The sequence below is a fragment of the Dasypus novemcinctus genome, chromosome 24, assembly GCF_030445035.2.
Source record: "Dasypus novemcinctus isolate mDasNov1 chromosome 24, mDasNov1.1.hap2, whole genome shotgun sequence".
NCBI lineage: Eukaryota > Metazoa > Chordata > Mammalia > Cingulata > Dasypodidae > Dasypus > Dasypus novemcinctus.
In genome coordinates, this window is record NC_080696.1 from 60,251,414 (window position 1) to 60,322,152 (window position 70,739).

The following is a 70,739-nucleotide window of genomic DNA, read 5'->3' on the forward strand; positions in this document are numbered from 1 at the left end:
CCCGGCACTGAGCACCCCCCACACTGAGTCCCCTTGGAAGATCAAAGCTGCCATTGCCTGCGGGCCCAGGGGGCTTTGGAGACTCTGCCTTGCAGATCTTCCTCCCCCAAATCCCAACAGGCTGAGAACAGCCTTTCCCTTTCAGATGTGGAAGCTTGCAAGGGGCGAAGTCAGCATTTGAACCCAGGGCCCTGGCCTCTGGGGCGCGAGCACACTCGAACAGCCCCGCGGGGCCGGCGGCACGGGGGGGCCAGCAGGCGGTCCAGGTCCTGGCTCCCTTCCCGCTGCGCTGACGGGGGCTGGGTCCCCTGTGCACCCTCCTGGCATCCCCGAGCTATACGAGGAGCCGAGCCCCGGCCGGGAGTCAGGCCCAGCCACGCAGGCGCCACCTGTCCCACCGCGCCGGGCTGTTCCAGCAAGGGGCACCCAGTATTCCACGCCAGCGTCGCCCCCCCCGTGGTGGGCAGGACACCTCTGTGGTTAAGTGCCCAAACCCTGCAGCTTGGCTTCCGGTCCCCATCCTGGCCGCGGGGCCCCCCGGGTGGCCTCTTGTCAGACCCCAGTTCCTTTATAGGGAAGCGGTGATAAATGTTCCATCTCACAGGGTTGCTGGGGGTCATGGGCGCCGGGCACTTAGCAGGGGCCCAGGGGTGTTTTAGCTCCAGCCCGTCGCTGTCCCCAGTCCTGCCGCTCCCTCCCAGGCCCTCCCTCCTCTGTAGTCTGGTTTAAGACCTTCCTGGTGGAATTTGGCACTAAAGCTCCCTGCTTCCACCTGTTCCATTGATGATTGCCCGCACTCGGAAACTACTAGAAAACCGCCGGCTCTAGAAAATCTGGAGCAGCTTTCGGGGCGTGGAGTAAGATGCAGGGCAGGGTGTCGGCAATGCAGGGTAAGCAGGGGGACCGCTGCTGGGGAACAGACTCTCCCACCACTGGAAGCCAGCCCCACGTCCCTCGCCTGCCCCCCTCCCCCTTTACCCAGCCGTCCTGGGGGCTCCTTTGTCTCCCTTAATTGCCAGGTTTCCTGAAATTTTCACTTTGCTTCCCTTCTAGAAGGTGAGAACCAAATCTAGAGGTAGGGCATTGGGGGAGGGTGGGGAGCTCAGTAATTTAGCTTCACCAGGTAGAAGCCATAGCAGATGTGCCAGAACAATCCAGAGAATTCTATTGTATTCAAAACGGAGTGCTTCTTTCCTGGGCTGGGCCCTTTGCTAAATGCTGAAAATTAATGGAATCTGAACAGAACCTTGTTGGGGGGAGATCTACTGCAGTTCCATTTTACGGGGTTGGGGGGAGGGGGAAAGGACGGGGGACAAGAGGGGGACACTGTAGCTGGAAAGACCCAATGTCCTGGAGAGGGCTTGATACCGCTCCCCTGCCATCTCCTCCCCTCCCTCTTTCTCCCTCAATCTAACCTTTCTTCTCTTTTCTTCCCACTCTTCCTTCCTTGGCTCTTTCAAGTTCTTCTTCCCTTCCACCCCCATCTCCTTCTTCTTCCCTGGTTACTCCCTCCCTCTCTCCCTCCTTCCCAGACTTCTCTTCCGTCCTCCCCTGCCCCTCATTCCATCCTCCTGAGGCTATTTAGAACAGGACATCTTTGCTTAGAGCAGAAATTATGAGTGTTAGGAAAAGGGGGCTCTTCTAAAAGATAATATTCTATTCTAAAATGTATCCAAACTGTAATTTATGATTCACTCGCTCCTTCATTTGTCCATGTAATCCTGTACTAAATAATGATTGAGCACCTGCGCAGTGCCCAGATGCCAAGGACACCAAAGGGCAGATTCTCAAAGGACCTCTTAACATTTTAAAAAATTATTGAGATGCTCAATACAAAAAAAGCTTTTGTTTATGTAGGTTTTCATTATCTACTTTATTAGAGATTACTGAGACATTAAAATATGTGTTTATTGGAAAATAATAAATCCATTACATATTAACATAATCTCATTAATTTAATTTCCTTATATAATGGAAGGCAATACCATGTATTTTTATCTTAAATACTCTAATATCAATTACAAACAGTATCATTTAAGTGTATCAAATAACTTAAAATAGACCTACAAAAGACACATTACAAAACTTATCACTATACTTATGCTTGAACCTATTCTAAAACATCAAACCCATAGGGCCAATTCCTTTCTTCAAGATTCCACACTTGGTTTAATACTTTTCTTTCTAGGAGTCAGTGACACTATTTTCTCACATTCTCTTTTTTCTTTTTTAATAAATTTTCTTATTTTAAAAGAAGCTTCAGAGTACATAAATTTTACATAAAAAATGTAGGGGATTCCTGTATACCCCACCTCTTCTTCCCCACTCACTTTCTTTTTGAGGTATAATGTTGTAGAGTGAAGTACCACCTCTTGAGCCCACAGTTCCATCAACATTCACAAAGTGAATGCACTCACATAACCAGCTCCCCCAGGTCCCCTCCTGCTCTTTCTCAGTCCCTCTGCCCCCAGCCAACAGACAGAGTTAACCAGAACTCTGCCACCTGCTGCCACTCGTAAGTTCCACCTGTTGTTGCTCCTTGCATCTGGCTTCTTTTGCCCAACATTATGTCTGTGAGAATCACGTGTGCTCTTGCATGTAGCAGTTCAACCTTCTTCCTTGTTGCGTAGGACTCTGTTGTGTACGTACACCACGATTTATTCATTCTATTGTTTACAGACATTTGGATTGTGTCCTGTCTGGGGTTTGAGGTGGTTTGGAGCTGTATGTGTCCTAAAAAAAGGTGTTCTTTTTTTTCCAATTTTTTTTTTTTTTTGAGGTACTGGGGCTGGGGATTGAACCCAGGACTTCGTACATGGGAAGCTGGTGCTCAATCACTGAGCCACATCAGCTCCCAGAAAAACGTGTTCTTAAGCTTCATCCATTCCTATAGGCAGGGACCCATACATGCTAAGTAGGACTTTCTGATGAGGTTATTTCAGTTCAGGGGTGGCCCACTCAATCAGGATAGGTCTTCGTCCTATTACTGGAGTCCTTTATAAGAGATTGAAATAGAGAGAGAGAGGGAACAGCCAGAAACTGAATATCAGTGGAGCCCAGAAGAGAAGGGGGAGACCAGGTGAGACCCCCGTATGCCAAACTAAGAACCAATGATGCCAGCAGCCAGCCCCAGAAGGCCACGGTCTCCAGGAAGAAAGCATCACCTCAATGATCCCCCCCTTTTTTTTTTTAATTTATTGAAGCATATCATTCATACATGAACATACATAAACAATCAGTATATAGTAGTATTTGTGAACTTATAAAACAAGCCTATACAACATCATACAGGGCTCTAACAACTCACCCTACCACCAATACCTTGCATTGTTGTTAAACATTTTTAATGACTAAAGAGCATCCTCAAAATATTACTACTAACAGAAGTATTTTCCCCCAATCCACCCTCTTCAATGATGCCTTGATTTGGACTTTTTTCCTAATCTCAAAACCCTTAGCCATTAAATTTCCATTGGTTACGCCAACATGTCATGGTATTTGCTAGAGGAGCCGAGGAAACTAAAACATGGCGGCCATTAGAGAAACGCTGCCAGGGGCGTCCTTCCCACATCGTCTCAAGGCGCAGGCCTCCACTGCTCCTAGGCCAATGCTGGGGCGTGGGTCACAGCGTCGGCCTCAGTACTCGGTGCTGTTTATGAGATCGCAGACATGCACGTAAATGCTCGAAAAGGGCCCAGGTCCAGGATGCACTTCAAGCCAATGTCATTACTCACGTCTCCAGGCGGACAGCGGGCGGGAGGCAAGGGGGCCGGCGTGGGGAACGGGGCCTGAGGTGGACTTCTCAGGAAGAAGCTGGAATGTTTTTGCAGACGAACACACTCATGTCTTCCCTGAGAAATACAATTTTTAAAATAATTGATCTAACCCAGCACCTGGCCAAGAATACAGGGAAACGTAACGCCCGCGTCTAGACACCATGACGTGACAAGTGCTGGGCTTGGCTTCCAGCTCTAGAAAGAGAAAACCGTACAAACACAGGAAACGCGTGCTTTCAGGAAAGGGACATCAGCCACCTGAGCCCCAGCTTTCCCCCGGCGCTGCCGTCCTGCGTTCCTGGAGCTGAGGGGCCCGCCGGCCTGGCATCCGGGCGGGCGACCTGCGCGATTGCACGAGGTCCGTGGCTTCCATTACGCTTGTGGCTGCTGTCTTGAAATTCTTGATGATTCTTTAACCAAGGGCTCTGTGTTTCCATTTTTCACTGGACCCACTAACTATGTAGCCGGGCTCTGCAGGCAGAGAGGCCAAGGCGGCCAAGAGTTCTGCTGGAATATGAGGGAAAGAGTACTGGAGATACCCAGAGAAAAAGCTGCGAAAGTCTGCGTAGGGATTCCCTTTAGGCTTTGCCTGCGTGTTAACTTCACCTGCCCAGGTGAGTCCTCATAAGGCCAGAAGGAGAAAAACTGAACAATGCCTGGAGCGCCACGCAAGGCGGGGCCTAGGCAGGGCAGTAAGGGAGGAGGAAAATGCCCTGCAGAGGACAGAGGAAGAACCCAAGCTGCCTCTGTAGAAAACCCTAAGGAATCTCCAAAACAGGTGCCAGAGCTATGCTTAACTTTAAGAACTGCTGAACTGTTTTCTAAAGAGGCTATACCACTTTACATGGTAGCAAGGCCTCAGGAATCATGGTCAATATAAAAAAAATTAACTGTTTTAGGTACTAGCAATAAAGGGTAAGAGATTTAAGTTTACAAAACCCACACCATTTGCAATAGGATCTGAAAATTTGAAATAGTTAAGACTTAACAAAATCTGTACATGATCTGTATGCAGGAAACTACAAAATAATGCTGAGAAAAATTAAAGAAGATACAAATAAATAGAAAGGTAGATCACAGTCATGAATTATTAGGTTTGGGATTCTCCACAAATTAAACAGCTGCAAAACAGTCCCACCAAAATCACAGAAGGATTTTTTCATAGAAATTGATAATCTGATTCTAAAATTTCTATGGATATGCAAAGGACCTAGAACAGCCAAAAAAATTTTAAAGAAGTTTAAAGAACACTACCTGGGAAGCGGACTCGGCCCAGCGGTTAGGGCGTCCACCTGCCACATGGGAGGTCCGCAGTTCAAACCCCGGGCCTCCTTGACCCGTGTGGAGCTGGCCCATGCGCAGTGCTGATGCGCGCAAGGAGTGCTGTGCCACGCAGGGGTGTCCCCCGTGTAGGGGAGCCCCATGTGCAAGGAGTGCACCCTGTAAGGAGAGCCGCCCAGCACAAAGGAAAGTGCAGCCTGCCCAAGAATGGCGCCGCACACACAGAGAGCTGACTCAACAAGGTGATGCAACAAAAAGAAACAGATTCCCGCGGGGCAGGGAAGGGGAGAGAAATAAATTTTTAAAAAAATCTTTTAAAAAAAGTTATCTATTAAAAAAAAAGAACACTACCTGATTGCAAGATTTATCATAACCAAGATAGTGTGTTATTAGCGTAGGAAGAGACATATAAATCAATGGAATAGAATAAAAAGTCCAGAAATAAATCCACAGATATTTGTTCAGTTGGTTTTCAATAAAGATACCAAGGTAATTTAATGGGGAAAGACAGTCTCTTCAGTAAATTGTGCTATACCACAGAGAAAAATAAATTCACAACAATCACAGAACTGAATATAAGTGCTAAAACTATTAAACTTCTAGAAGAAAATATAGAGAAAAATAAATCTTCATGATCCTGGGATAAGCAAAGATTTCTTAAATAGGACACAAAAAAAGGCACAAACTATAAAAGAAAAATAAGTTGGGCATTCTGAAGATTAAAAAGCTTGCTTTTCTACCACACTAATGAAAGAAGTTGATGTGGGAGGAGTGGGGGGTGTGGGGAGTGGGGTATATGGGAAGCTCTTACATTCCTTAATGTAACATTCTGTGTGATCTATGTATCTTTAAAAAAAAAAAAAAAGATAGTTTTTTTTTTTTTTTTAAACTTGCTTTTCAAAAGGTGCAGCTAAAAAAACCAAAAAAGTGTCTCTGGACTCTCATAACTCAATAAGAAGATTAAAAAACCAATTAGAAAGGATTTGGAGAGATGCTTCACCAAGGATGTTCTATGAATGGCCTGTAATACATAAAAAGGTGCCCAGCATCATTTGCCATTTGGGAAATACGAACCAAAACCACAGGAGAGGCTACCACACACCCACTAACGTGGCTACAAGGAGCAGGCTGATAACATCAAGGGTCAGGAGGTGGCGGAGCAACAGGAACTCTCAGAGGTTGCTGAGTATAATGGGAGAGGCACTGGGGAAAACAGTTCGGCAGTATTTTTTAAATAAAGTTGTTAAACATACACTTATTAGGTAACCCAGCAATTCTCCTAGGTATTTAGAGAAATGAAAACCTATGTCCACACAGACCTGTACGTGAATGACATAGCAGTTCTACTTGTAAGACCCCCAAGCTGGAGCCCACCTAAAACTCCTTCAACAGGTGAATAGTTAATCAATGATGGTACATCTGTGCAATGGAATATCCCTCGACAAAAAAAGGAAGCACTGATATATCATAGACACCGGAAAATGCATCGAGCTGACAAGAGAAGCCAGGCATACAAGAGTACATACATAGACAAATCTTATTTCTATGACGTGTGAGAACAGTTTAAAATAATCGATAGTGACAGGAAGCAGATCCAGGGCTACCTTGAGGGAGCTGGGGGATTGGCTGCAGAGCGACGGGAGGGGACGATCAAAACTCCCCAAACCGTACACTTAATCTCTGCATTTTATTATATGTAAATTAGACTTCAAAGAATTACTTTTAAAAGGTTAAAAAAAGAGAGAAAAATATCTGGTTTAAGGGCTAATTTTAGGAAGGGCTCCTCAAGAAAGGCCGGCTGCTCTGATCAGAACAGCCGCCCTCCTGCAAAGAGCTTGCACCAGCCCCTGCTGCTTGGGGCTGGGATCCTTGCAGCCGCCACACCCACCCTGAGCTGCGTCCTGGGGACGAGCCAGCAGGAGCCCAGGGCCAGAGCCTCCCTGCCTGGGCGCGACTCCGTGGCCCTCAGCCACCGTCTGGGTTTGGATGGCTAATTCGGGGCTTCTCAGCCTGGACATTCTCCAGGGTGGGCAGTCGTCCTGGGCGTCGTGAGATGCTCAGCAGCCACCCTGGACTCTCCTTCTGAGAAGCCAGGAGAAGTCCCACCCCCTCCAGGCAGCTGTGACAATCGGAGGTGGCACTTCCTGGAGGGTGCTGCTCCAGGTCCCCCACTTCCTGAAATCTGGGAGATGAGGCAGATACGGAAGCAGATTCGAAAAGCCTGGCCAATTCTAACAGCTTGGCCTAGGACAGACTATTTAACCAAAGAGACAAAAAGTCCAGCAAAGGACCCTTGTGCAGAGGTCCATTTACTACAATTAAAGATGGCATTTCAATCTACCCCATCCAGGCCAAGTGCAACTTGAGAAGAAATAGTTAGGGCTTTCCACCTTAGACCAAAAATAAACCCCACCATTCACTCACCTTCCCCCCCAACAGAGGCAGTAAAGAGCCAAATATTAACAAAAATTGATGAAAATAGTTGAAAAAAAAATAGGGGAGTAAAGATAACTTGTTGAAAATGGGCAAATAGCGCAAATCGTTTGCAGGAGTAATGCGCAGGACGGGTAAATATTTGAAAAGATGCAAATGAAATGCACTGTTTTCTTTTAGGGTGGACTATCTGATTGGAAAAAATAAAGATTGGTTAAGGCCCCTGCCCCATCATCGTAACTGGGAGGAAATCGCCCTGGGCTCCCCCTGCCTTGGGGACCTTTTTAGTGAGTGTATGTTGTGCCACAGCCCTTCGACTCCAAGGAGGTCCCCCTAGAAAAGGCCGTGGAGAGGAGCATCTAGAGGTGGGTCTCTGCTTCTGCAGACCCCATAAGACCGCCCGTAGCCTCATCCTGGCAGTCACCAGGCTCCCAACAGCCTGCCGGTGTGGTTTGTTTGGGCCACAGGCTATGTTTAAAAACAACAACTCAGGAGCAGATGTAGCTCAGTGGTTAAGCGCATGCTTCCCATGTACAAGGTCCTGGGTTCAATTCCCGGTACTTAAAAAAAAAAAAGACAATTTGGCTCAACCGTGAGTCTGTTGGCTGAGCCTGCAGCACCCAGGTTTGCACCTTGCTCACCCACTTCTGCTGCCTGCCTGGCCCCGAAGGACATTATTGAACGGCTGTGCTCCTGGGTTCCCTCAAATGTAAAATGGAAATCATAGTATTTCCCACCTCATAAAGTTCATGGGAGGATTAAATGAGGTAATACATGCCAAGGGGTTAGCACAGTATGGGACACATAGTAAGCATGATACATGTTAGCTGCTAGGATGTGTATGGTTTTTAAAAATAAATAAGAGCAGAAATGTCCTAATGGACAGCTTTTATAAATATTAAACTTAAAACAAGAAAAAAAAAAAAAGAAGTTGATGAGGGTAGTGGAGAAGGGCAGAAAGCAAGCAAGCAAGCAAAGAGGCAATCTCCAAACATTAGTAAGGAAAGATGCTCCAGTTCTTTTTTTCTTTTAAGGAGGTACTGGGGATTGAACCCAGTACCTCATACATGGGAAGCGGGTGCTCCACCACTGAGCTACACCCACTCCTCTGTCCTCATTTTTTCACTTAGTGGAAAAACATCAAGTTGCAGAAGATGAAGTAACGATGACAACATTATTTCGATTGTTCATTGCTAGTGTGTAGAAATACAAGTGACTTTTTCATATAGGGAAAAAAGGAATTCTGCTTAATACACAGATGTGATGTAATGGTAGTCGTCCCCTCTATACTACAGAGACTATATAGATTGTGAAGAGGGGAAAAGTGTAGAAATACACACTTGGGTTTTGAGGGCATTCATCTCCGGGAATGGGAGGGAGCAAAAACTGGGGACTTTCTATTTTATCTACTTCCTTTGGTGCTTTAAATGGATACACCCTCCTCCTTCAAGTGTCTGCTAAAAGATCACCTGCCTTACCTGACGCCCTCCTTGTGATGCATCATTGAGCTCCAGGACCTTTGTCCTTTCCTCTGGCCACCTGACAGGAGAGCTGCATGTGGGTGTTTATTGTGTTTCCCCCAGAAGACTGAGATTCTCCAAGGCAGGCAAGTCCCTGTGAGAGGCGCTGGCCAGCTGCCTGCTGAGTGACTGAATAAAGATCCCATCGACTACCTGGTGAGATTATCAAGGAGTGGAACAGCATTTTCTTTCCTAAACATCAACTCTGTGCCAGATACTTTGTAGCTAATAGGAACAATGTGTGTTGAATGAATGAATGAGTCTGGGCTCCTGTTCAGCAGACCACAGACAGGAAGAAGCAAATTCTTAAAAGTCTTCTAGTTTCAAAAAATCCTGCTTGAGTTAACAAGATAAACTTCCTTGCCTCCTCTTCCCCTTTCCCCCAAATCCATGTGAATTATGGAATTTTTATAACATACCGGATACATGAATAAGAATCTTTTTTTTTTAAACATAACAAGCCCAAAGGTCAAAATGAGTGGTTTTGAGTAGGGTAAACTGGTTTTTGGGGTAAAAGAATCCCTTAATTTATGCAGTTGTGGTTTTGAAACATGCAAATTGGATGCACTAAACACAATTTCAGAGTTTTTCATATGAACAAGGGAAGAAATAATTTCACACTTGTTTTCACAGGCGGCATCGAAAACTTCAGCGTGCACCAGAATCATCGGGACGGCTTGTTAAAATGACGGTCGCTGGACTCAACCTACAGAAATTTTGATTCACTGGGTCTGGGGTGGGGCCTGGGGAATCTGGAGGTGATACCGAGGCTGCCTGTCCCAGAACCTCACTTTGAGAACCGCTGTTTTATGCTGTGTCTGAGAGTCTAACAGAAAAAAATGTCCCAGCTGGCAAATAAAGGAAAGTGGAAGCACAGTTCTGTGTAAGCAGCAGTGGGATATCCTTCAACAAACTGAAAACTCATTTCCTAATAGCATAAATTAAGGTAGAGTTCTGCCTCTTCTTTGAGCACATCTAAGTTTCTTATGAAAAAGAAATATTGGTACAAGACATCTCCAGTTTTTGGTTTTGGAGGTTAAAGAGTTTGTACAGGGGAAGAAAACAAAACAAAATATAGATCTTCTCTAAATTTTATTCGTTGGTGTGCGCGGTGTTCAAAAGGGTTCGAAAAATTATATTTCTATTATCGAACGGCTTTGAAGGATGGTATTTTTTCTTTCTTTTAGGTTCTGCTTTTTAAAAGTTTGCTGTTGAGTTTTGCTGGTTAGGATTTGCCTCTGGATCCCTGGGTTGCCATGGTGATATTTTGGCCTTTTTTGTGTGTTGTTGTTCGGGGCCTGGGAGCCCCACTGAAATGAGTTCTTACATGCTGTTCTCAGGAGTTTGGCCCCAGGGCCAGGGAAGGCACTGCTTACCGGCCACGTGAGGAGGAAGTCAGGTAGAGAAGACGCAGCAGTCTGGCTGGGAGGCTGCAAACAGTGGGCCAGAGGGAAAGAAGCTTGCAGTTCTGCGGCGGAAATGAGAGCTCTGCAGAGGGGTCTTTCCTGTGGCTCTCGCTGGAGGAAATTGTCCAGAGTGAATGGGACACTGGCAAAGGTTGAAATCTGGCCCAAGTGCCCATACTTAGGCATTGTGGCAGTACAGGTGCTTCGGTGGTTTCTAAAGGATAATGATGCATTTGGGATTTAACAGTGCTTATTGCATTTTAAAAAAAAATAAATAAGATGCAATCACCGCAGGAGCAGCAACAACAAACGGCCAAGAAGCATGCAACAACAAAAACCTTCCTTTCCAGATTAAATTTTAAATTAAAATCTGGGTGTTACAACATTGTGAATATGATTAATGCTACTGAATTGTATGCTTGGGAGTGGTTAAGATAAGAAATTTTATGTTGTCTCTATGTCATATATATGTTACCACAATTTAAAAAAGAGAAGCAGAGACTAAAGAGAATAACAAATACAATACCGGCTCCTGGTCTGAATCTAAAAATGGGGAAGAAAATGCCCAAAAGGACATGACTGAAACAGGTGAAAAAAATTTGGAGTATACACAGTGTGCTTTATATAATGTTAAATTTCTTGAACATATTAACTGTACATTAGGCGGTCACGTAATATGGCCTTGTTCTCAGGAAATGTACACGGAAGTGTTAGTGTTAAAGGAGTATGATGTGTGCAATCCACTCTCAAATGTTTAGAAAACAGATAGATAAAAATGATATAACAAAATGCCAATAGCCGGTAAAGCTGAGCATCTGGGCACATATGTTGGAGTTCTATGTATTGCCTCTTGCAACTTTCCTTTAAGTTTGAAGTTATTTCCAAATAAAAAGTTTTATTTTATTTTATTTTTAAATGTGGGTGTTAACAAAATACTTAAAACGAGATATTTTAATTGCAACTTCCACAAAAACAAAAATAAAACTCCCAACCATACGGAAGTACCAGGTCAGCTTTCTCTCCACACTGACTCCCAGCTTCATTTGTTGCCTGGACTTAGCTACCCTGAAAATACGGCGATTTATACAGTGGGACCATACAGCACTGCATGGATTGCTTTTAGAATAGAAAAATATTAGTGATCGAAATCCTGGTTACACCTTCAACCAAGACTCATTTTCCCTGTATTTTTATATCCTCCCTATTCTTTGCCCAAAGAAGTGGCTCAGAGTAAACTTGTTTACACAAAATTGTGGCTGTGCTTAAATCGCTTTTTGTTTTGAGCAGTGTAGAAATCTACGTTTCTCTCTGTGGATGATTCTGTCATAAACACTTGGTGTGTTGGAAAAACCATGCCTTTGAAGAGACTACTGGGGAACAGAGAAACTCAGAAATTCTGTGTTCCCCAGTAGGTGGGGGTGGAAACCTAGTTTTCCTCCCACTTCTTTTTCTTTCTTCTAAAGTACAGCAGAGGAGTCCTGGGCTGTTTTCAACTCCCCTCTCTCAGAAAGAAGCTGCTTGGGGTTTTGTGTGGAAACCATCGAGGCATCAAGGACCCACGGCATGAGCAGCACCTCCTTCTGCTGGAGGATCTCTGCCATTCCACGGTGCTTCAGTTAAAGCACAGTCAACAGCCAGCTTCATTTCTTTTTAGTCTACCCACGTCCTCCTAAGGACTCTACTTTACTGGGCACTCGGCAGTACATGTTTTTTTAACCTGTGTGCTTGCCTCTTCCCTTAAGGTAAATATTCAGGCGATTGGCAAGGTGCAAACACATCTCCCAGGCACTTAACCAAGACCCACCCTCAAACCCTCCTACCCTCTGCCCTCAGGGAATTCACTGCTCGGGGGTCAATTTTAGCAGGGTCCAGAAATGTGCCAGGGGCCTGAAGTCAGATTCAAGCCAAAGGACTTTCAGAATTCACAGAAATGCTAATTAATAGGTCTGGTTTGGGAGACTAAATAAATAAAATTGTCCTCCCCCAAGATGCCATAAAATACACTTCAACTAATTCCCTCCTGCCAGGAGCCGAGGAGTGCTGCTTCTGCCATATACATACCTGAAGACCATTCACAGACATGCCTGGAGAGACCCCTTTCAAGTGAGGCGTTTACACTTTCCGAGGGGAGGAGGGCGCGCAGAGGTGACCGCGGCCTTTCGGGTACGCCTATCCAATCGTGATGGCTGCTTTTGGCTGTAAATTCCCCCCCCCTTCCCCCTCCAGTTTATAATTAAATAAACGCTCGAGGCGTTTTCTAGCACCGGGCTCGGCCCTTTGGGAGCTCTTTGCAAGTAGAAGCGATCCCCGCGTCGCCCCTATGCTTAAAAGCCCCGACTCACCCAGCTGCAGCGCTGCCAACATGAACTTCCAGTTGTTAAGCGTGAGCTGGGGTGGCGGGCAGAGGCGATCCGGCCACCGGCGGGGAGAGGAGCCGGGCGGGAAGGGCTGCGGCCGCCAACGGCGAGGAAGGCCCGGGACGCAGCCCGGGCTACCGCCCTCGCCCGGTTCTGGGGCGGGAAGCCGAGGCGGCGGCGCCGCGCGCTCCTCTCAGCGGGCCTCCCGCTCGCCCGGCCGCCCGTCGGAGAGGGAGTGACAGCCGCGGGCCGCCGCCGGCCTGCAGGGGCTGGGAGTCCCCGGACTCGGAGCCCAGAAGGCCTCGGGGGACGCTGGGCCCCCGCCTGCGTCCCCCCGCCTGCGCTCCGAGCGCTTAGGCTGCGGGCCGCCGGGCCCCGGGACGTTAGTGGAGAGGTGACACGCTCTCTGCAGGCGTCTACCTTCCGCGCCGCCAGACGTGGCCTCTGGCAGGCCGGGGTCCCCCGGGGCAGGGAGGGGAGAGCCAGGCCTGTCTAACGGGTGCCCGGGAGCCGCTGGGAAGGCGGCTGGGAGCGCGCTGCGGCTGTGCGCTGGGCCCTGGCCTCCCGGCAAGTGGGGCGGATGGTTGCAAAGTTAGGGACTTGAAACCCGCGGCGTCTGCGCTTGGCGAGGGCTCTGCAAATGGGCAGCAGGACTGGACCCGCGCAGAGGCTGACGTGGGGCCCCGCGCAGGAACTGGGGGACCTGCAGACCCACCCAGCTCCGCGTCTCACGTGGCCGACGTTTAACGAAGTAGGTTTGCGAGGACGAGGTGGAGGCCGCGAAGCCCCTGCCGGCACAGCCGGGCGCGCGCTCCGATCGGGCAGTAGCTGCGGGTGGTGTTTGGCCTTGTGCTGAGAAGAGTGGTGTGTGCGCGCCGCGGCCGCCCTAGGCACCTTTTTTCTTTTCAATCTGCTGTTTGTGTTATCATTCTTATTATTTTGGAGTGGCTGGGGATGGCTCGTGGGGCGCCCCTGAGGGTGCGCCTTAGTGGACTTACTACACTGTCCAGGGTCTAACGCCAAGGGCTTGTCCAGTGAGGGCCCCTGCCGCGAAAAGAGTGGGGTGGAGGGTGGGGCGCGTACATAGGCCCCCTGCCCCCGGGGCTACAGGCCTCGGCCTTACCCGCCCAGCGCGACCCCCGCGGCGCAGCTTCCTACCTCGTCCCTGCCGGAGCTCAAGCTGCTGCGAGAGCAGGACTTCACACTTCCCCGGACACGCGTCAGCGAGGGCGCTCAGGGGCCTCCACCTGCTGCTCGGGCGCCCCCCTCCCTGGGGCAGGAGAGGGGTGGCGCTCGGGCCCAGTCCAGCTCTGCCCGCCCGCCCGCCTTCCTCGGCCTGGGGTGGGCGTGGGGGCGGCTGGGACTCCCCGCCTGGAGCAGGGAGTGGTGTTTCCAGAGGTACCCCACTGGAAGTGGTGCATGGTCGGGGCGTAGTATTTGTGTAGACTCCTGGTGCCTGGGTCCCTGGGCCATCCTGAGGGTTCGGTGCCACCTGGGTGCCAAGGGCCAGGGCATCAGGCGCGGAAGGCTGCGGGGAGCCGGGGGAGGTCTTAGCATCCCTCCGGATACCCTGTCCACGGTGCGTGGAGCAAGGCTGGCCCCGGAACCCTCACGTTCTGCTCGCAGTTAGGTGGTTGCGAGGCCTTGCAGGGCCTGGAGGGGGCACCCTGGCTGCCAAGGGCGCGGGCACACGGTCCCGCATCCCCTTCACGCCGGCTTAGGTGCGGGAGGGCTTCAGGGAGGGCAGGCAGGGGGCGGTTTTGTCTTGGGTCCCCAAGCCCATCGGCTCCCTGCGCTTGGCTGGGGAAGAACAGTTGAGGTCAAGGAAGGGTGAGGCTTCTGGAACCCTGAGAAGGGCCCCCGCTTGTCCTGGGCACCGACTCCAAATCCAGTCGCTTCCTCCTCCACCGCGCTAGGTCAGCTTCAGCCCGAGCGCGTGCCCTTTGAGGGCGGGGCGGACGTTGCTGGGGCCCAGGGCACTACCTTGGGAATGAGTGGCTTTGGCCAAGGGATTCCCAAGTCTCTGGTCCCTGGGCCTCCCTGAGTGGCGAAGGCGCTGACCCTCTGGGCGGGCCGGCTCCCTTCGCCCCCCCCCCCCCCATGGAAGTCCCCCCCGCGGGGAGGAATCTCCATTCCTCCGGGTGACTTAGGTGAGCGCTGCTTTCGGGAAGGACAGCCAGCCAGGGCCTGGAGTGGGGTGGGCACGGCACCTTCCTGTCGGATTTGGGCCCCAACCTGCCGGGTGTAGAGTGCTGCCGTCAACGAGGCAATTTGTTCAAGCTGCACGTCAGACCCGACCGGGTCTCGTAATCAAATTCCAGGCAGGCGGGCTCAGCGCGGGGAGACCAGCGCGTGGGGCGCCGGAGAGACGCGCCGTGCCGCCTCTCTGCAGCGAGGGCGTGGGACCACCCCAGGCCTCCGTGGCTCGGCGCCTGCGAGCACGCGGCATTGCCAAGTTGCCCCGGGTCCCCATCCCGGAATACCAGGGGCGCGCGGCTTCGGCTGCGTTTTTTTTCCTCCCTCTTCAGTATTTTTGCTCCCAAGCAGGGGTTTTGGGATGCAAGGTGTCTGGGGTTGTGTGTGTCTTCGTATTTGGTGCAAAGTCCCCAAGTGGATTCACTTCCAGGTTTTGTGCTCACATTTGTCGGAATATCACCTCGGATCGTTCTGCTTTCCAAGGCGAGGAAGACGTTTCACTTCAAGTTCGCCTCTTTTAATTTTAGTACTTTTCAATTTTAGGCCCATCTGAGAAGGAGGAGAGGGGATGGAGCCATCGTTCTGCCGATGGGGAGAGTCACTGAACTGAAAGGACTGCTTATTTGCAAATTCGGATCCAGAATCAAATCGAAATAGTTTCCATCTCCCCACCCCCCTAGATTGTTTAAATCCAGCTCTGGAAGCCAGTGGGACGCCCCAGCAAAACTGATCCTCTAGAATTAGCGACTTTACCCCTTAACCTGAAAAACTCAATTATAATAATTGTGCCACTGAATTTCGTTGTTTTTTTTTTTTTTTTTTTGCCATTTTTATTAGTAGTGCCCGTGGCTTCAAATTGGGTAACAAGTATCTTTTCAGGAGGGGCAGCGTTTGGGGAGAAGGGAGTTTTCGTTTTCCGCCTTCGTCTGTGGACCCGAGGTGCCCACCCCTCCGCGGCGCTCGCGTTTTCTTTTCCCCGGTGGATTCCGGCTTCGGGGTGCCCGGCCCGCCGGGGGAAACTGCCGAGCCGGCGCTGGGCAGGGCCAGGCAGGGTGCGGGCGCGCGGGCGCCCCCCGGCCGCAGCCGGTCGCGGGAGACGCCACCTCGGGCGCCAGCGGCGGCCTTCTCGCTACCCCTCCCGGGAGCCGCGGGGCTGCGTGGTGCCCGCGGGCGGGGGAAGGGGGAGTCTGAGGGGGTTGGGGCTGCGGCTGCTCCATCCCCATCTCCAACCTGAAGTCTCCGTGGGAAAGTGGAGTGGGGCGCACAGGAGGAGGTAACGGGACCCCAGCTGTGGCGGCGCACGTCCCCGGGAATGCGGGGTCCCTAACTCCAGGTGCGTCGGTCGTAATGGAGGGTGGAGTGGGAGAAGGAACTTCACGGGAAAGCCGCCCCGCAGGCGTTGGGAGCCGGGTCCTCGGACCTGCGGTTCTGAGGTGCGCGGCGGCTGGGGACGAGACGGCAGGCGCGGCGGCGACCCCGGCCTCGCAGGCCGGCGGCTGTCAGGGCAGGGCCGCCCACCCGACCCTGCTCCCGGGCCCCCCGCGGTGCGGCGCTTGGCGCGGCGCCAGGCCCGGGTGTGAGGCGGAGCCAGGCTGGGACTGGCTCGGGGCCGCCCCGCCCGGCGGCGGGGCCTTCGCGCCAGCCCCCGGGGAGGAGTTATGATAATTTCCTTCTCATTAAGGCGCCCGGGTCCCCCGGCTATCGCCGGGACAGTGCGGGCGCGGCTCCTCGGGTTCACGGCGGCAGCGTCTACACTCGCGGCGGCGGCACCCACTTTCCCAGAGCCTCCGATGCGCGTTCAGTGACCTGGACAGCTAGGACCGCGCTCGCGGCGGCAGACGCCTGGCCACCGTGACCCCAATTTTGGATTTACCGCTCGGGGGGTGGGGGGACCCTGGATTTAACTGGCGACTGTTTTGGGGGACGCCGGACGCCATGTTGTGGAAAATAACCGATAATGTCAAATATGAAGAGGACTGCGAGGTGAGCTGGGGCGCAGGGGCGCAGCCGCCGGAGGTCGGGAGCGCGGGCGCAGGAGCAGGCTGGAGGCGCAGGCCGCCGCCTCTCGGCGGGACGCGGCCCATTCCTCCGCGCGCGCCGTCGTCCATCTCTCCAGGGCCCCCTCTCGGGGTCGGGCCATTTTTGCACACCAAGCCCTCGGAGCCTGGCTGGCAGTTCCCCCACGACGCTGGCCGGTCAGTTTCAGGCGAAACGCAACAGCCTCCGCTTCCCGTTTTCTCGGAACAACTCCGCGTCTGCAACCCTTAGACGTGGCTTTTACGCACGAAACCGCCGTCCACGGGAGTCCAACGAGGCGGCCCGCCAGCGACACCTTTGCGGAGTTTCCTCCAAGGCGGGCTTGTCACCTGCCCAGCCACCTCCTCGGGGAAACAACAGAAGTTTGGCTTCCGAGAGAATGGGGGCTGGGGAGCGTTGGGGGGGCCTGGGGCCAGATGGGCCGTGAGGCTCCGAGTGCTCCAGCCTGTCGGACAGGTTGAGCTGGAGTTCCGGAGCGTGGGAGGAGGGAGGCGGCGCGCGGGAAGAGGAAGGAGGCGCGGGCGGCGGCAGGCGAGCGCCAGCCGCGGGGAGCGGAGCCGCCGCCGGGGGGATGCCGGGAGCCCTGGAACTCGGGGGGCTGCCCCTGCCTGCAGGCCCGGACACTTCCTGCAGGGGGCGACGGCGCCATGCTTCTCCTGGGTCCCCGCCGTCCCACCCCTGCGACCCCAGGCGCAGACGGACCCACCACCTTTAGGAGCACCCGGGAGCCGTGGGGCGAGGGGCACGGGCGCAGGCAAGATCGCCCGGTTTTCGGGCTCCTTTTTCCGACTGTGCTCCATGTGCGGGGACTCGAGGCCGGGCCGGGCGGGTCGCAGCCTCTACCCCCACCCAACCCGAGTATTAAATCCCGATCAGAACGGGTCTCCCTGCTAAGAAGGGCGATCTCGGGCGGAGCAGTGGTGGCCTGGGGGCGCCACCCGCCCGGAGCTCTTTGTCCCGAGGGCGTGGAAGGGAGGGTCCCCGGGGCGGGAGGGATGCGCACTTCCCCAGCCGCGCGCCTTATCCGCGCCCGCCCCCTCCCCACCTTCCTTCGCCCGGCGACGCCAACTTGTGCGGACTCGTGAGCGAGCGCTCCCTGCCCGGCGCGCGCCGTGTGCCGGCTTTCTCCCGCCGTCCCGGCCTCGCCTGGCCCAAGGACCGGGGTTCGGGCTTGGCGCCTCCGAGCGCCTCGGGCGTCAGGGCGCCCAGATCAGCGCCGCTGGGCTGGGAGGACGCCCTAGCGCAGGTCTCGCCACCGGCTTCCCTTTCCTACAAGGACGCGCGACGCACAACGAAATCCCCGGGGCCCCTTGCCGGGGGGCGCCCTCCGACCCGGGCCCGGGCCCTTCAGGTCGGGGCCGGGTGGGGCAGACGCCCGGGCGCGCGCGGCCAAAGCCGGGCTCGGCCGCGGCGGGCACTTCGCAGGAGCGGGGTTTCGTCCTAAGAGGGTCTCCCGTTTTTTTCGCCCCCCAGGATCGCCACGACGCGAGCAGCAACGGCACCCCGCGCCTGCCTCACCTCTCCTCGGCGGGGCAGCACCTCTACAGCCCCGCGCCCCCGCTCTCCCACACCGGGGTCGCGGAATTCCAGCCGCCGCCCTACTTCCCGCCCCCCTACCAGCAGCTGGCGTACTCGCAGTCGACCGACCCCTACTCGCACCTGGGGGACGCGTATGCCGCGGCCATCAACCCCCTGCACCCGCCGGCGCCCGCCGGCAGCCAGCAGCAGGCCTGGCCCGGCCGCCCGAGCCAGGACGGGGCCGGGCTGCCCGCGCACCACGGCCGCCCCGCCGGCCTGCTGCCCCACCTCTCGGGCCTGGAGGGGGGCGCCGTGGGGGCCCGCAGGGATGCCTACCGCCGCTCCGACCTGCTGCTGCCCCACGCGCACGCCCTGGACGCCGCGGGCCTGGCGGAGAACCTGGGGCTCCACGACATGGCGCACCAGATGGACGACGTGCAGGTGAGCGCGCTCTGGCTCCCGCCGCCGTGGGCTGGCTCTCCAGCCACCCACACCCGGGTCGGGACTCCCCGAATCTAAAGGAAACTTTGTCGTTCTCTCCCCAGAATGTCGACGATCCGCACCTGCTCTTGCACGATCAGACTGTTATTCGCAAAGGTAGGCAATGAGCGAGAGCATTTTCTCTCCGGTCCCAACTCGGACTGGCTCTTAACTGTGTTGTGAAGTTCGTAATTTGTTGGCAGGGTGGAGAGGGGGCATTTGTTGTCCGACGAGGAGCATCTGGGTTGAAGAGTATGGAGGCGACTGGAAGAAAGGTTGGAAAAAGGAGTTGAAAAAAGAAGGGGATTCATATCTGACCTAAACGGAAAAAGAATGACATTAAAAGTGGAGTAAGAGGGAAAACTGCTGGCGCCTGGGGGTGTGTGGGAAGTAGGGGGAAACGACTTTCTGCATGATGTTTCTGTAAACTTACAACTACTGAAAGAAACATGTTGAAGGAAGCAGGCCGGCAGAATTTTTTTGCTCTTTCTCAGAATTAAATAAAACCTTTTTTTTTTTAACCTCCTAATTAATGTTAGCAGCTTTAGAGAATCTTAAGAGCGAGTTAACACTGATTTAGTAATGTTTTTAAAGGGAAGAAAAAAGCCTCTTAGTTGAGCCGTCGGTTCCGTGACATTTTCAGTGCTGAGTGAATTCATGGGATTTTGAATGCGAACATACATATCTGGGAAAAGTTCTCAATTCTGACCTGCAAGAAAAGTTTTGAAACTGGCCTACCAAGAGTGATCCTGTCAGGCAGAGGTTGGGTTTGTGCAGGTTAAGGTGGGGGATTTGGAAAATTGGATTAGTTGGTGAGTGGCTTATGAAATTAAGTTACATACTGACTGGATTACCAGTTTTGGGGAGGGAGTAGTCTTAGGCAATTACTTCTGTTATCTTGAAGTTGAACTGCTTAAATAGATTAGGGGAAGGGACTCTTAAAAAAATCTCAGAAAATAACTAAATCTGGGAACTTTTAAATGGGCTTGTTTGTATTTTTAAAATTTACTGTGACTGATTGCACTGAATGGTTATTGGCAAAGAATCTGGATGTGTCCAAGGATTTGGGTTGTTCTTTGTGGGAGTATTCAGCAATCTTCTCAAGGCAAATATTCCAGTTAAACAAATTTTTTTAACAGTGGCTAAAAGATGAAAACACTTGCATGCTTGAGCTCTAGATTGATTAACGTCTCAAGGTGTTGACTTGTGAATTTCAGATTCTATTATCCCTGAAGAATACATGGCTTTAAAAAGAGGTGCATGCAATTTATAGCCCAGTATCTGACATTTGTCTAATTCCTGAGCTTTGGCCAGAGGTTTTGAAAATGTGTCTTGCTCCAGTGTCGCTCTTCTGTCTGATGGCCAGTTTCTATCTTCGTTTTCAGGTCCGATTTCAATGACCAAGAACCCCCTGAATCTCCCCTGCCAGAAGGAGCTGGTGGGCGCCGTGATGAATCCCAGCGAGGTCTTCTGCTCAGTTCCAGGAAGATTGTCCCTCCTCAGCTCCACGTCTAAATATAAAGTGACAGTCGCTGAAGTACAGAGGCGACTGTCCCCGCCTGAGTGCTTGAATGCCTCGTTACTGGGAGGTGTTCTCAGGAGGTAAGGACAGCCTGGACACCGTGGTGGGTTGGTTGAAGGTGAAAGTATAAGAGAACTGGGAGGTATTTTTAACATTTATGTAACTTTTATACCTAACACTGAATTCTAATAGACTCAGAAAGTGCCAAATGTAGAAGGAAGTGCTAAAACAGCGCTAACAAATTATCATTTGGTTAGTTTGATTCCGTGTATGAAGTGGGTAATCTGTATTAGGGGTAGTTCTGATGGATTTTGTTCCCTCAGGAATTGTTTTGGGCTGCGACAAGTTCCACAAGTGAAAATTTATCTGCCCCAGGACAACTTGCAAGGCTCTGTGACTTAAAGAAAAAGAAAGAAAGAAAACGGCAATGCTAGGAAGGGCTTTTTAACTTTCCAGGGATTAATTAAATGAGAACCTGTATCGCTCTGGGTTATGATTAATCCACGTGATGTAGGTAGGCTTTGATTTCAGTTTTGACAGCAGCAGTCACAGTCAGCTTTTTTCCACGCAGAGCTAAATCCAAAAATGGAGGCCGGTCCTTGCGGGAGAAGTTGGACAAGATTGGTTTGAATCTTCCTGCGGGGAGACGGAAAGCTGCGCACGTGACCCTGCTGACATCCTTAGTGGAAGGTCAGTAGGGCTTTGTTTTGGTTTGTTTCATAGCTTTTACTTTGTGTGGTCTCTAATACTTACCCTAAAGAAAAGCTAGGAAACCTGAGCGTCAAAGCAGTCGGAATTGTCATAAATTTCATTACAAAGAATCAGCAAGAACTTTGATAAAACATGGAAATATTGAACTGTTAAGTATTCTGTTCTGGGTTCCCCAGAAAATCACTAAAAAATAGTTTTTTTCTTAACCTGAGCGATCAGTCTGGGGGTGTCGACACTTCCTGTCCAGTGAACCAGTTTCTGAAAGCTGCAGCTCTGAATCTATTGGTTTGTTCACTTTAATGGGGAAAAAAAGCTGGTTATGGGGCAGACAGAAGCACTGTTTTATATATATATATATAATGGGATTGTGCTTCCTTACTATAAGAGAAACGCCAGTAGTATCCATTAGGATGTCCCAATGTACTATTACTTAATTCCTTTCCCCTATCAAAAGGGGGAAAAAGGTATAGTAGTACACACTAGTTCCATTATGTGTGAGCTTTTCTCCAAAACTTGTAGTATGTTTCAGTGTCTTGAATGGTGGGATTCCTCCACAACCTCGGAAATAGCTAAGAATTCAGGCAATACAATGAGGGGGCGAGGAGTAAAGGATCAAGTAAAATAATAAATTTTTAAAAGCCAAATAAACATATTATTGCACTCAGGAAAATGGAGTTTGTGCGCAGCAAGGCTGGTCCGGTCCTGCAGCCCGGGGCAGCTTTCCAGTGCTCGCCTGTCTGCAGGGCTCTGGGCTCTCCTGGGAGATAGGGGAGCCAAGACTGCTCTGGAGGAGCAATACAGTCTTTTTGAACACCTTTCCTGATCTGGTGGTGTAACTGCGGTGCTGCTTGGCAAGGTCCCTGGCGCTACCCTTTGAGTGTCTTTGGAGGACAGAGCTAGGAGAAAAGCGCTGCCTGCTAGAGAAAAGCTGTCCTTGGAGAACGGTGGCCTCCTGGTGTGAGGTTCATAAACGGGGCTCCACCGTGTTCGATTCTATTGCCTACTCGAATAGGGAAGTATGTGTGACCCCCGTGGCTCACAGATTCTGATTTAGGAAGTCTGGGGATGTCCCACCACCTGGATTTTTTGGAAAAACAACAACAAATCACAAGTCTGGAGCTAGGCAAAGCCATCTCTGGCAGGAGATGACTTTAAAAAAACTTTGGTCCCCCTGCCCCAGTAACTTTTGGCAAGGAGATGAATAGTCCAAGTTGGTGGTTGGGGCTCTTGAACTTTTCCAATATGAAACTCACTCCTTCCTCATAAGAGGATCGCCGAGACCCAGGCCTCTTCCGCAAAGGGGCATCCAAGTACCATGTAAAATACTAATATTTTTTTAAGGAGTTACTGGGGATTGAATCCCAGGCCTCGAACTTGCAAGCAGGCCCTCAACCACTGAGCCTACAGACTTTTCTTGACACAATTTTATAAAGAGAAGTGACTAGTTTTGTCTAGTGTGTTCATCACATGTAAATCTTCCTCCTTCCCCATAATGATGGATGTATTAGGAGAAAGCATGGTGTTGTCTTAATCTGTTTAGGAGGGGAGGGCTGGTCAGAAATTTTCAACTACAGCTAAAAAAAATCTGGAGGTCTTTGCCTTCATGTTGTATGATTTCACCCTCAATATTCCTGGGGTGTAGAGGGCCTGTTGGAAGTACCTAGGAAGTTTCTACCCACCAGCTGATATTTTCCCTGTGTATGATTGCATTTGAGCATAGGAAGGGACTGGTAGACAGCCCTAAGAAAAAGGAAAAAGACTAGTTGGCTGTGCTAACCCTGTTGCCATGACTTGACTCTAATAGGAGAAGCTGTCCATTTGGCTCGTGACTTTGCATATGTCTGTGAAGCAGAATTTCCTAGTAAACCGGTAGCTGAATATTTAACCAGACCACATCTAGGAGGGAGGAATGAGATGGCAACTCGGAAGAACATGTTGCTGGCTGCACAGTAAGTATCCAGCCTTGAACTTGATTGTTACTGATTCATTTTCCAGACGGTAATGCTCTGGGTCCAGCAGGGTTCTTGATCAATAAAGAATATTTATTAATAAATTAGGATGTCTTGAGCAAAATACATTTTAAAAAATCATAGGGGAGTTTCTTTTACAGATTTTAACATTTTTGTATGGCTTGGATTCCTGTAATGAGTAGAGCAAAGGAGTATATTGCTCTGTTTTGTGTGTGCGTGCATGTGTGTTTGAGCTGCTTAGTTCAGTTCAAAATACGAGAGGGCTGCCCTTTCATTAATGTATTTGCATATCTTAGAAAAATGTGTTGGGAACTATTTGTTTTGTCACATCAGTGAAGAATGCATGCCTTATGTCTCCTTTAAATTGTAATGATGAGGGTGGATTTATAGGCGACGTTTTGTGTACAAATTAAACGTCTCAAAAACGCCTTAATGCAGCTATGGGATCTCTCATAGAAACCAACAGTAAATTGATTTTTAAATTATGGTAAATGAAGCAGAACTACTCAAGCCGGGAGACAGGCAAAGGAAGCCCAATAAAGCCTGCCTTTAGAAAGAGTGAGATTCTGGGAGATGCACGATTCTCCCAGAGGTTCTTTTAAACTGTACTTCCTTAGCTCTGTCCAAAAATCCTGATTGCCTCCCAAGTGTCATCCTCGGGTTATTTTGTCCTGCGGACACTTCATTGGACCGATAGCTCACCGGAGCCTTTGACTGTCTTTGCAGGCAAGTGTGTAAAGAATTCACAGACCTTCTCAATCAAGACCGCACACCCAATGGGAACAACAGGCCCACCCCGGTCTTGGAGTCCAACATTCAGAACTGCTTGTCTCATTTCAGCCTGATTACCCACGGTTTTGGCAGCCAGGCCATCTGCGCCGCCGTGTCTGCCATGCAGAACTACATAAAGGAATCCCTGATAGTAATAGACAAATCCTACATAAACCCGGGGGACCAGAGCTCCGCCGATTCGAACAAAACCCTGGAGAAAATGGAGAAGCACAGGAAATGAGATGCGGCTGAACAAAGGGCCAAAGAGGGAAAGTACAGGACCGGAGTGCCCAACGGATCAACACCCAGCCTGGACTGGGACAAGCCCTCTCGCCTGGGGACTGAGTTTGTGACCTACCTGACTTCAACTGAAGCGGCTGCCATCAGTTCTGATCGGCAGGGATTTTCCCACGCCCTCCTGTATTCTTTTTCTAGACCTGAAGTGTCTAACTTTGGACAAGTATCAGAAGGTGACCAGTACTGACAGGTTCTTTACTCATTTAAGCTTTTGTTATTATTTGAACACTGTTATTCCTTTCTCTGAAAGTGGTGCTAAAAGTTTTAGAAACTTTGAGATAAATTTCCTGAGCTAACAAAAATCACACATTTCCCTGTTGAAATGGCAAATTGATGCGATTTAGATCAACAATTTTTTTTTGGTGCATTAAGACAATGGTTATGTCCACTAAAAAATATTTTTAAGTGTTTAGCTTCTTCAGATATCAAATCCTTAACAGTTGGAGGAGGCAATTAGCTGCCTAACAACTAGCGAATAATTGGCATTTAACACTTCTAAACTCCTTGTTCAAAGGGGGCCCTACTAGTTTTACACCTGTAGAAACAAAGCCTGCTGATTTTTTGTTTAGTTTTTTAACTTTTAGTAGTTTAACTCTTCAAGGGAAACTTTGAAATGACATTTCTTTAAGGTACTGAAGCTTTATTTGCATATTTATTTCAGATCTTGGTTTTTAGCGTAAACTTGAAAAGAGAAGGCAAGAAGCTTTTTGTTGCTGCCTGTTGTCCCTAAGTCCCCACGGAGGCTCTGGGTTTTGAGGAACAGTGTGTTGAGTGTACAGATTTTATTTATGCGTAATTTAAAGGGGTCTGTAAATAATGGTGAACTTCCTACGCGTTTTTGAGAAAATGGGATTTGATTTTAATAACTTTTAAAGGTGATGGGTAGTCTCTTAACACATCTCTAGGTTTCATTCACATGTGCACAGGGTATTAAGATATAAGAGGATGCTGGGTTCTTGATGTGAAGGCTTCTATTAAATTGAAGCCCTCTCTCTGTTCACAAAGCAATAACTTTATGTTGCGTACCTGTGCGTACCTGTTAGGCCGAATCCTAAAATGAGTGTGGTACAGTGTGTGTGTGGGTCAGTGGCGGTTTGGTACTGAATTCCGTGGCTGTAAACGGTCCCCAAACAATTCTGTTGTGTATACCATGTCTGTATAATAAAAGTATTCTCGATAGAATCTGTGCAAGTCTGGTTATGATTTGATTTTTTTTTAAGTGTCCGAGATGAGTGGACTAGTAGCTGAGCTAATTTCTCGTTAATGACGGCGGCTTAGTTAAAATGACAGTGCGGGAAAGTGCTGCAAGAAATCTCTCCCTTGAGGGATTTCTCAGCGGCAACCGGGAACCTTCAGTTCTCACCAGTGGCTCTCAACTGGGAGTCCCGGGTAATTGTGAGGGTCATTCATTGACTTAGGACCAGAGGTTTTTGAATAACCTCTCATAGTTAAAGGCGACGCAGTTGAAAACACTGCCTTCAGGTCAAGGGGCCATCTCCAGATGGTGAGAATAGAAAGAGTATCTGGGGAAGACAACTTCTTAGGACTTGGCATTGAGCCAAGTGTGCCAGCAACGGAGGTGTAGAATACCTGTGTTTTCAATGAATCAGAATTCTTCCTCTGGAAACAATGTGCATCTATCCATGGCGTCCTACTTGGCTTGTCCTCCGGGGTAAATCCATTTGATACTGGGTCTTTGTAGACTTTTATTTTGCTGGGGGTGGGGGGTAGTAGGAGGGTAGGGGGTGGGTAAGGAGTCTCGGGCTGTGTGCTTACCTGGATGGCTTGCAAAGATCTTGGATGTACAGGGCCAATACTTGATCCAAGTTGAAGTGGCCTGGCAGATCCTCCAGGAAATGATAAGTTTATAGTTGGGCTTGAGTGGCTGGGCTTCAAAGGGAAGTGGGAGCAAAAGGATTTTCCACATTGGATAAGGCCATTGCTTCAACTCCAGTCTAATAAGCCTTAATTCATAATTCTCTACCCAATGTTCAGCAAATCCCGACTCGATGTTGGCATTAGGTGTTATTAAGTAATTTAAACTCTGCCAGCCTAATACTTTGCGCTTGGCAGCTTGTCCTTGGCCACTGAACGTTCCCATTAAGTTGGATTTATCTGGTTGATATGTCAAGATCACAATTGCTTTGCTTTAGAGCAGCAAAAAGAGGTCTTAAGTTGGCAGTTATTTCTCAATCAAGACTTGAGACTTTGGGTGTTAAAAGGAAGTTAAGGGGGCAAAGGGCCGAAGGAAAAGACTGTTTCTTATCAGCATCTTAACGTGCTTTTGGACTGGAGTCTTACTTTTAGGAGCTGTGCCGAATTGCAATGCAGAAAATGTTCTGGAAAAGCCCCAAAGTCAACCCAGGATTGAAGTGACTCACAAGCAGGGCTTTTTGCCTGCCTCCTTGCTCTGTTCTCCTTGATCCTCCTTCCCAGCGGAAGTCCACCCGGTGGGCACTGGGTTGCCTGTATCTGGTGCACAGTAACAGGCTTTTCTTCCCAACACCTCTGACCTGGTCCCACATCCCCTCAGGGGGGTTTTCCTGGGACCTGGCTGCTCCCGGCCTTGTCCCTCAGGCTCTGAGCTGGAAGGCTGCCCTGCCCCTTGGGCACTTGTGCCCCTCAGGCCTGCAGGTAGACCCTAACTTTTCTTCCAAGCTTCCCTGTTCGTGGGGGCCCACTCTCTCTCCTGACCTGGAGCCTGCAGCTCGGTTGCACCCAGGCTGTTGGACAAACCTGCCTGGCTTTCTCTTCATACACATGGCCATTCTGAAGTCTTTGCCCTCTGGGAGAAGGAATTGAAGATGCTTCTATTTCGCCCCCTGGTTGCACTGAGGCAAAACCCATCAGTTGTCTGATGCACACGCAGTCCAAGGTCTGCTAAAAAAGGACTGCACAGCAGGATTGTTTCTCAGTGGGAGAGCCCTGCGGACAGTGCCTTCGTGCCCCCTCTGCTCTGTCAGGACCTGGGCAGGCGAGGGCGTAACCAGGTGTCTTCAGTGTGCAACCCTGCCTCGTCTCCCTGTTTTCGGCAATTTAATCGGCGGGGAAGGAAAGGGGCAGTACTAAGCTGATCCTTATTTGAAATGATTCTTATGATGGGCGGGAGAACAGAAACTCCTCCGAAGCCTGGCAGTGGCTGGCTCCTGGCACCCAGGACCTAGTTTTATGGGGGAAAGGTCGGTGACCAGCTGTTGTGAATTCCCATAGAGGTTGCTGCTGTTTCGGAGGAGTTCTCATGATTTCTCCCATCTTTTCCATCTTTTCCTTCTGGCCTGGTGGTGACCCTTAGCAATTTTCTTCTGTAGCCAGCTGAGCTTAGCGGACAGTGAAGGATGCCATCCCCTTGACCGTGATAAGGATTTGCTTTCAAAATTTTGATGCCACAATGCCTGATGCCCTCCTCACGAGACTGGATGCTGCTCCTTGATGATAATGAGAGTTACTGATTTTCTTTCTCGGACTTAGGTCTATCTTGGGTTTCTCTTCCAGTCGACAGTCCTCATTTGCTTCTCTGAAATCCTCAGCCCCTTCCCCTGGGAGACTTGACTCTTGCAACCATCACAGCCTGGCTCGTTCCTGGTTTTGCCAGCCCAGGCTGGCTTCGTGCCCCCAGCTCCACAATAATGCAAGGCGGCTCCCATTTTGGAAGCCTTCGTCCGCTGGTAACATGGAACATGATCTTCTGTAGAAACAAACTTCTTGACCTTGTGATTTTTTTTTTTAATTGCTATTCCATTAGAGCCCATAGTTTCATGGTACGCTCAGTTGTTTTCTGGCATCATTGTAAACGCTGTAATTTCCCTGCTTCTTTTGGATAACAGCTTGATGGGGGAGGTGGAAAGAAGAGAAGAGAGGAAAATGAGCAGAGCTGAAAGGCAGAGCTGAAAGGATTCCAGAGACTTGTCCAAGGAATAGTTTTTGTTCAGAATGTTTCTGAGGTCAAAACTCGCTGTTTCTTTCATGACGTGTGTAATGCTGCTTGTGGCTGCTCATGTTCCGAGGAGAGCCTTCAGGAGTGATGCTCCTGCGTGAGAGCGTGAGAGCTGGGGCAGGGGAAGGGAGGGTGTCTCGGCATCTGGCCTTGCGGAGGCTTGAACTTTGGGACTTTGCGGGTAAGCACTTTTCCCTTCATTTTCTTCTCGATGATCTTTTTGTGGGTGTCATCTCTGCACAAAGAACAAGAAAGCCTCTTTTTGGTCTAAACATCTAGGTCGGGCACATCTAACAGCCTAGAGGCGCTTCATGGTCAAATGGAAACTCACGTCCCTGTTTCTTCCTCAAGATACACTTGTTCATGGGTGCCTTTTCCAGGAGCAACTGCACCCCTCAATGACCTGAACTCTCCAGAGGAAGTCATCCCCATCCGAGGGGGTTTAACTGTAACCCTTTCCCTTCTCCCTTCTACTTGTTTTATTTTGTTGGCTATGTCTGGAGTCTGGGTACCCCACACTGACTCTCCACGCAGTGCTGCTAAAGCCGGAGGATAGCAGAGGTGCCGGAAGGGTTCAGCTAAATATTGATGTCCTCCTGTTGACTTTGACATACTGAATCAGAAATTCTGGCTATAGGACCCAGGAAGCTCTTACCCGAAACAAACTTCTCTTGGTGATCTTGCTGGTAAGCCGAGTTCAGGAACCACTCGCATCTCTTAGAACTCTAAAATTTTACTTAGTCAAATCCCTTCCGGAGAGGGGATCTGACTGGCTCTGTGTCTCCAGCACCTCCTCCAGGCAAGAGGCTCCTGCTCTTGTCCTCCTACCCTACCCATTGTCCACTGAGCCGTGGGGACGCTTTATGGCCTGATGGTCTGGCTTCTCCAGTGGACTCTGCTACTGTGCTCCTGAGGGTATGGACCGTGTCTGAATTGCTTTCTAGGCTGTCCCCAGGCCCAGCACAGGGTAGATGTCAAGAAGTTACTGTTGGGGAAGTGGATTTGGCTCAACCGATAGAGCGTCTGCCTACCATATAGGAGGTCCAGGGTTCAAACCCAGGACCTCCTGACCCGTGTGGTGAAGCTGGCCCACGCACAGTGCTGATGTGCGCAAGGATTGCCGTGCCACGCGGGGATGTCCCCTGCGTAGGGGAGCCCCACACACAAGGAGAGTCCCCTGCAAGGAGAGCCACCCTGTGTGAAAAAAAGTACGGCCTGCCCAGGAGTGGCGCTGCACACACAAAGAGCTGACGCAGAAAGATGACAACAAAAAAAGACACAGATTCCTGGTGCCACTGACAAGAACAGGAGCGGACACAGAAGAACATGCAGCAAATGGACACAGAGCAGACGGGGGGTGGGGAGGCAGGGAGAGAAATTTAAAAAAATATATATATGTATGTAAAGTTACTGTTGAATTACAGACCAAGCTGGGGCAGAGTGGGGTCAACAGAGTGGTCTCTGCAAATGGCCTTTTGACTGCTCAGGGCCACATGGGCATCCAGAGCTGACCCACCAGAAGGGGCTACCTCTGCTGTTCTCCCACACTCAGCCATCACACCAGGGAAATGCCCCTTGGGGAGGGGTGTGTGTAAGGCTCAAATAGACAGTGCCTACACAAACTAGAATGTCAGAATCTTAGAGACAAACTGGTCTCACTGTATTTTGCAGATGGGGAAACTGAGGCCCAAAGAAGGAAGGTTCGCAAGGTCCCATGGCCCCATCCCATTTTATTTTCTTTAGACTCAGGAGGGAGCTGGGCTCAGTATCATATCCTGATTGTACAGAGGAGGATGTAGTCTTGCAGGTTCTGTAGCACATCAGGAACACTAGACTCTTCATTTGTTCAAGGCATCGTCCTCGGGCACCTACAGTGGTTCGAGTACAGCTTTAGAAGCAGGGAAACAAAAAAGTGAAGCATCCTTAGCTGCATGGACTTGAATTCTAGTGAAGGAAAGCAGACAAATACATGTTTGTTGGGTGGTGAGAAGCACAATGGAGAAAAAGAAAAGTGGGAAGAGGGGCTGTTTCAAGCTGACTTTGGGTCACCAGACCATTCCACGTCTGAATGGCTCTGAAGGTCAGCAAAACTCTCAAGGTCACAACTAGCCTCTGCAGAACTTTGACTTCTGGAATCCGTTCTGCCCTTAAAGAATCACAGAATAAATCATACCCTCTTCCAAATGACCCCCTCAAATATTTTAAGACACCTGTCATGATTCCTTCAACAGTTCCTCTTTTCCAAACTTACTATCTCTGCTTCTTTCAGCTAGTCCCCATGTGGCTTGGTTTCCATGATCTGTACTTAACAAATGGCTGGACAAAAATATAAAATAAACAGAAAAACAAACAAACATACAAATGACTGGAGAAAATAGAGACTAAATACTCAGTTGTGATCACATTTAAAAGAAAAATAAGCTAAGAACTGAAAGAGGTGAGAGGGCAAGCAATGCAGATAACTGATCTGGAGGAGAAAATTCCAAGGAGAGAATTTCAAAGTATGTGCAAAGGCTGGACATAGAATGTGTCTGGTATATTCCAGGAGAAGCAGAGAAGCATGTGGCTGGAATGGGATGAGCTGGAGACAAGCAGCAGGAGATGTGGGGATTGTGTAGGATTCTGGATCTTACTTCCCCCCAAAAAAGATGAGGTAGCCAGTGGGGTCTAGGCCACTGAAATCTGATCTTACGTTTTGAAAGGATCACTCAGCTGATGAGTGGCAGGGAAGCTGGGGGCTGTCATTCTAGCTCTGTCTGCCTTTCAAAATCTAAGTCCCACTTCACTGTGGAGTGTCAGGGAGGAGAAGAAGGCATGCTAGATCTGTTTTCATTTGTTGACAAATGTTTACCAAATACCTCCTTGATATCAAGCTTCAATCTAAGTCCCAGATAAAGACCCTGCCTGCATGGTGCTTGCAGTCTAGTGGGGGCGCTGGATGACAAACAGAGATGGACATTTCAGATAGAAGCAAGTGCACGTCTTAGTTTCCCAGCTGCTAAAACAAATACCATTCATTGAGTTAGCTTAATAGCAGGAATTTTTTGGCTCATGGTTTTAGAAGCTAGGAAGCTTGCTCCCTCCCAGGAGTGCTATCTTCTGGCTGACCGGCCATCTCTGGGGTTCCTTGCCTTTTCCATCACATGGCGGTGTCTTCTTTTTCTCCTAGATTCCATTGACTTCCAGCATCCAGCTGCTCCTATCCTTCTCCTTCCACGTGCAATTTCCTTTGTTAATAGGGACTTCAGCCGTATTGTATCAGGGCCCACCCTCATTCAGTATGGGTACACCTTGACTAATAATTGAGAATAATAATCTTCAAAAGTCCTATGTGCGTAGCACTACTAAATGTTTAGAACTTGCAGTGGCTTTCTGAATTATTAAAATAAACTGTAAACTAATAGGTTGGGTTTTTTGGTTTTTCTTGTTTTTTTTGGGGGGGGGGGTTCTTTTGTTTTATGGTTTAGTGACTGAAGCCTTACAAGGTTATGTAGAGAGACACCATCTTCGGTACCAAAAATAGACAAGAGAATGCTGTCAGTCTTGGTGTACTGCAATGTGAATCTATACTGGTGAAAACAACTTTTTGTTCCCATCTTAAAACCTTAGTTTCCTTTTCTCATTTGTGGCTTTCTGCATCACCCTAAAAAATAGATATATGAAAGTCCTATTTACAGATGGGTTCAGGGATTGGGACCTGAAGCTGCCTTTTGTGGGGGACATGATTCAGTCCCGAGCAGTTCTTGGAAGAAAATGAAACTGTGTGCTGAGGAAAGAAGCTTCAGTGGGGCAGTCAAGGCAGCATCCTGGAGGCAGTGACGTTCGAGCTGAGCCCTGGTTGATGGGAAGGAACTGGATAGACCAAGATCTGGCGAACCTACTGTGCGTGCTCTTTGCAGCCGAGTTCCTGTTGATACATAAAGACCCTGGGGTGCACCCGTGGGCATAGCAGCACTATTCACCATAGCCAAAAGGGGACCGCAACCCAAACGGCTGTCAGCAGATAGCTGGATACACAAAATAGGGTCTAGCCATACAAAGGAGTCTTATTCAGCTTTCAGAAGGAATGAAGCTCTGATACGTGCTACAGCATGGGTGCTCCTGGAAGGCATGACCTCATGTCGAGCGAGATAAGCTAGACACAAAGGAACAAATATCATATGATTCCATTTATATGAAATAACTAGAATACGCAAATTCATAGAGACAAGAAGTAGATTAGAGGTTACCAGAGCCTGAGGCCATGGGGAATGAGGAGTTATTGTGTTTTTTTTTTTTTAAAGATTTATTTTTATTTATTTCAATCCCCTTCCTGTCCCCCCCCCCCGCCAGTTGTCTGTTCTCTATTTGCTGCATGTTCTTCTTTGTCCGCTTCCGTTGTTGTCAGCAGCATGGGACTCTGTGTTTCTTTTTGTTGTGTCATCTTGTTGTGTCAGCTCTCCGTGTGTGCGGCGCCATTCCTGGGCAGGCTGCACTTTCTTTAGCACTGGGCGGCTCTCCTTATGGGGCGCACTCCTTGCGCGTGGGCCTCCCCTACGGGGGGACACCCCTGCATGGCAGGGCACTCCTTGTGCATATCAGCACTGCACATGGGCCAGCTGCACACGGGTCAAGGAGGCCCGGGGTTTGAACTGCGGACCTCCCATGTGGTAGACGGATGCCCTAACCACTGGGCCAAGTCTGCTTCCCAGGAGTTATTGTTTAATGGGGACAGTTTCTGTTCGGGAGATGGGAGAACTTCAGTAATGAATGGTGGTGATGGTAGCACAGCATTGTGACAGTGATTACTATCACCGAATTGTATACTTGGGACATTTTATGTTGCACGTATGTCACCGAATACAATTTTAAAACAAGAAAATGAACTAAGCCTCTGGGGCTCCCTGGGCTGTCCTGGCGGAGTAGCCCAGACCAAACCTTGGCTTCCTCTTGCTGACACCTGCCCGGGAGGGATGGGGACTGGAGCTGAGGGCACTGGACCTGATGCCTCCCAGGCACCTGTGCAGCCGCCTTGTACAAGTCCATGTGGCACATTCGGCCCATGTCAGTGACCTGGGGCTACAAAAACCACATGGATTTGGAAAGCTTTTGGACAGAGTGATGATAAAAGGGGGAGGTGGCTATTCCACCTGGTACCTCTCGCTGCTCCTCTTCCGTGCGGAGCCTTCGAAGGTTCTGCCCTCCCCAGATGACGAGCTGCCCACGGCCACTGGGACTCGGGGACCAGCTGCTTAAGTGGGTCAGGCCACACATGGGGACTCGTGCCCCACGGGGCTCACGGTCCTGGCATGGTCCCCAGGCAGCAGCTTCCCAGGGAGGATTAGAATTCGATACAATAACAGTAAGAAAACGAGTCATAATAGCTACGGCAGCATCCATCAGCAGACAGCGTCCTCTGTGCCGAGTTGCACTTACTCTTAAAAATTCTTTTGCCTCGTGTACATAATATATTCTCAGGGCTCAAAATTCAAAAGGAGACGGAGATAGTTGTCCTCCTTTGCCCAGCCCCCCACAGCCCCCCTTGCAACCATTATCCCTGTTTTTGTGTTTCTTGTCAGAACTTTAAACAAATACAAGCAGAAATGTATGTGTTTTTCTTGTTGTCACACAAACGGTAGTGTAGTATATCTCTTTGGCACCTCACTTCCTAATTTAAAGAATGTATCTTTGAAATCATTCCTGGAGCTTTAAAAAATAACACCAGAAACAACAGTAGGTCTTCTTTTTTTGTTCGTTTCCTCTGGGCCAGGCATTGGGCGAGGCGCTTTAAATAGTGCTGGATATGTCGTGCTGTGCAATGTGCTGTATGGTATAGTGCTGTGCAGTGTAGTGTAGTGCTGTATAGTGTGCTGTATAGTGTAGTGCTGTGTAGTGCTGTGTAGTGTAGTGTAGTGCCGTGTAGTGTAGTGTTGTGTAGTGTAGTGTAGTGCTGCGTAGTGTAGTGCCGTGTAGTATAGTGCTGTGTAGTGTAGTGCCATGTAGTGTAGTGCTGTGTAGTGTAGTGCCGTGTAGTATAGTGCCGTGTAGTGTAGTGCCGTGTAGTGTAGTGTAGTGCCGTGTAGTGTAGTGCTGTGCAGTGCCGTGTAGTGTAGTGTAGTGCCGTGTAGTGTAGTGTAGTGCCGTGTAGTGTAGTGTTGTATAGTGCTGTGTATTGTAGTGCCGTGTAGTGTAGTACTGTGTAGTGTAGTGCTGTGTAGTGTAGTGTAGTGCCGTGTAGTGTAGTGCCGTGTAGTGTAGTGCTGTGTAGTGTAGTGCCCTGTAGTGTAGTGTAGTGCCGTGTAGTGTAGTGTAGTGCTGTGTAGTGTAGTGCCCTGTAGTGTAGTGTAGTGCCGTGTAGTGTAGTGCCGTGTAGTGTAGTGCTGTGTAGTGTAGTGTAGTGCCGTGTAGTGTAGTGCCGTGTAGTGTAGTGCCGTGTTGTGTAGTGTAGTGCTGTGTAGCGTAGTGCCGTGTTGTGTAGTGCCGTGTTGTGTCGTGTAGTGCTGTGTAGTGTAGTGCTGTGTCGTGTAGTGCTGTGTAGTGTAGTGCTGTGTTGTGTAGTGCTGTGTAGTGTAGTGTAGTGCTGTGTAGTGTAGTGCTGTGTTGTGTAGTGTAGTGCTGTGTCGTGTAGTGCTGTGTCGTGTAGTGCTGTGTAGTGTGCTGTATAATGTGTACTGATAGGGTATACGTGACAGTGATCCCTGCTGCTTGTCTGAGAGCAATGCTACTGCGTATAGGGTTGTGAGCTGTACTGTGCACCTGACAGTCACAGAAACTACAAAATGGGCAGCTGCTGCTTTCGGAGGCCTTACTAACTGCTCCGTCCTCTACGTGCGTTTTCCCACACAGCTGGTCTGCTGCTGTCCATGTCACAGCCACCCTCTCTTCTCGTTGCATCTCCGTTGCTCCCGGGGACTCCCTGGCCCCAGGCTGGGAGGCAGCAGAGCCCAGCTGAGAAGGGCAGGCTTGGTGACCCACTAACCTCCAGCGGGGGTGGGTGACTTATCCTCCCTGAGCTTTAATTAGTGCCCTGACTCTGAAAGGGGATTAAAATAGAAGTTACTTCCTGGGAGTGTGCGGAGGGCTCAGTGAAACCCCAGGCAGGCCTCCGTGCGAGCTGGGATCGTGGCACATCTACGCGGTTTCTCCTGCGGCCCTTGGTACTTGTTTTGGAGGAATACACGCAATTCATTTATCCCCTTGAGCGTGGACATTTTCTGTTTGCAGATCTTCAGGATTAAGCACAGGCTGTGATGAGTAATTGGCCTACAATCTGACCTCTAGGGTTAATCCTCAGGAATCGAAAACCATCTATGCTGGGGCACACATTTATGATAATGGCTTTTTTTTTTCCCTCCTCTTCCCTGCCCTTTCCCCGCCCCACTCCAGTTATTTGCTTCACTGTGTGTTCTTCTATGTCTGCTTGTATTCTTGTCAGCCGCACCAGGAATCTGTGTCTCTTTGTTTTTTTGTTTTGTTTTGTTTTTAAAGATTTATTGATTTATTTCTCTCCCCTTTCCCCCTGCCCCAGTTGTCTGTTCTCTGTGTCTATTTGCTGCATCTTCTTTGTCCGCTTCTGTTATTGTCAGTGGCACGGGAATCTGTGTTTCTTTTTGTTGTGTCATCCTGTTGTGTCAGCTCTCCGTGTGTGCGGCGCCATTCCTGGGCAGGCTGCGCTTTCTTTCATACTGGGCGGCCCTCCTTACGGGGCGCATTCCTTGCACATGGGGCTCCCCTATGCGGGGGACACCCCTGCGTGGCACGGCACTCCTTGCGCGCATCAGCACTGCGCGTGGGCCAGCCCCACACGGGTCAAGGAGGCCCGGGGTTTGAACCACGGACCTCCCATATGGTAGACGGACGCCCTAACCACTGGGCCAAGTCCGTTTCCTGGTAATGGCTTTTGATCCATGTTGCTAAATTGCCTGCCGAAGTATGCCTGTTTGTTTATATTCCTAGCAGAAGTGTTGGAGAAAGCCTGTTTCTCCCCCACCTCATCCCACACTGGGCATTACCATTACAAAAGAAATTTTTTCTCTTTACTTTCTTTTTCCTTTTTTATGGCTTTACTGAGGTATAGTAGATATGTAATGAATTGCACATATTTCAAGTGGACAGTTCTATCTGTTTTGTAGCACCATCCCATCACCACAGTCAAGGCCATGATCATAGCCATCACCTGTTTCACACATTTTCTTTGTGCCCATTTATTGCCCCTCCCTCTCATGTGTCTCCTTCCCATCCCTAGCCCCCAACCACACAGCTTTCTGTCACTATAGAGTAGTTGGCATTTTCTAGAATTTTATGTAAACGGAAGCACACAATGTGTTTTCTTTTTTGGAGGGGGGTAGATTCTTTCACTCAGTATAATTATTTTGAGATCCATTCATATTGTGGGTGTATCTATTGTTTATTCCTGTAGCAGTTTGATATTATTGATGGATTCCAAAAAGAAATATTGGATTATGTTTGTAAGCTGATCTTTTCCTCTGGGCATATGAGATTATATTGGATTCAGAGGTTTACTTGATTACTTAAGTAATAATTACAAGATTACTTAAGTAATCAAGTAAACCTCTTGTGTCAGTAGGGTGTTGAGTCCCCGCCCTTGGTGGGTGGGGACTCGCAGATAAAAGGAATGGGAAAAGACAGAGTTGAGGGGTTCTTAATATCAGGGCTTTTAATATTGGGGTTTGGGAAGTGGATTTGGCTCAATGGATAGAGCATCTGCCTACCACATGGGAGGTCCAAAGTTCAAACCCAGGACCTCCTGACCTGTGTGGTGAAGAGGGCCCATGCGCAGTGCTGATGGACGCAAGGAGTGCTGTACCGTACAGGGGTGTCCCCCATGCAGGGGAGCCCTATGCACAAGGAGTGCCCCCCATAAGAAGAGCCACCCCGTGTGATAAAAGTTCAGCCTGCCCAGGAGTGGCACCACACACGGAGAACTGACTCAGCAAGATGATGCAACAAAAAAGAGACATAGATTTCGGGTGCTGCTGGCAAGAATCCAAGTGGACACAGAAGAACACACAGCGAATGGACACAGAGAGCAGACAACTGGGGCAGCGGGGGAAAGGGAGAGAAAAAAAAAATTGGAGTTTGATGCTTAAGCTGGAGCCTTAGGGAGAGAGACAGAGCCGTTCCTCTAATAGTCTACAGCTGGCCTTGTGGCGGAAACAGAGGAGCTGAGCCCAGAGGAACCCAGGAAGCCTGGACCCTCGCAGATTTCACCAGCCATCTTGCTCCAACATGTGGAAATAGACTTTGGTGAGGGAAGTAACTTATGCTTTAAGGCCTGGTATGTATAAGCTCCTACCCCAAGTAAATACGTTTTATAACAGCCAGCAGATTTCTGGTATTTTGCATCAGCACCCCTTTGGCTGACTAATACAATGGGGTAAATCCCACTGAGAATAAATCCAGGGTTGTCTCCATGGCAGAGTCACCCCTTCTGTCCCTTTGCTCTCTCATGCCAGGCTCACGCCTCCTTGCTGATGCTTGAACCCAGCTCATCCTTGTTTCAGGATCTTTTTATTTGCTGTCCCCTTGCCTGGATGATTCTTTCCAGGGAGCCTAACTCTTCATTTAGTCTGAGCTCAAATACCCCCTCCTCAGACTGGCTGTGGGAGCTAAACAGATCAGAATTTGAAATGACCGTGTTTGTTTTTGTGTTGGCGTGGGCCATTCCCCTGCATCAGAGGGAAGCTCTTGGAGATTGTGGCCTGTAGTGCCGGCCTGTGGTCAAGGTCCAGAACCACGGTTGCTAGAAGTTCTAGAAGTTTTGCAGGCCAGGTGGCCTCTGCTCTAACTGCTCAACTTTGTAGTGAACTGAGAAAGCAGTCACAGACAGTAGGAAAATAAATGGGCACGACTGTGCGCGAATAAAAATTTACTCATGGGCAATGAAACATTTTTTTTAGATTTATTTATTTATTTCTCTCCCCTTCTCCCTTCCCCCAGTTGTCTGCTCTCTGTGTCCTTTCGCTGTGTGTTCTTCTGTGTCTGTTTGCATTCTTGTTAGCAGCACCAGGAATCTGTGTTTCTTTTTGTTGCGTCATCTTGCCGTGTCAGCTCTCCGTTGTGTGCAGCGCCATTCCTGGGCAGGCTGCACTTTCTTTCACGCTGGGTGGTTCTCCTTACAGGCGCACTCCTTGCGCTTGGGGCTCCCCTCTGTGGCAGGGCACTCCTTGCACACATCAGCGCTGCGCGTAGGCCAGCTCCACACGGGTCAGGAGGCCCTGGGTTTGAACCCTGGACCTCCCATATGGTAGGCAGACACTCAGTTGAGTCAAATCTGCTTCCTGACAATGAAAATTTGAATTCCATATAATTGTCACATGTGAAAAAATGTTCTTGTTTTGATTTTTTCCCCAGCTATTAAAAAAAATCTAAAAACCATTCTTGGCTTGTGGGCTGTGCAAAAACAGGCAGTGGGTCAGACTTGGTCTGTTGAATCAAAGTTTGCCCCCCTGGCCTACACTCCTGCTGGTTAAATGGAGACGATCTAAAGCCTGCTCCCATATCGAGACTGCAGGTGAGAACTACAATATTGTTTTTGCTTATCTGGAATCTCTTCAGACGGTGCTGGGAAAATAAAAACTCATGTAGCTGGCTACACAACAGGCTGTGGGCCAGATTCCTCGACCCTCTGGCTTTGAGCGCAGCCGGGCACATGTCAGTTGTTAAATGATAAAGGAATAAATGAGCTTGGCGCATCACAGGAAATACCAATCTGTTTTATAGGTGGGATGTAAAGGCCTGGAGCTGTGGAGTGACTCAGAATCCCTGACAATTCCCATACCAAGGCTAGTAGGACCCTGGAGACCAGTCTCACCTGCCTGGTATGGCCTGGGACCAGGAGTCAGCTGAACCTGTACTTCTCCTGGCCCATCCAGTGCTCCTTATCATGCCTGCTTCTTTCCGCAGTCCCAATTTGGAGATGCAGGTGAAGATAGGAGGCCACCAGACTCCCAGGGGCAAGGCTGGAGAGGGTGCCCTCCCTTTGGCCCCTGCTCCGCCTTCCCACCCCATCCCCAGTGATGGGGAGCCTCATTCCCTCCATTTCTTTATTTTTTAAAAAATTACTTCCTGCCCCCCCCATAGCTCCCTTGTCTGTTAGCTTGTTTTTTTGCTCGTTGTCTGCTTGTTGTTTTTGCTCTTTGCTTGTTATTGCTCATTGTTTGTTCCTCTTCTTTAGGGGGCACTGAGAACTGAACCTAGGACCTCCCATGTGGGAGGCGTGTGCCCAACTGCTGGAGCCACATCTGCTCCCCCCTCCATTTCTTTCTTTTTTAAAAGATTTATTTATTTATTTATTTCCCCACCCCCGGTGTTTGCACTTGCTGTCTGCTCTGTGTCTGTTCATTGTGTGCTCATCTTTTTTTTTTTTTTTGAGGAACCAGGAACCAAATCCGGGACCTCCCATGTGGTGGGAGGGAGATGGCCAATGGCCAGTGGCTTGAGCCACCTCTGCTTCCTGCTTGTTGTGTCTCTCATTGTGTGTTTTCCTTGTTGTGTCTCTTCATTGAGTCATCTTGTTGCATAAGCTTTCCACTCCAGCCCATCACATCAGCTTGCTGTCTTGCTCGTCTTCTTTAGGAGGTACTGGGAACCAAACCTGGGACCGCCTATGTTGTAGGCAGGCACCCAACGGCTCAAGTCACATACACTTCCCCTTCCATTTCTCTTTATCTGTGGCCTAGGAATATCGATTTTTTGCATGGGGGACATGATTCCACTGCTGACCTTGTTGACATTCTTTTCCCACAAAAGAGAAAAAAAGATTCAGTTGTGGAAGGCACCAACCATTTACCAAAATCTTCAGAAAGACAATTTTCTCTCAACTGTTACCTTTAATTGTTGTTTTCCCTATCCATTGCTGCTAACTAGTTCTACGTGATGACAGAAAGAATTAAAGCGTCACAATTTCTTTTTTATATTTTGACAGAAGTAATACACATCACATGCCTGCACACACTTAGAATATCTTCAAAAGAATAGACAAGAGCCCAGTAAGTGGGTAAGGGGATTGAGGGACTGAAACTCTAGAGGCTGAGGATATGGGGTGGCAGGGAGACTTGTCAGTATATGTCATTTAAAAAAATATATTTATTTATTTCTCCCCACTACCTCATTGTTTGCACTTGCTGTGTCTGTCTTCCTTGTTTTTTTAGGAGGCACTGGAACCAAACCTGTGAACTCTGATATGGGAGGGAGGCATCTAATCTCTTGAGCCACCTCCATTCCCTGCATTGTTGAGTCTCTCATTGTGTTTTTCTTCTCGTGTCTCTTATTGCATCATCTTGCTGTACCTGCCCATTGCATCATCTTGCTTTCTTGCTCATCTTCTTTAGGAGGCACTGGGCACCTCTGCTCCCTGCTGTGTTGTGTCTCTTATTATGCTTTTCTTCTTGTGTCTCTTGTTGCACCACCTTGCTGTACCTGCCCATTGCGCCAACTTGCTGTCTTCTTTAGGAGGCACTGGGAACTGAACCAGGGTCTTTTCATGTGATAGGTGGGAGCTCAATTGATTGAGCCACATTCACTTCCCTGTATGTCATTTTGTACAGTTAGAATGTTGTAACCAGGCGGCGGATTTGGCCCAGTGGTTAGGGCGTCCGTCTACCACATGGGAGGTCTGTGGTTCAAACCCTGGGCCTCCTTGACTCATGTGGAGCTGGCTCATGAGCAGTGCTGATGTGCGCAAGGAGTGCCCTGCCACCCAGGGGTGTCCCCCGTGTAGGGGAGCCCCACGCGCAAGGAGTGCGCCCCGTAAGGAGAGCAGCCCAGTGCAAAAGAAAGTGCAGACTGCCCAGGAATGGGGCTGCACACACAGAGAGCTGACACAACAAGATGACACAACAAAAAGAAACACAGATTTCCATGCTGCTGACAACAACAGAAGCAGACAAAGAAGAAGATGCAGCGAATAGACACAGAACAGACAACCGGGGTGGGGAGTGGGGGGTGGAGAGAAAGGGGAGAGAAATTAATAAATAAATAAATCTTTAAAAAAAAAAAAGAATGTTGTAACCAATGTATGGTCAAAACAAAACAAAAGCTGTTCGCAAACCATTAAAAAACCCTAGGTTTAGTAAAATACCAGAAACATTTTAAAACTAATGTTTTCTGTAACAGAAACAACCTATGAAAAAGAATAGGAAGCATACCTGTATTATGCTAATTCCCCCATTAACCCTATTTTAACCCCATTTTATACACAACGTGTTGGAAGCTCCGACAGAGGTAAGCAAGTTGCTCATGCTTGGCCAGCTAGGAAGCAGCAGAGCAGCCTGGCTGCCTTTGGGGACTGTGCACGTCTCCCTACTACTGTAGTGCCCCAGAACAGAAAGAATTTATATTATGTGGAGCTACTGGCTACTTTTCACACTGGACACATATTAGACACTTTTCAGATTAGGCCCAAATCATCATTTATATTAGTCAATTTATGAAGAATATATGGCAATTATAAACACATATGCACCAAACAACAGAGCCCCAAAATACGTGCAGCAAAGACTGATAGAATTGAAAGGAGAAATAAACAGTTCTACAATAAAATAATTTCGTTTGGAGACTCCAATACCTCACTTTCAATAATGGATAGAAGCAGATGGAAGATCAATAAGGAAATAGAGCACTTGAAAAACACCATGAACCAACTAGATCTAGCAGACACGTATAGAAAACTCCACCCAAACACAGAATAATCACTCTTTTTTAGTGCACTTGGAACATTCTCCTGGTTAGATCATATGCTAGTCCACAAAACAAGTCTCAATAAATTTGAAAAGATTGAAACCATATTAAACCAACTGATTCCTCCCAGCAACCCTAGGAGTAGGCACTATTACCTCCAGGTTACAGATGGGGAAGCTGAGGCACAGGTGAGTTTCTAGCTTAAGTTCTCTCACTTGGTAAGCTGCGTGGCCCAGTTTGGAGCTCAGACTTCACACTTCTGCTTTGTGAAGCAGCAACCTCTTCTGGAGCAGACTGAAGAGTCCCCTCCTCTATCCCCCCACTTGTTGGGTTGCATTCCCTTCCACCCTTTAAAGAAGAGGGGGTGGGGCAGGGGCTCCTATGAACAAGCTCAGGACTCATTCTCAATCTTCAGTTTGGTACTGACTCAGCTGCCAGGGCAAATTTTACCATCACTACTGCACTTCATATCTGTAATATTTTCACATCTTTCCTCCTGGAAGTTTTACCTAGTACCTCCTGTGGCTTCACCTGCTTCTCAGTCCTCAGGCTTCACCATGGGCAACAACTTCTACTGGAAGCCTTCCCAAGCTCAGGTTCACATCACAGCTCTTCTCACACAGTGTTGTAACCAGTCGTGTAGTGTTGTAGCCACCTCTTCAACATTCCTACCCTCAAGGAAATGGCATTGTTCTTTTCACAACTGTACCCTGGTGTCCAGCTGGGAACCTAGCTCATATTTGATGTTCAATAAATATCCACTGAATGAACAAATGAATCCATTTATACGTAAAGGTCAAGGGAAGTAGACTTGGCCCAATGGATAGGGCATCTACCTACCACATGGGAGGTCCAGGGTTCAAACCACGGGCCTCCTAGACCTGTGTGGAGCTCGCCCTTGTGCAGTGCTGATGCGCGCAAGGAATGCTGTGCCATGCAAGGGTGTCCCCCGCGTAGGGGAGCCCCACGTGCAAGGAGTGTGCCCTGTAAGGAGAACTGCCCAGCGTGAAAGAAAGTGCAGCTTGCCCAAGGATGGTGCCGCACACACGGAGAGCTGACACAACAAGATGATGCAACAACAAAAAAACACAGATTTTGGGTGCCGCTGATAAGGATAGAAGTGGTCACAGAAGAACACACAGCAAATGGACACAGAGAGCAGACAACTGGGGGGAGGGGGAATAAATAAAAAATAAATTAAAAAAACAAAACAAAGGTGAGGAATTGTTAAAGTGGTGACTCTCCATCAGGGTGATTTTGGCATTTTCTTATCCTTCCATCCTCCCCATGATCCATCCATCTATCCATTCTGCTGTCCACCCATCCATCCATCCACCCATCTGTTCCCTTCCACATCCATCCATCCATCCATCCATCCATCCATCCATCCATCCATCATCCATCCATCCATCATCCATCCCTCCCTCCCTCCCTCCTTCCATCCATCCCTCCCTCCCTCTTCCCATCCATCCATCCACCCACCCATCTGTTCCCTTCCAGATCCATCCATTCATCCATCCCTCCCTCCATCTGTCCATCCAATGTGCTAACCCCTGGCTATATGATGATGAGCTAAAGTCACCCTGTGCCCTATCCTCATGGAGCCCATGGTCTATTAGGGGAGCCAGACATCAATCCAATAGTCACATACATATGTAACTACAAACGTGGTGTGTGTTGTATGAGGAAAGGATGGGGAGCCAACAGAAATGCCCCCACTCCAGCAGGTTTTGCCACAGATCTTTAAAGTGTGATATTCTCAGGATTATCAACAGATGGCAGAGACGTTTTTCCATTTTCACTTTTGGTTGGGGCAGTGTTTTTTGCACCCATGAAATCATGGCTCTTCAGCTTAGCGTTCCACCCTTCAGGGCACACCCCAGACAGAACCAGGAGTCCCTTGCTGTGCTTCCAGTTCCCTCGGGGACTGCCCTGTGCCCTGAGGTGCTCGATTGGCTGAGAGCCCCTTGAGGGCTGGGCTGCATTTTGTATGCTACCATACCTGCAGAGAGGAAAGTTAATACCCAAAATTATTTGGGAAGGACATCAGAAAGAAGCAGAGGTTCTGACTTGGGCAGGATTCTCAGGGTCGTGCTTCCATACCTGCCTACAGGTCTGAAGAACTTTCTCCCTGTGGGATGCTCTGGAGGTGCTGGAATTCAGAGGGGTGGAGGGGGCTTTGCAGAGGCCCAGGCGTTTCTGCTGTTTCTCCTGGGCTGCCCCCAAGGCCACCGCTCCTGCCACTGACCTTGGGCATCTTGCTCTGGGTTCCTGGTACCCATCCCTGCCTGGCTGTGGTTCAGCCTTGCCTGTCGTTGAGCATCTCCAACATCAGGACCGCATGGATCAGCACAGGTTAAAGGAAATGTGATGGAATACCCAAGTATCCTCATTTATTCAGTTACTCAGCAACTGTCTATTGAACTCTTGCAATGCGGCAGGCCCTGGGCAGGGGCTACAACAGTGAACCCAATAGAGACAAGTTCCTTGAGCAGAGAAGGCTGGAGGAAACCTGGAAGAAAACAGCCAACGTCATCTCAGGGTGATGGACTTTTACTACGTAAAAACAGTATTATTGTTGTGGTCATCATTTTGGGTTAATAGTATGAAATGCAAATGGCACAAATGCCCTGGAGCTGAGGTTTCCGTCCCATCCGTCTCCCAGCCACCTAGTTCCTCTGGCCAGAGACAAACCTCATTACCAATTAGGTGTGCACAGAGAGATATTTTAAGCACATACATGCAATTGCATGCATTTTGTTTTTTAACCCAAATGCCGGCAGAGTTCACGCTGTCTGGCGCCTTGTTCTTTTCACTTGATGTCTCACCTCGATGGTTCTTCACCAGCGCCCGTGGGGCCGCCGCGCTGTGCCAGGAGGTGCTCTGAGGGCGGCTGATAACGGGTGCTTTTCCTGAGAGGGGCTTACGCTGCTCCCAGGCCCCTGCTCTCGCAAATAAGGCCATGGCGATTGTGCTTTTTGGGCTTTGTGGTGCAGGAGGGCAGGCTATCTACGGGCGGATTCCTAGGGGGGGAATTGCCTTTACATTTTGGCAGATGCTTCCGCAGTGACCTCCATCACAAGGTCCAGCCCACATTCCCACAGGCCGAACCAGCCAGTGGCCCCGCTGGGGGCAGGGCTCCAAGTGGGGGGTTCAGGGAGACCCTCCAAGGAGGGGACATTTGGGCTGAAGGAAGAGAAGGAGCCAGCTGTGCAGAGCTGGGGACAGAGCTCCCCTGGCAGACGGGCCAGCAAGGGTGAGTTCAGTGAGCATGAAGGCCAGCTCGGCTGGAGGAAGAGAGGACCAAGAGGAGGCCAGGGCAGCGGGCCCAGGCCCGTGGGCCCGACAGGCCTGGGAAGGACTGCTTGGCCGTGAATTCTTTTTATGTTACACAGCATATTTAGTTCATAGTAACGCAACCATACAAGCATTCTAGGTGCCATGGGCAGCCTTTGGAGGCTCCTAAGCAGGGAGAAGCAGGATCGGGTTTCCTTTTTTAAATTATTTTTTAGGAGGTACCGGGAATGGAAACTGGGACCCTGTACATGAGAAGCAGCTGCTCAACCACTGAGTCACACCCGCTCCCATGAATTTACATTCTAGAAAATCACTTGATGTGGAGAATGGACCCAGCAGGAAGGAGGCCACTCAGGAGCTGAGTGACAGGCAGCACCTGGAAGCGAACTGGAGGCCCCTGGGAAGTGACGGCAGTGCTCACTGCACGTACCAGGTTGGATGGAGCCTGGGGTGAGGGCAGAGGGAGGGGTCCTGGGCAGCTTCCGGGATGGGCCTGAGTGACACTGACTAGACAGGAAACACCATACTAGCCATGTGCAAATGAGATCCACGGAGGCCCAGGCCAGCGATGGGAACCCCGTGGAAGCTGCCCTCAGCTTCTGGGAGCAGAGAGCTGAGTCATCCGGAGAGCAGCCTTGAGGCCGCGGGGGTCCCCGGGGGCCCCTGGAGCTGCACTTCCCTGGAGGTGGCCCATCCTGGAGCTCCAAGGACAGAAGTCCTGGCCTATGAAGGGCTCCAGGTCAGGTGTGCTCGATCCCTCGGGATGCGCCGCATCCACCAGGACCGGGAAGGAGGATCTGGTGCCCTGGGTGGGGCTGGAGAGGACAGCCGGGAATTTACAGGGAATTCCTCCAGCGCAGGGAGCAGGGGGAGGGCCAGGGTGGGGCTCTGCTGATTGTCAACACTGGAAGGACTTGAGGTCTCGGGCTCAAGACCCTTGAAAAAAAATTCCTTTAAATGCTCAGTTACTTTGATGCCATTTTTGTAGTTACTTCAAATAATTAAAATAACAATAGGTATCGGTTTTTGAGTACTTACTATACAACAGGGGTAGGCCAAATGTTTTACACCTATTATTTCATGTCAATCTTCCGAACAACTCTCCAGTGAGATACTATTATCTCTCCAGTAACTGAGGCCCCAGGAGGCCCAAGGGGATGGGGGCCCACTGATCCTGGGAAGTGACTGGAACTCCAAGGGCAGTCTGAGATGGAAAAAAATGATCGCACTACGCCAATGGGTACATTTAAGAAAACATACCAAATGTGGGGGGCCCCTGCCAATTCCTTCTCCAGTTACCTTCAGGTATTGGGGGGCCCTTTATTTTATCTTTTTAACATAAATTCATTCGTCTACTCATTCGGCACGTGTTCATGGAGTGCGCGCTCTGCGCTGGGCACTTTTCCAGGTCCTAGGGACACGTCTGCGAAGAAAACAGAGAGAAAGGTGCTCTCATGTGTGTGTTCTGGTGGGGGGTCCCCAACAATGACGGTGACGGGTCTGTAGACTACATCGAGAGTTCAACGGGGAGCGGGGCTTTGGAGGAAAATGTAGAAGGGACAGGGGACAGGGAGCGTGTCTGGGGATAGGCAAGTGTCGCGCTGAGGGGACAGAGGTGAAAGAGGGAGCCCCGTGGGAAGCTGGGGGGCGGGGAGGAGGCCCAGCAGGTGCGAAGGCTGACATGCTGGAGGAGCAGCGGGGAAGGCCGGGGAGGCTGGAGGGGCCACCGGGACAGGGGGCAGACTGCGTCTTCTGCCCCGAGTGAGGTGGGGGCCACTGAGGGTCAACAGAGAGGAGGGATGGCCCCTGACAGTGGCCGCAGGATGGCCTTGGCTGCTGTACTGCAAGTGGACTGCTGGGGTCGAGGACAGTTAGTAGGGGATAGCAAGTGGGCGTGAGATGGTGGTTCTCGGGCCAGCCTGAGGGTGAAGGGGCTGCTGGAGCTCTGCCGGGGTGAATGTGATCCCGAGGCAAAGCCCAAAGGATTTGCTGATGGATAAGACATGCAGGGTGAAAGAGAGGAGTCAGGCTGGCTGCGAGGTTTTTCATCTGATGTCGGGCAGGATGCCTGAGAATCAGGAAGGCCGAGGGAGGAGCCATTCGCAGGAGACCAGATGCCCCGTCTTGAACACACCAACTCTAAGATGCGTGCCACACACCCAGGTGGAAGCAGCCTCGGCCTACATCCGCTTCCTCCCTTTATTTTGGTCTGTTTTTCACTTACGGATGTGTCTTGATGATCAGCCCTTATGGGCACACGAAGCAATGCCTCATTCTTTTTGGCAGCTGTATAGTAGCCCATCATCCAGATGGTCCATCGTATTAACCAGAATTGGACGTGCTTCCAAACTGCTTAGGTGAATGGAACTGTGAACAAGGGTTTTTCTTCCATGATGATTACTTTTTGGGTGTTACTCTGTGCCTGTGACCGAGAGAAAAAAACTTCACAGCAATAATTTGGTACGGTGGGGTGGGTCAGTTTCAGATCTGACTTCAAACCCCAGATCTGCCACCTTCTGCAAAATGGAGCTGTGGTTTCGCCTAAAGATTCCAACGCAAAGCCCCGAGCAGGTATTCTGAAGCAGACACCCCATAAGCAGTATCCTTTGCCCCCATTTCTCACGTAACCTGAACCAGGGACCTGACACAGGAGGGCTGTCCTGTGGATACAAGTCCCACTTCCTTGAGAAAGGGCTTACGTGGTACCTCCCCAGCCACCCTCTTTAGCATATCAAAGGCTCTGCTCAGTTCTGCTATCAAGAAACTTGTTTCATCCAGTGCTGTCCGACCGTGTCCGAGGACAGCACTCTGCCCCTCCTTTATCCTCCAGCTGTTGTCCAAGTGGGAAGGGGCTGGAACCTCACAGGTTTCTCAGAGATCAGAGAAAAGGCCAGAAAACACAGGTTTACGTTAGCTCCTCAGAGAGGAAAGTCACTGTCTTCTTTGAACTCTCAAGGTTTTTCCAGGTCTGGTTTGGGAGATGATAAAAGAGCCTCTCCCAGAGCCCCACCTGAGGCTCTCTGGGGGCTCCCCAGTGTCCACTGCTGTCCCTCTATTCATCTTACAAGACACTGGGCATGGTGTGCAAATGATGAGCAATGTGAGCCAAATTGCTCACTCCCATGGACAGAAAATAGGGCCTAACTTGGGTCCCCCTTGAGAATATTTCTGAGGTTTACCTTTGGGAGTCATAACATAAAAGTTAATGACTTAGGGAAGCAGATGTGGCTCAAGTGACTGGACTCTCACCAACCACATGGGAGGTCCCTGGTTCAGTTCCCGGTGCCTCCTGAAGAAGACAGCGAGCTGGCACAAAGGGCAGGCATGGCAAGCGGACACAGCAAGAGACACAAGGAGAAACCCATAATGAGAGACACAACAAAAAGCAAGGAGCAGAGCTTCCCAGTGCTTCCTAAAGAAGACAAGTAGGACAGCGAGCTGATGCAACGGGCAGCTGCAGTGAACTGATGCAACCAGAGACACAAGAAGAAAAATGTAATGAGAGACACAACAAAGCAGAGAACGGAAATGGCTCAAGCAATTAGGCGCCTCCCTCCCACATTGGAGGGTCAGGGTTTGGTTCCTGGTGCCTCCTAAAGAAACAAGGAAGACAAACAGGCACAGCAAGTGCAAACAATGAGGCGGTGGGGAAAAATAAGTGAAATAAAAATTTTTTTTTTTAAAAAGCTAACAACTTAAAAGAAATAATATGTGGAGGAACATTTTCAGGTGACAGACATGTTTTAAAACTCAATTGCAGTCATCGCACAACTCCAAACATGACTAAAAACTCATAGAATTGTGTAGTTACAATGAGTGAGTTTTATGATACATAAATTACACGTCAATAAACTTGTTAAAAAGAAAAAAGGGGAAACTCCCCCAAGGCCCGCTCCCGGGCAAGTGGAAGGGGTCTTGTATACCTCTGCAAATTGCAGACGAGTCCGTGGTCCTCCCTGGGAGCTCCCAGGCGGGCACAAGAGGGGGTCTTGGCTGGTGGGGGCTTCCGACCAATCAAGAGACGGGCCGGCCCACCCCCGAGACTCTTCCTCATGACGCAGCCAGAAGCACAGCTGCCTGTCTGTTCTGCCGTTTGTGGTTGGCTCCCGGCTTGGTGGTGGTAACCGATGAATGACACGACATCAATCGAGCCTTTCAGGAAATGGTCCCCAAGGAGGAGGAGGGAGGCCATAATTACAGGTCCCCCCCAGCCCCCCACCCCTGTCGGTGCCATCCTGACTTTATCAGTCCCCGAGAGAGCCTCACCGGGTTTTGGCTGCTGCTGGGCTTTTAGCTTCCAGCATTTATAACTGACTCCGGTTCTAGAATTTAGGTTAGAGGCTCCCTACTGTGCCTAAAATCTCCTTTGAAATCCCTTAGCTGCTTTTCCTTTAAAAATTACTGACTGTGAGTAACAGGGTGTGCACTTACGAGCTCCTGAACTGACGGATTTCCTCCCTTTCTCTCTTCCTCCCTCTAGTTAATTCATTCTGTGAGTTTCTAGGAGCACCTACTGTGTGCCAGGCCCGAGGGTGCAGTGGGCCCAGACACGATGCCCGGCTCCACGGGGTCTGAAGTCCAGTGAGGGAGCCTGGCTTCCTTTCTCCAGCAGCGACCCCATCCCCACCCCAGTGGCCCCTGTCCAGTGTCCCCTCTGCCCACAGCACTCACAGGCCATCTCGCCTGGCCAGGGTTTTTTCATTTTTAATAGCTCTGTTGAGACAGAATTCACACCCCACACGATCCACCCCTATAAGGTAAAGGGGAGACATCAGTGACCTTGAGGATAGCCACAGAGTGGTGCATCCGTCACCTGCTGAAACTCTGACGTCACCATTCAGCGCACATCTGAGACCAATCAGGAAAGGAGAGTCTCTTCAAAACATGGTGCTGGGAGAACTGGATCTCTGCAAAAGAATGAAGGAGGACCGCAACCATACGCCTGCAACAAAATCAGCTCAGAACCAAAGACCTAAAGAACGGTCAAGCTCCTAGAAGAAAATATAGGGAAGCACTGTGAGGACCCTGTGTTAGGGAATGGTCCTAGATTTATGAGACAACTTCCTTCATTGACGAGATACTTACTGCCCACCGCCCTGGGCCAGCTCATTGACCACCCGTGGTGGTGAGCGAGAGGGACCTGGTCCCCTCCCGGAGTCGACACCCCCGGGTACCGACTGTCCTTGCCCTTGGCGGCCCGGTCGCAGGGGATCCTCCCAGCGGCCCCTCTCTGGGGGAGGCTCCATCACCGCCCGTTTCACAGAAGCCGCCAGCCCCCTTGTGGGGTTCCCATTCTCAGGCCGACTGCCCCGAGCTGAGCGCGACAGGAGAGCTGCAGGGGGCCTGCGGGCCCACCCTCGGCTCCACCTGCTGAGCTGGAATATCTCAGGACTTTCAGGGACCGGAATGGACACATTTGCATAAGAAGTGAAAATCTGATCTGCGCTCAGCCCTGCCTAGGGATTTACGTTCCCCAAACAGGGTGGGCCCACCTTCTTCCCCGGCACCACCCATCCCCACCCGCCTGGGTCCTTCTACCTGAGGACTTTCTGGTCTTCATCTCCAAGGCCGAGGACCTCAAACAACAGAAATGTAAGGAAAAGAAAGCGAGGAAGCTGAGGTGCGTTAAAACAACCACCACCACCACCATCAAGAAACCCGACACAATATAACTGCAATGTCCAGCAATAGTTATGGGATGGATAAGAATAGAGCTGTTGGGGGAAGGGGTGCTGGAGCTGGGGAAGGCCTGGTGCGCCGCCTGGTTCTGTTACTTCCCAGCTGGGGACTTCGGGCGAGTCAAAGAACACCTGGCAGCCTCAGTTTTCCTGAGTCCCGTGGAGCGTTTGTGAGACTTGGTGAGACAATGCGTGACCGAGGCTGGGAACGGGACCTGGCCCCGAGGACGGCTCCAGCTATGGGTTTTAGCTGAAGGCAGTACAGGCGGCTGCCTCGCCCCGGACCAGGTGTGCAGGTGACGGCGTATTCTGAGTGCGTCCTGGGCCCCAGGCTGGATGGCTTGTGAATGGGAGGTGACTGAGATGTGTCTCTGCCTGGGCTCAAGCCGAGGCCCCAGCAGGCTCCCTTGTGATGACATGGTGTGCGTGCTTGTCCCCGCAATGAGACGGTGATATCCTGGGGCACAGAGGCTGCATTTTATCCATCTTTGGGCACCAGCGTCCAGCCCAGTCCCCAGCAGGCAGAGCGGTTGGATGGCAGTGCTCCGGGTTGAGTCTCTGCTCACCACTTACCAGCTGTGTATCATTGGGCAAGTTGCTTAAACTCTCTGGGCCTCCATTCCTTCATCTTTAGAATGGGATAATAATAATGGCGGTCCCTGAATGAAGGGCCATCTTGAGGGCTGATCAGATCATGCCTGGCAAGCCTGGCACATGGTGGGTGCTCATGGCACCCCCTTTTTTTTTTTAAAGATTTATTTTTTATTTATTTCTCTCCCCGCCACACCCAGTTGTCTGCTCTCTGTGTCCATTTGCTGTATGTTCTTCTGTGACCCCTTCTATCCTTATCAGTGCCACTGGGAATCTGTCTCTTTTTGTTGTGTCATCTTGTTGTGTCAGCTCTCCGTGTGTGCAGCACCATTCCTGGGCAGGCTGCACTTTCTTTCGTGCTGGGTGGCTCTCCTTACGGGGCGCACTCCTTGTGCGTGGGGCTCCCCTATGCAGGGGACACCCCTGCGTGGGGCAGCACTCCTGGCGCGCATCAGCACTGCGCATGGGCCAGCTCTACACGGGTCAAGGAGGCCCGGGGTTTGAACCGTGGACCTCCCATGTGGTAGACGGATGCCCTAACCACTGGGCCAAGTCCAGTTCCCTCATGGCACCCCTTGATTCCCTCAGCACATATTCATCCTACCCAGTGGTACCCCAGGCCCTCTTCTAAATAACTAGCAGTCAACAGAGAACAAAACAAACAAGGATTCCTGCCCTCCCGGGAAATACAGGGCAGGCCAGATAATGATAAATGGATTGGAGAAGAGCAAAGTAGGGGAGAGGGGTCCATAAGAAGTGGTCACTGTGTTAGAGATGTGTAAGCATTTCCTGAATATATGGTAATGAATGAATGAATGTGGGCTGGCTGTAGCTGTGTCTTCATGGAATGGCATAAAGCAGGGGAATAGGGGGTGCATTTAGGACGATTTCCCCCAAATGACGAAATGGAGCTGGTCTTTTTCCAGGGAGGGCAGGGAGGCCCGAGTCCAGGGATTCAACAGACCTCCCCCAGCCTCGTGGTGCTCTGGGAACATGGGCACACAGGGGAACCCCACAAGTCCGTGCCGCTGCGAGGGAACTTCCGGCTGGCCTGGTGAGGCTGAGGCGTGCTCTCCGCCCGTTAGGACCTCAGCGGCCACCTCCAGGGGGCTGTGCCTGGAGCCTCTGCCTTCGGTTCTTTCTCACTCTAGTTCTTCTGTGGCCTTGGTTTATGGTTTTTTTTTGGTTTTTTAAAAAAATTTATTTATTTATTTCTCTCCCCCCGCCCCGCCCCGGTTGTCTGTTCTCTTTGTCTATTTGCTGCGTCTTTTTCTCTGTCCGCTTCTGTTTTTGTTAGCAGCATGGGAATCTGTTTTTTTTGTTGTGCCATCTTGCTGTATCAGCTCTCCGTGTGTGTGTGGCGCCATTCCTGGGCAGGCTGCACTTTCTTTTGCGCTGGGTGGCTCTCCTTATGGGGCGGACTCCTTGCGCGTGGGGCTCCCCTATGTGGGGGACACCCCTGCGTGGCACAGCACTCCTTGTGCGCATCAGCACTGCACATGGGCCAGCTCCACACGGGTCAAGGAGGCCCGGGGTTTGAACCGCGGACCTCCCATGTGGTAGACAGACGCCCTAACCCCTGGGCCAAGTCCACTTCCCTTGTTCATCTTTTTGATGGGAAGCAGTTGTGGTTCAACTGATAGAACATCCACCTACCATATGGAGGGTCCAGGGTTTGATACCCAGGACCTCCTGACCCGTGTGGAGCTGGCCCATGCGCAGTGCTGCTGCGTGCAAGGAGTGCTGTGTCATGCAGGGGTGTCCCCCGCGTAGGGGTGCCCTACGCACAAGGAGTGCACCCCGCAAGGAGAGCCGCCCCGCACGAAGAAAGCACAGCCTACCCAGGAGAGGCGCCACACACGGAGAGCTGATGCAGCAAGATGATGCAACAACAACAAAAAGTGACACAGTTTCCTGGTGCCACATGACAAGAATGCAAAAGGATGCAGAAGAATACACAGCGATGGACACAAAGAGCAGACAATGGGGGAGGGGGGGAAGGGGAGAGAAATAAATGAAATAAAATCTTAAAAAACAAACAAAAACTTTTTATCTTTTTGACCCCTTTTCAGCCACAGCTTACAGGCAAGACCCAAGTGAAACAATCAAAGTGGAGAAACCTGGCGCTCACTGCCTTGACCAGGTGAGTGAAGGTAACCTGCCAAGCGTGGACTAGTCGGCCGCAGGTGCCTCCTGACACAGCGTACCCCGGAGGACTCAGTATCCCGGGAAGGCGCCGTTGCATCTAGGAGGTAGTGAGACCAGCGTATCCCAGGCCTCTTGGTCTTCCGCAGATGTCCAAACGCAGACATCTGTCCCCACAGGTGGCTGTCGGGATGGAGCCCGCCAGGGAGGGAGTCGCGGAACAGAGGCCCAAAGTTCACCATGAGCAACGAGGAAGGAGAGGACATTGCCATCACCACGCGCGGTGCCTTGGCTAGGTTGGCACCTCATAATCACCCTGCAAAGGGGCTCGATTATCCCATTTCACAGGTGGTAGAGACTGAGGCCCGGAGACCGACAGCCCTGTCCCCAAGTGCACAGGCAGAGCCAGGCGTCCAGCCCGAGTTCGGGTGGCGCTTAAGCCTGTGCTCCCTCTGCTAAAGGAGGGCTGAGCCCGCGGGTCGGGATGGAGGCTTCTAGAGAGCATTTCCTTGCAGCTGCATTCTGGCAGTAGGTCTTAGGAAGGTGAGGGTGAAGCCAGCCAGAGATCTCCCTTTGGAAAGCGGAGATGGGGCCACAGGGGAGGGATTAGCAGGTTAGATGAAGAAAAGAGATCCTTCGTTGCACACTTCCTCTATCCCAGGACCCCTGCCAGGCAGTTTTCATACATGACCTTGGTGTTTTTTAAAAAAAGATTTATTTATTTATTTATTTCTCTCCCCTCTCCCCCACCCCGGTTGTCTGTTCTCTGTGTCTCTTTTTAGAGTCATCTTGTTGTGTCAGCTCTCCATGTGGGCGGCACCATTCTTAGGCAGGCTGCACTTTCTTTCGCACTGGGCGGCTCTCCTTACGGGGCGCACTCCTTGCGCGTGGGGCTCCCCTATGCGGGGGACACCCCTGCATGGCAGGGCACTCCTTGCGCGCATCAGCACTGCACATGGGCCAGCTCCACACGGGTCAAGGAGGCCCGGGGTTTGAACCGCGGACCTCCCATGTGGTAGACGGACGCCCAATCCACTGGGCCAAGTCCATTTCCCAACCTCGGTGTTTTTGATACTTCAGTCATTCCAGTATCCCTTCTAGCAAGTAAACCATATCCCACAACTACCAGTCTGTACTTGACCCTGTGGGCGAGAAAAATACTAGAGATCAAATGTAGTGGCCCTGTCAGCATTGACAATGCCCATGAGGCATGCAGGTTTATATATATAATTTTCTCTAAGTCACCTTAAAATAGTACTGCTAAGGCAGAAATTAACTTGGTGATCAAGGTACCACCTCAAACATCCACGCATGCCACTAGTTGAGAGCAGTGGTTCTCAAACTCGGTGCCCAGAGGGATCTCCTGGGAAAACTGACCAATTCCAGGTATGCAGGCAGATCCCGGGGGTTCGGATTTGATTGGCCTGGGGTGCGGCAGCGCCCCGGGGTTGTTTAAAGCTTCCTCTGGGATTTTAACCCAGCTGGGAACCCCGTACTAGTCTCAAACAAGCAGCAGATGTGGAGGTGCGTGCTGCTTCCTTGGTTAATCTTCACAACACCCTCTCTTTGCAGGGACGGCGTGAAAGAAGTGAAGATTCCATGGCAAGGAGCTGGGGTCAGGCTCCAAGCCAGGACAGACTCCAGGGTGAGGGATTGGCTACTGCACTGCTGAGACGTCCCCCTTCGAAGTGATTGGGATGGGAAGAGGATTTGGCTCAATGAATAGAGCGTCTGCCTACCACATGGGAGGTCCAGGGTTCAAAGCCTAGGTCTCCTTGACCCGTGTGGAGCTGGCCCATGCACAGTGCTGATGTGCGCAAGGAGTGCCGTGCCACACAGGGGTGTCCCCTGCATAGGGGAGCCCCACGTGCAAGGTGAGCCATCCAATGTGAAATAAAGCGCAGCCTGACCAGGAGTGGTGCTGCACACACGGAGAGCTGAAGCAGCAAATGGCACAACAAAAAAGAGACACAGATTCCCGGTGCCGCTGACAAGAATACAAGCGGACACAGAAGAACATAGAGTGAATGAACACAGAGAGCAGACAATCGGGGTGGGGGGGAGGGAAGGGGAGAGAAAAAAAAAGTGACCGGGAGAACCCGCAGGTCTGTGGGTTTTTATTGTTTGCTTGTTTGCTTTGTGGGGCCCAGTTTATGGACCAGGAAAGTAAAGAAGAGCTAGAGTGGCCCAGGGCCCAGGCCTGCGCCTCTGTCTGCAGGTCGACTTGCTCAGGGAGGAGGGGGCCACCCAAGCTCACCCTTCTCCACGGAGCCTCTCCAGACCCACTCCACCCACACTGCCCTCTCCTCTTCTGAACCTGAGCAAATGGCACCCCCAGTGCACCCCGATGGCACCCCCAGTGGGGGCATCGTTTGAGAAATGCTTCCTGCGTGGCAGGCGCGGCCCCAAGGGGATGGGAAGGGGACACCCGATGGGGTCAGCACCAGCAGGCTGGGGGGGCATCACACGCCACGTCTGCAGCCACCGCGGTGTATAGCCCAGGCACACAGTAGGTGCTTAATAGATTATGTATTGGAGCGGCAGACGTGGCAGGTTTCAGGGAATTATCTTAGAGTCCGGGCGATGCTGGTTAGAAACCCAAGCAAATGCTGAGAATGTCCCTTTTCAGGTTTCCTGGCGAAGGGGACTCAGTGGCCCCGCAGGTATTCTGAGGAGGTGGTGGCTAGCTCGGGACTTCCTGGGTGGCTGTTGTCCTGCCCTAACTTGCGACCACAGGAGCTGGGAAAGGGAAGGTGAAATGGATTTCCTGCCTCTGTGTCACCAGGCGGCAAGGAGGGGACAGTGCACGGAGGAGGGGACAGAGCATGGAGGCCGGTGCTGGCGGGGGGCGCCTCCCCGCCAAGCACTTCCAAGCATTTTCTTATTCACGCCTCCCCACGAGCCTGGGAAGTGGCGCTGTCGCCCACCCCCACGCTAGACCGGAAGGCCAGACCGGAAGGCCACTGGGGGCTTTTCCCTGGACTGTGTACTGCTGTGCCTGGAACAGGACCTGGCGGGCGTGTCACGGGCGCTCAGCTCCTCTTTGGAGGAGTGGATTATACCCTTTGTGTGTTTGTCGGCCTGAGGGCACCGAGCCAGCACGTGGCAGAAATGCAGATCTCTGCTGGGGCTTCTTCGAATCACCCTAGATCACCAGGGTAGTGGGGCGTGGAAGATTCCCAAGGCATGCCCAGACCTGGGAGGGAGGGAGAGTGGTGTCAGGAGAGGATGTTTGACTCAGGCAGGGGTCATTTGTTGGTAAATCCAGCTGCTGGGGCACGTGTGTTGAACTCTCAGGCACGGGTTTCTGCGGGTAAGGGCTTCATCGAGGCGGGACAGGGATACCTCGCTGGACTGTTAAATTCATTTTTAAAAAATCCTAGATTAAAACAAAAATTAACATGGTGAAAAAAAATTCTAACAGAACAAAAGGAACTTATTTCCTGAAAAGTAACTTTTTTTTTTTCCTTTTTTTTTTTTATTTTTTATTTTTTATTGACTTTGTAATAATATTACATTAAAAATATATATGTGAGGTCCCATTCAACCCCACCCCCCCACTCCCCCTCTCCCCCCCCCCCAACAACACTCGTTCCCATCATCATGACACATCCATTGGATTTGGTAAGTACATCTTTGGGCACCTCTGCACCTCATAGACAATGGTCCACATCATGGCCCATACTCTCCTCCATTCCATCCAGTGGGCCCTGTGAGGATTTACAATGTCCGGTGATTACCTCTGAAGCACCATCCAGGGCAGCTCCATGTCCCGAAGACGCCTCCACCTCTCATCTCTTCCTGCCTTTCCCCATACCCTTTGTCCATTATGTCCACTTTTCCCAATCCAATGCCACCTCTTCTATGTGGACATTGGATTGGTTGTGTCCATTGCACCTCTATGTCAAGAGGAGGCTCAGATTCCACCTGGATGCTGGATGCAATCCTCCCATTTTCAGTTGTAATCACTCTAGGCTCCATGGTGTGGTGGTTGTCCTTTGAAAAGTAACTTTTATTGTCATCCCTGACTCTTCCCTCCTCCTCCTTGGAGGCAGCCACTGTTCACAGTTTAGCCATTAACCGTTTCCTTTCAGAAAGTCTGTTGTTTTATTCTACAAAGGGGAACACACTCTTTAAAAAAATGTGTAGTTTTTAAAAAATTATTTATTTCTCTCCACCCCCTCGTTGTTTGCACTTGCTGTGTCTGTTCCTCTTCCTTGTTTCTTTAGGAGGCAACGGGAACTGAACCTGGGACTTTGATGCAGGAGGGAGGAGCCTAATCGCTTACGCCACCTCCGTTCCCTGCTTTGCTGTGTCTCTCATTATGTTTTTCTTCTTGTGTCTCTTGTTGTGTCAGCTTGACACGCCTGCCTGTCACACCAGCTCACTGTCGTCTTTAAAAGTCACCAGGAATGGAACCAGGGACCTCCCATGTGGAAGGTGGGAGCCCAGTCACTTGAGCCACATCTGCTTCCCAGGAACACACGTTACACATCTTTTGCACCTTGTCTTTTTTATGTAAAATAATAGCATTTATTGATGTATGTCATCTTTTTTCATGGTGGCATCCTATTCCATTGCTTGTATGTAAGATAATTTATTGAATGTTTAATATTGGAGTTATTTTGCTAATAAAAATCAAGCTGCAAAGAACCTACCTGAGTACTCATCTTTCTGAATATGTGAGAGAATAATTTGTATATTCTATTATATGTCTATACATATTATACGAACATAGAATTTCTGGAATAAAGAGTGTATGCATTTATTTGTGTGTGTTTTTAAGATTTATTTATTTATTTATTTCCCCCTTCCCCTCCTCCTATTCTGCTGTTTTTTTGCTGTCTGTGTTGTCTTCTCATTTTCTCTCTTCCTAGAGGATCCTGGAGACCTCTGCTGGGGAAAGAGGTTCCCTGTCAACTAAGCCACCTCAGTTCCTGGTTCCTGCTGTGCTTCACCTCGACTCTCTCCTTGTCTCTCTCTTGATGCATCATCATCTTGCTGCGTGACTCATTTGCGTGGGGCACTGACTCACTCGCCAGGTGGGCACTCGTGTGGGCACTGGCTTATCACATGGGCACTTGAGCGGGCACTGGCTTGTCATGTGGGCACACTTTCTCTTCTTCTTTTTCACCAGGAGTTCCTTGGGATTGGACCCAGGTCCTCCCATAAGGTAGGTGGAAACTCACTTGAGCCACATCCGCTTTCCAATAGCATATACATTTAAACATATAGGCATTGCTGCACTGCCCTCCCAAGAGATTGTACCAATGTGCATTGTCACCAATGCCATCAATATGACTTTCTCCATGTCTTCACAAACATTGTGCATAATTAAACTTTTGGATATCTGCAAGCCTGATAGATGAAAAAATGGCATCTCCTTGTTTGCATTGAAGTTTCTTTAATTATGAGATTAAAACATTTTCCATGTTTTGTTTTTATTTTTCCTGGACTGCCTATGTACTTTGCTTTTTGTCCTATTGGATTATCTTTTTCATGATTGACATGTGAGAGCTTTTCATATTTTAAAAAGACTACGGGGAAGCGGATGTAACTCAACTGATAGCACTTCGGTCTACCATTTAGGAGGTCCAGCGTTAGATACCCAGGGTCTCCTGGCCCGTGTGGTGAGTTGGCCCACACACAGTGCTGCCGTGTGCAAGGAGTGCTGTGCCACGTAGGGGTGTCCCACATGCAAGGAGTATGCCCTGCAAGGAGAGCTGCCCTGTGCGAAAAGCGCAGCTTGCCCAGAAGTGGCGCCGCGCACGTGGAGAGCTGACACAGCAAGATGATGCAACAAAAAGAGACAGATTCCTGGTGCTGCCTGACAAGAATGCAAGCAGACACAGAAGAACACATAGCGAATGGACACAGAGAGCAGACAATGGGGTGGGGGAGGGAAGGGGAGAGAAATAAATAAGATAAACTTAAAAAAAAAAGACCAGGACTCTTTGTCAGGCTATTTTGGGCTCTCCTACTGTGTTGAAGGGCTTTAGTGCAGTGGAAAAGGTAAGCTAGAGTGAAATGGAAGGAAGACACGGTACCCGCTATGCTGTGTGCATTAATGCAAGTCAGGAGGCGATGCAAAGAGTGTGACATGGACAAGGTGGGGGCTGCTTTCAGTAGAGTGGATTATATAAGCAAGGTGTCCAGGGCAGGGAGGTTGGGGGGACTAGAAATAATTCTGTGTTTTTGGAAAGGGGGCAGGTGGGTGCTGTGCTGGCAAGAGCTGACAAGCGAGAAGGCCAGTTACGGAGTTTGTTCTCTCCCCTGTAAGCAATGGGAGCTATGGGAGGGTTTTTAGGCAAATGACCAGATGATCTGATTTGTGTTTTTTGTTTCATTTTTTCAGGAGGTACCGGGTATAAACCCAGGTTATACATGGGAAGCAGGTGCTCAGCCACAGAGCCACATCTACCCTAAAGAGAGTTGGTTTTTTGTTTGTTTTGTTTTTGTTTTTAGTTGGTACCGGGGGTCAAACCCAGAACCTCACATGTGGGAAGCAGGCGCTCAATCCCTTGAGCTATATCCGCTCCCCAGATTTGTGTTTTAAGAACACTGCTCAGGCTGCTTTGTTGAATGGATTGTAGCAGGCTGAGATTAGAGCAGGACGAGCAGGGAGGAGGCTACTGCAGCCATCTGGGAATTGGGTGACAATGGCCCAGGCTGGGGTAACAGGCATGGAACGAGAAGACGGAGACGCTCTTGAAAATCATGAATGTTTGGGGGGCAGGATTCACAGAACTGGTGATTGGTCTGGCATAGGAAAGAGCAACTCAGTTATATCTGTCTACACACAATGGGAGTTCTGAAGAGGGAGCCACGAGTGGGGACAGGCCGGGAAGCGGCAGGAACAGAAGTGCGATGCGGGGAGGTGGGGGGAGGATCCCAGGTCCCTGCAGGCAGTGGCTACTCCAGAGATGTCCGACCAGCACCAGCCATCTCTGGGGGCATCTGCCCAGCCCCAAGCTGTTTTTCCGAGGCCTGCCCTGCTCTCTGTAAGTGTGGGTGCCCCGACTTCTCTGTGGCCACTGGATTAGGAGCAGACACCTGGACCAGAGGATACCACTCAGAGCCTTTCCTGGAAATTTGAACATGGAGATGTGAGGTTGGTTAGCAAAGGGACCAGGGACTCCTGGGGTAGGCATGTTTGTGCCCCGTGCGACTGGGGCAGGGAAGCGGACCCTCCAAGAGGGATAAAATGAAGTGGACAGAGAGAAGCCGGCTAAACAAGGCAGATTGAAGCTGCTCCCTCTACAGACCCTCTAACAAGGCAACAAAAAAATGAGAAAACAAACATCCCTGAGGACAGAGGCTGGGAGAAGAGAGGACAGCAGGTGAGAGATGTTGAAAAGGTCAGAAGCAGGAAAGCAGGTAGACAAATGGTAACTGGCTCAGCATGCTAGAGAATTCCATGTAGCTAAGTCTGTGGGGTTGGGAGGAAGCAAGCAGAGTCACGCCAGAGGGTCCCAGAAATGGTTAAAAAAGGAAGGTGGGAAATAAGATTGTTGAAAATCTTTACCAAGAGCATCTAGACCCCCAGATCTTCCCCAGCACAGCCGACACCTACCCTTTCTGTCGTGGTGAAAGACAGTGATTTCCTCTGACGGCTAGAACCAGAAGAACCTGGGCTCAGATCCCAGCCTCCCTGGGGCTGCAGACTGCGTGCTGGAAACGGGGTACTGGGGGAAAGTCTATCTATTGCACAGAAAAATACTCGGCATCTTCCCTTTGGGCATGGCACCATACAGGTGGGCACCTGGAGGGCTCTTCTCAGGTGGTGCTGCCAGGTAAAGGACAGGATGCCCAGTTCAGTTTGAACTTCAGATAAGCAGCAGAGACTTTTTTTTAGTATAAGCATTTCTAAATATTGCAAATTTTGATTGGTGAAATCTGGCAATACTATTCTCAGGAGAAATGAATAGGCCCAAGGGCCAAATCCTAGAAGCAGTGACATTGGCTCCATATCTACGGAAAGACTTGGTCCCTAGGGCCCCTCCTGGAGGCCCAGCAGTGGAGAAGCAGGGGCCCACTTCCCCAGAGCCCCCAAGGGACATAAAAAAAAAAAGAGATTTATTTATTTATTTTTAATTTATTTCTCCCCTTACCCCCACCCCCCAGTTGTCTGCTCTCTGTGTCCATTCGCTGTGTGTTCTTCTGTGCCCGCTTATATTCTTGTCAGCAGCACTGGGAATCTGTGTCTCTTTTGGTTGCATCATCTTGCTGCATCAGCTCTCCATGTGTGTGGCGCCACTCCTGGGCGGGCTGCACTTTCTTCGTACTGGGCGGCTCTCCTTATGGGGTGCACTCCTTGCACGTGGGGCTTCCCTACACAGGGGACATCCCTGCATGGCTGGGCACTCCTTGTGCACATCAGCACTGCGCATGGGCCAGCTCATCACACGGGTCAGGAGGCCCTGGGTTTGAACCCTGGACCTCCCATGTGGTAGGCAGATGCTCTATCCGATGAGCCAAATCCACTTCCCCGCGAGGAAAATTTTAGACTCTCATGTATGAACATGAAGAGCCAAGATCTCTTGACATTTGAGGAAAGCCTTCCAGGTGAAAGATGGTGACAAACACTAAGAGAAAAGGAACTCGCAGGATGCAGGGATGAGGCAAAGCACAGAGGGGTGCCTCAGAGAAGAAGCGACAAGAGACGAGCCCCCGAGGGTTTCTGGCTTCCCACTTTCGGTTTCTGGCAGAACCCCCTGCCTTTCCCGCCTCTGGCTTCTGTGACATGGTCCTACAGCGGCCCAAGGCTGTGTGCTTAAGCTGCCCTGAGGTGTTTATTTCTCTTATGGCCAAGAAACCATAACTCCTGGGCCTGGATGAGCCTTGCTGGGCCCTTGTCCCCCTGCGCAGGGGCAGCGTGGAGGACGAGGAGGCCCTTGGCCGGCAGCTGACCCAGGGTCTCTGCCAAGCAACCCTGGCAGCTGCAGCTCCGTGCCCCTAGGAGCCAGGGTCCAGCCCAAGAGGCCCCATCCGAGCTGGCCTGGGTCCCCACGGCCCTCTCAGCTGGCCGTGGACGGAGCCAGTTGGCTCTGCTTCCAAGCTTGGGCCATGCTCCACCAGTGCCCTCCTTGCCTCGCTCTGCTGGACCGGGCAGGGCGCACGCTCCTTTGCACTTTCCTGCCCCCTCCCACACCTCGAAGCCCTGGGAGGGGTGGTGCTGACTAATGCAGCTGCCTCCTAAGATCCCAAGAACGGTGGAGACCGCCCCAGTGAGGGAGCATTTCCTCTCTGTCTCCTCTTTCTTGTTTGTAACTAGCACAGATTCATTTTCTACGTTCTAATTTTATTTTTTAAAAAGATTTATTTATTTATTTATTTCTCTCCTTTTCTCCCCCCGCCCCCAGTTGTCTGCTCTCTGTGTCATTCGTTGTGTGTTCTTCTGTGACCGCTTCTATCCTTATCAGCGGCACCAGGAATCTGTGTTTATTTTGGTTGCGTCATCTTGTTGTGTCAGCTCTCCGTGTGTGCAGCCCCATTCTTGGGTAGGCTGCACTTCTTTTGCGCTGGGCGGCTCTCCTTAGGGGGCGCACTCCTTGCGTGTGGGGCTCCCCTACGCGGGACTCCCCTGCGTGGCGGGGCACTCCTTGAGCACATCAGCGCTGCGCGTGGGCCAGCTGCACACGGGTCAAGGAGGCCCGGAGTTTGAACTCCGGACCTCCCATGTGGTAGGGGGATGCCCTATCCATTGGGCAAAGTCCGTTTCCCCTAAGTTCTAATTTTAATATTGATCATTTCCTTACTCTATCAAAAAGAATGTTGAGGTCATTTTGGTAACACAGACATTGGAAACAGAACTCCAAGAGAGGGTGGCCTACTAATTTATCATCAATGCCAGGACTTTTTTTTTAGAAGGTACTAGAGATTGAACCCGGGACCTCGTCATGGGAAGCAGGCATTCAATCACTGAGCTATACCTGCTCCCTGCCAGGGCATTTTTTGAGAATGATACAAGACACTCATGCGAATCACATTGGGACAACAGGTGTAAAGAGGGACTGCCCCACACAAACAAGCGCCACCCTACTGATAGGCAGCTTGTTCAAGCCTAGGCATCCTATTTACTTCTGAATTTGTTTTGATGGTGAGACAGGAGAGAACATCTATTCATTTAAGGAGTAGCTACAAATGCTAACAGTTTGTTGTTGTTGTTGTTGTTTAAATAGCCTGACTGACTTACAACAGTAGTTGTCAGTCTTGGCTGTGCTTCAGATCACCTAGGAAGGGGGTAGACAAAGTCTAGCCCCCGGACAAAGTTCAGGCAGGAGCAGCCTGTTTTTGTAAATCAAGTTTCATTGGGATTAAGCCCCTGCCCAATCATTTGCATATTAGTTATGGTGGCTTTTGTGCTACAAAGGTAGAGTTGAGTAGCTGCAAGAACCCTATGACTCACTAAGCCTTAGATATTTAGTATCTGGCCCTTTATAGAAAAAATTTGCTGACCTCTGACGGTGGAAATTTGAAGATATCCCACTGCCTGGGCTCCACCCTAAAGAGATTTCGATTTTGTTGCCTCAGGGGCAGCCTGAGTACTGGGATTTTTAAAAGTGCCTCAGGTAATTCTAATGTGTAGTCAGAGCTAAAAGCCACCGGATTAAACAAAAGGGGATAGTTCCAAAAAGCCCTCCAACCGTTAATCCTTTGAGCAACAGGTAATAAACTGGCAATCCCAAGTGTTTTAAATTTGGGAGAAAGCACGTGTGAGTTTTAATTTTTATTTTGAGAATGGTTTTAAGATTTCCTTAAAAATGCAACTTGCTGCAGGTCACATCAACTCCCAAAATCAATTGTATTTCTATGCACTAACAATGAACAATCCAAAAACGGATATTAAGAAAACAATTTCATTTACAGAAGCATCCAAAAGAAATAAAGAATAAAATAAGGAATAAATTTAGCCAAGGAGACATAGACTTGTATGCTGAAAACTATAAAACTTTGCTGAAGGAAATTAAGAATGCCCTAAATAAATGAACGACACCCCATGTTCATGGAATGGAAAACAATATTGTTAATATGGCAATACTACCCAAAGTGGCGTACACGTTCAGTGTAATGCCTATCAAAATCGCAATGCTGGTTTTTGCAGATATGGGAAATGTGATCTTTAAATGCAGGCGAAATTTCAAGGGACCAAGAACAGCCAAAACAATCTTGAAAAAGAACGAAGGTAGAGGATTAATACCTCTTGATTTCGAAACTTACTACAAAGCCAGAGTCATCAAAACTGTAATAAAATAGCATGTAGTGGCATAAGGATTGACATATAGACCAGTGGGATAGGATTCAGAGCCCAGAAATAAACCCACATCCATGGTCATTTGGTTTTCAAAAAGGTGCCAAGACCATTCAATGGGGAAAACACGGTCTATTCAAAAACCGGTGCAAAGAAAACTGGAAATCCACATTGAAAAGAGTGAATTTGGGCCATTACCTTATACCATATATATACAAATGAACTCAAAATGGATAAAAAATCTAACTTTAAGTGCTAAAACTACAAAACTTTTAGAAGAAAACATAGGGGCAAATCTTCATGATCTTGGATTTGTCAATAATTTTCAAAAAACGACACCAGAAGCACAAGCAACAAAAGAAAAATGGATAAATTGGACTTCAGGATTAAAAACATTTGTGTGTCAAAAGATATTACCAAGAGAATGAAAAGACAGCCCACAGAATGGGAGAAATAGTTGCAAATTACACAGATGGTAAAGGTTTAATATCCAGGACTTATAAAGAACTCCTATACCAATTCAACAATAAACAACAAAGAGACAAGCTAAATGAACACAGGATTTGAATACACATTTCTACAAAGAATATATATAAGTGGTTAAGTGGTTAACAAGCACATGGAAAAGATGTTCAACATCATTAGTCATTAGGAAATGTAAATCAATACTACAATGAGATACCACTTCACATCTAGTAGGATGGGTACTATTTAAAAAATGGAAAATAAGTGTTAGTAGGGATGTAGAGAAATTAGAATTTCATACACTGCTGGTGAGAATGTAAGATGGTGCAGTTACGGTGGAAAACAATTTAGAAATCCCTTAAAAAATTAAACATACGCAAACAACAACAGCAAATACATAAATTAAAAAACACAAAAAATTAAACATAGAATTACTATATGACCCAGAAATTCCACTCCTAGGTATGGACTCAAAAGAACTGAAAATAGGGACTTAAACAGATATTAGTGCCTTCATTCATAATAGCATTATTCACAATAGCCAAAAGGTAAAAACATGTGGTATGTCCATACAATGGAATATTATTCAGCCATGAAAAGGAACAAAGTTCCTTTACATGTTACTACCTGGATGTGCCTTGAAAATATGCTAAGTGAAGGAAACCAGACACAAAAGGCCACATATAGTATGACTCATGTATATGAAATATCTGGAATGGGCATAATAAAAAAGAGAAAGTAGATTAGAAGTTACCAGGAGCAGTGGGCAGGGTGAAATGGAGTGTTATTGTTTACTGGGAAGAGAGTTTCTGTTTGGAGTGATGAAAAATTGTAGAGATATTAGTGGTGATTGTTGCACAACCTTGTGAAACTAATTAATGCTCCTGAATTGTACATTTAAAAATGGTAAAAATGGCAAAATTTTATATACATTTTATCACACACACACAAAAAATGCAATTTGAACCGCAGACCTGTGCTAGCTTCCTTACAAGTGGTGGGTCCCCTCCTTGATTTTTACAAATAAGGAAATGGAGAGAAATGGAGGGTGAGAGTGAGAGAAACACTGAACCAAAGAAAATAAATCCCTTTGTTTGTAAGACATATGATTCATCAAAATAGGCTGCCAATTAAACTATGACATACCTTTGTAAATTCCATTCTGATTTCAGAGATATTAAACATGAGATGAAAACATTTGTACCTAAGAATCAACAAAATGTGTGCATAGATGGACGGGTGGATGGAGAGAGAGACAAAGTGAGAGAGTGTGAGCAAGTGAGAGAGAGAGATTCCTGGAGGCATCTTTGAGTACCTGGATTCAGCCATTCCTGAAGTTGGCTGTGTTAAATGAGCCAATAGAGACCCACTGTTTCTAAAGCACATAGGAATCAGATTTCCGTCATTCACAACTGAAAGAGGCTGGGCTGATTCATCTTCTGCTTCTCACCCAGTTTACTGCCCAGACACAGGTAACAGAAAAGGATTTTCTTTTTTGTCGTCTCCTTATGGGTAAAGGCCTCATAGCCCACCTCATTTGAAGGACCTACAGTGACTGGTGTGGACTGAGCGTCATCAGGTGAGCAACTGGTACCTGTGGCATTGAGTTGGGATGGCTCTTAAAACTCCTTTGGCTGCAAGTGTCAAAAACCCCAGTTCAAAATAGCTTAACCAAAAAGTGGAATTTCCTGGCTTGTGCATGCGAAAAGCCCAAGGGTGCACAGACTTCAGGCACCGAGGAGCCAGGGCTCACCGTGTTTCCAGGACTCATCCACTTTCCTCCTGGCCTCTTCCTTCCCCTCTGTTGGCTTCATGGTCAGGCCGGCTGTCCTTGCGAGGTGCTCCCTGGTCAGACTTGGACTCTGTTAGAAAGAAAGCTGCACCTGTAAGAGAACAAAAGCTCACCCGACTGTGGAGAAAAGAATGTTACTAGCCATCTTGAGCGTGCCAAACAGCAAGAAACAATGACATTTATAATCTAAACCTAACAGGCAGGTCCCTCCCCTGTTCCCCACTGACTGGGTACTTCAGGGGTTACAGCCTATCCGAGAGGTCTAACCAAATTACAAGGTTCCCGCTCTGAGTCATCGCTCCCCGGTCCCTACATTCTGGCAGGCTGGGTGTTGCTTTCACTCCTGGTGCTGCTTTTCACCATTGGCCACGCTCGCTGTGGCTCCACCCTCACTCCTCACCATTGGCCCCCTCGCTTTGGCTCCACCCTCACCTCTCACCATTGGCCCCCTCACTTTGGCCCCATCCTCACCTCTCACCATTGGCCCCCTCGCTTTGGCTCCACCCTCACCTCTCACCATTGGCCCCCTCGCTTTGGCCCCATCCTCACCTCTCACCATTGGCCCCCTCGCTTTGGCTCCACCCTCACCTCTCACCATTGGCCCCCCTTGCTGTGGCTCCACCCTCACTTCTCATCATTGGCCCCCCTTGCTGTGGCTCCACCCTCACCTCTCACCATTGGCCCCCTCGCTTTGGCTCCACCCTCACTCCTCACCATTGGCCCCCCTTGCTGTGGCTCCACCCTCACCTCTCACCATTGGCCCCCTCGCTTTGGCTCCATCCTCACCTCTCACCATTGGCCCCCTCGCTTTGGCTCCACCCTCACGTCTCACCATTGGCTCCCCTTGCATTGGCCCCGCCCTCACTTTTCAAATTCTTGGCGTCAAAGCCGCTAGAACCCCTTTCCCTCCCTCCAACTGCAGAAGCTGGCTCTGGCTTCACTTTACCTGAAAATTAAACGTATACCTTTCCTTACACCTCCAAGTAGCAAGCCCAGTGGGAAGCGAGTCTCCTCCTCCACAAAATTCTACCCGCTGAACTGAGCATTGCGGGATTGACCCGGGCAGGTGCCTGTGCCTGCGCCGACCATGGCGGGGATTCCCTGGCCGGGACCAGAAGGTGCTGGTGGGCTGAGTGGCCGTGTGGCCCCTGGCGCTGAGAGGGTCGGCCCTATGAGGATGATAAGGACTGAGATGGATGGAGAGCTGGTTCCCTGAAGGACATTCCTGTGCTGTCACCAGAAGGGAAGTAGGGTGCCCTGAAGCTGTCCCCAGCGATTTTCAATCTATCTCCTGCATTAGCACCAGCCTAGGAAGGGCCCCCAAACTCCAACAACCTGGCCTCACCTCCACCTCGCCCCAGAGTAGCTCTTCCGCCGGGGCTGCCAGCCCACGCAGGGCCCCTGCCCAGCCTCCTCCCTGGCACAAAGCAGAGCGCCTCCAGCATTTGGTCGGGGCAGGAGTTCGACTTTCCCTCTGCGGAAATGGCACAAAGGAAGCAGGAGCCCTTGGTGAGCTCCGTTATGTGGTTCCCTCATTTGCTCCTGCAAAGAATGTGGTCTTAATACAATTTAATCCTGCCTGACAATGCAGGCAGGCTTAAAGATCCACCCTAATTGACCACGGGGTGGGTTTCAACCTGTTTACGCTCCAGAATAATTCCATGCGTCAGGCGTGATTAGCATGTCATCCTCACGTCGTTTGCAGGGAGAAGTACGATGTCCGAACAGTTTGCGGTTGGAAGGCATGATGCTTAACAGGGCCCAGCCCCTCGGGTCCAGGGGAGGGACGGAGCGGGTGTGTCTGAGCTCTGGGCTCACCAGGAGGGAGCCTGGTTTCTGGTACACACTGGGTCCAGGGTGCTGGCCTGTTTCTAAGGACGCACCATGGGGTTCCGGGGCCCAGAGGTGGGGGCTCCAACCCCAAGCCCCCCACTTCCCAGCTGGGTGAACTCAGGGGAGTGGCTCGCCGTCCCTGGCACTCCCCGTGTTCAACTGTAAAATGGGTTTCCTGTGGGCCTGAGGGCAAGGACGCCTGCACAGGGGCTGGTACTGCGCGGTGCTCCTGAGTGGTGGCCCTTATTATTGTTGTTATTAGGATTATTATTTGAGACTTCCATTTTCCATCCTGCTGCCAGAGGCAATTTCAAAATGTGACTTGGATCTATCACATCATTCTCAGTCCCTGCTTATGACCCCCCAAGCTCTCTCATTCCCTTCAGCTGGGGTTTCCCACCCATGGCACCCTAACCTTTGGTGCTGGGTCATCCTCTGTGGTGGGGGGGCTGTCCTGGGTATTGCAGGGTCTTTAGCAGCTTCCCTGGGCTCTCCCCCAGAGGCCTACAGCACCTCTGTTTTAGTTTGCTAACCTGTGGAAAGCAGATGCTGTGAGATATGTTGGCTTTAAGTATGGGAATCGATTTGCTTAAAGCTTATGGGTTTTTTGGATTGTTTTGTTTTGTTTGAGGTACTGGGGCTGGGGATTGAACCCAGGACCTCGCAAGTGGGAAGCTGGTGCTCAACCACTGAGACACATTGGCTCCCCTGAGTTAATTTTTTCATTTGTTTGTTTTGTTTTTTCTTTTTAGGGGTCACCAGGAACTGAACCTGGGACCTCCCATGTGGGAAGCAGGCACTCAGCTGCTTGAGCCACATCTGCTCCCTAAGCTTACAGCTTTGTTTTTTAAGAAAGATTTATTATAGGGAAGTGGACTTGGCCCAGGGGTTAGGGCGTCCGTCTACCACATGGGAGGTCCGCGGTTCAAACCCCGGGCCTCCTTGACCCGTGTGGAGCTGGCCCATGCGCAGTGCTGATGCGCGCAAGGAGTGCCCTGCCATGCAGGGGTGTCCCCCGCGTAGGGGAGCCCCACGTGTAAGGAGTGCGCCCCGTAAGGAGAGCCACCCAGCATGAAAGTTCAGCCTGCCCAGGAATGGCACCGCACACAGAGAGCTGACCGAGCAAGATGATGCAACAAAAAGAGACACAAATTCCTGTGCTGCTGACAACAACAGAAGCAGACAAAGAAGAACACGCAGCAAATAGACGCAGAGAACAGACAACTGGGGCGGGGGGGAAGGGGAGAGAAATAATAAAAAAAAAGAAAGAAAGATTTATTATTTTTAAAAATTTATTTCTCCCCCCATCCCTCCTGTTCTCCCTGTTGTCTGTTCTCTGTATCCATTTGCTGTGTGTTCTTCTGTCTGCTTGTATTTTCATCAGGCAACCCTGGGAACTGATTCTGGGACCTTCTGGAGTGCGAGAGAGGTGATTACTCTCTTGCACCACCTCAACTTCCTGTCCTGCTACGTCTTCTTCTTTTCTCTCCTGTGTCTCTTGTTGCGTCATCTTTTTTTTTTTTTTTTTGGTTCATGCAATTTTTTTTTTCAAATTCTACTCAATTTATTCATTTAAAAAAATATATTACATTAAAAAAATATGAGGTCCCCATTCACAAAAATATGGAATGCTTCACGAATTTGCGTGTCATCCTTGCGCAGGAGCCATGCTAATCTTCTCTGTATCGTTCCAATTTTAGTATATGTGCTGCCGAAGCGAGCACTTGTTGCGTCATCTTGCTGCGCCTGCTCTTCGTGTCGGCCGGCACTCCTGCACAGGGCAGCTTTCCTGCGCTGG

General features: G+C 50.0%; 1 protein-coding gene and 1 non-coding gene across 2 annotated transcripts; one reads left to right on the forward strand and one right to left on the reverse strand.

Moving 5' to 3' along the window:
- The first annotated feature begins 16,685 nt into the window (after positions 1-16,685).
- On the forward strand, positions 16,686-25,457 carry TFAP2C (transcription factor AP-2 gamma). The gene is made up of 7 exons (XM_004460465.5): positions 16,686-16,952; positions 18,480-18,965; positions 19,070-19,121; positions 20,390-20,606; positions 21,098-21,216; positions 23,042-23,186; positions 23,934-25,457. The coding sequence occupies exons 1-7, from the start codon at positions 16,905-16,907 to the stop codon at positions 24,217-24,219; spliced, it is 1,353 nt and encodes a 450-aa protein (XP_004460522.1). The 5' UTR covers positions 16,686-16,904; the 3' UTR covers positions 24,220-25,457.
- Positions 25,458-70,558: 45,101 nt separating this feature from the next.
- LOC111764629 (U6 spliceosomal RNA) lies at positions 70,559-70,665 on the reverse strand. The gene has a single exon (XR_002797200.2). It is a non-coding gene; the product is annotated as a U6 spliceosomal RNA (small nuclear RNA).
- Positions 70,666-70,739: the final 74 nt, after the last annotated feature.

What these genes read in the sequence shown, in the direction of transcription:
- TFAP2C (XM_004460465.5), top strand. Translation starts at nt 16,905, where the DNA reads ATGTTGTGGAAAATAACCGATAATGTCAAATATGAAGAGGACTGCGAG. An exon ending in ACCAGATGGACGACGTGCAG is followed by an intron (nt 18,966 to 19,069) that starts GTGAGCGCGCTC and finishes TTCTCTCCCCAG; the next exon opens with AATGTCGACGATCCGCACCT. An exon ending in AACATGTTGCTGGCTGCACA is followed by an intron (nt 23,187 to 23,933) that starts GTAAGTATCCAG and finishes CTGTCTTTGCAG; the next exon opens with GCAAGTGTGTAAAGAATTCA.